Here is a 68594-nt window from a genome sequence, read left to right on the forward strand (position 1 = left end):
TATTTTATCACGATATTTTGTTATTTTTCATTAAGATTAACCTAACTTCACTTTTTGGGTATGTTTCTATTAACTGACAAGTACAAACCATTTTAACGAAATTCTATGCATGGAAACTTCAAATTTTATTCCTTAGTATGACCATCTTTTGGAATTTTTCCACTTTCAGAGTAGGCTAATTGATTTTTCTTTTGTTCCTTAGCATTTGTTCTATTTTTGTTGTTGTTTAGTCTTTTATTGTTTGTTTTCATTTTATTGTCGTTCATACTCCACAGTGTTGTTCTTACTTTTTGTGAATAAAAAGTAAACTACTACTGCTTCTACTACTAGCATACCACCCCCTAAGAATGTATCCATTTCTCGTTTCAATTTATTTAAATAATTATAATTGAGTGATTAACTGAAATCCCAACCTAATAATAGAGAACAGGGAGCATTAACAAAAGAGAATGTAATTGTCTATTATCCCGACCTCACTCAAAATTCTCTGTGTCATACTGTAGAAAAAACTGGCTCCACCTGCCTGTATTAAGAGATAATTAGCTTACGCTCAATGAAAAAAGAGTGGCGGTTTACAGAACACATTAGACTAATATAATTTGAACTATAAATTTGCACGTTATGAGGGTTGAGGGTGAACTATTTGGACAACGTGAAGTTAGAAATCAATTCTTATTTCATAATACGGAGAATAATTTTAGGTAACACATTTTCCATGCAGACCCTCTATATTTTATCCCCCCTCCCCTAATGTGCAAATATATAGCATAAATTTTTTTCTAAGAAATTATATTTTCATCTTGTTTTGGTATATTTCATTCGGGTTGACCTAACTTCACTTCTTGAGTGGGGTCGCTATAAAAGATAAGTACCAAAGAAAAAACCAAAATCGAAGGAAAAAATAAATATAAAATTTCAAAATCATAAGGAATTTGTTTACACTGCTTGATCCTGTTTTATGTTTCTTACTACTGGATAGTATGAATATCAATATTTCTTTCTCTTTAAAAAAAGAACAAAAAACTTTTTTACGTTTACTATAAAGCTTAAAAAACTCATTCAGGAAACTGATCGTTCAGGAGTTTTCCCTTTACTTGATGTCAAACCGCTACACTGAATTATCCAGGGGTGAGGGAGACCCCGCCATTCCCCAAGATTTTCTGGCACCCACTTTCCTTGTTTTTCAGTCATTTTTAGAATAAATTTGTCGATTTGGTCACTTATTGGGTCCTTTGTCACATTGGGCCCCCTCCCAAGATTTTGCTCTTGATCTGCCCCTGAGTCACTATAGGCTACATTCTTTCGTTTATATCTTTTTCTTTTTTTCAGCTTTATGGTGACCTCCCTTTGCCACTAAGTGTTCCCCCGTCTTTTACCTCTTATCAGAATAATTGTCTTTCTGACACAAATAGTCATATTTAAATCTTTTTTACTGCTTTTATAAAGTCAAATTTCTAACTTGTAATGGTGAGTCATAACGGGTGGATTTTGATGCCTGAGTCAGCTCGGAGGTTGAAGGAGCTTGAAATTTTTTTTTGCCTCTTTTCATTATAGGGCTTCCATTGGGTTTATTTAATCTATTTAATTTATCTAATATATTTAATTATAATTCTTTTATTCTTTTTTTCTCTCTAAGTGACCATTTTCGCTGAGTAAGTGACTCGTATGTCTTCCCCACAACTTCGACAGGCTAGGGAGCATCTTCATTATGAATAAATCCTGTAATAGAAATACAATAGATACAATGTAAACCCCAATAAAATCCACCTGATGGTAAATATTAATAAGAACAAATAGCAGTAAAGGCTAATACAGATTCATCAGCATCGGCAATTTTCAGTTAATCAGATTCGATAAAGGCTGTCACTTCAAAAAAAGAGAGAAAAAATTTATAGGGCAAGTGGCAATTCTTCATAAATAGTGGATTCATCCCCAGTATGCGTATAATTTTTGTTATTATTATTTATTCGAAAACCATTAGAACCTGTACATGTTTTGACTTGACACCTATAAAACAAAATCCATTTCTCATTAGCTATATTTCTTTCTTAAATGCCAAAAAACATTTTATAACAATTTTTGGCGACAATAAAGAGAATATTTCTACTATGTCTGGTAAGTTCGCAAAACTGTAAAATAATTTCTGTGGACTTCATTATCTTTCATATCATTAAAATGAACTGAGACACCTGTTTTGAGCTGTACTGCAATCCAGGCATGCCTGTCTTTGTTACTTTTAGCACAGTGTAGAGACTCCTGCTCCGGTATAAAGGGAGACACAGAAAACCAAAGAACTTCAGTGCTAGTAGAGCTTCGACAGTCGCCCGAGTAAGCGAAGTGTCGGTCCCTTTGTGCTGTAGAACTTCATAAAGGTGAGATTAAGGACCGAGGTTATCAGTAGTGAAAAAATTTCATTCAAATAGCCTGGATTTACCATGGAAGCGTGGCAAAGAGCTTACCACAGTTGAGATTTGTTCAGTGCATTTATTTCAGGGATTGTGGTTGAGTGTCTTCGTGTTTCAATAGTGGATTTCATTCAATTTAGAGTAGAAAATACTAGCATAATTGTAGTATTATTTCATTAAGATTTACACCGAGTAGACAGAACCAGACCCATGAATTGAAAAGAAGGGGGAATGTCCAGCGTAGGTTTTCTTACCCCCATCCCCAAATCTTCCAAAACACCTTTTTTGGTATTTTCACTGAGAAATCTTTTGTTGATATTTTCATTAAAAATAAAGAAACCCATCAAAGACCCTCTTGATTTTGAAAAGTAGATTTTAGCTCCCCCCTCCTTCGAGAATAGTGAATTGAAACCCTTGACATATTCTATTCCTTATTATGTTTGTTCCGAAAAACCGGACAACACAAATTTATAACCGATTTTCAGTGTATTAAGATGTTAGGGGCTAAATTTGTGTTTATCTGGAATTTCAGACTAAAGGTAATAACCAGTAATTACTGATTACTAAAACTCTTTGAGTTCTGCAGCACACTCTCTGATAAGAGAAGATAACTAGAATTTTGGGGAACCCAGAATTTTGCTTTAGAAGATAACTATAAATTCTTATAAGGCTGAATTTACAAAAAAACGATAGTTCAACAGTTACACCTTTTTGCAGTATTTCCTATAATAGATAAAATTTTGTCAAGATGCTGTTTATTCCGTTAGAAAAGGGGCGGGGTTGTAATTTATTGGTTAGTATTGGCCTAAAATAAAACTGACTATCCTTAGAATTTACCGTTAGAAGTGTTCATCAATTACTCCATTTATTAAAACTTATAACTAATATTATCATTTAGTAATTACTAATTAAGCGGTAATTATTAGCAGCCATTGATTCATGATTAAAAGAGTGTTAATTGAGGAATTATTTTTTTTTTTGTTTTTATTTTCGGAGTGAGACTGGAGTGGGTTATAGGACTGGAGGAAGGAGCGGGTTGAAGGGTTTAGGGTAGATGGAGTTTTACTGGGATGGTGGTTACCCTGGGGGTGTTTGAGACAAAGTGATTGTGTTTTTTTCTTTTTTTTCTATTTTGTTATTATTTTAATTATTCTAGGATACTTCTAGGAATAATTATTTAGGTTTTTTTTATTATCATTGTTAATTTAGGATACATTTAGGAATTTTTTTTTTTGTAGTTAACCACTACGCGTTAGCAAAATTAATATTTTTCCCTATGGTAGTGATTTATACCTGTAATAGTTTATATTTTTGTTCATTATGCAAATAAGAGTCAAAGTAAAAAAAAGTCAATATTTTAAATAGCTTCATGGTTATTAAATAGTATAAAAAGGGATATGACACTTTTTTGGCTAACCTTGTTTTTGGCTTTTTTCTTCTTTTTTTTTACTTGGACTTAATTGAAACTACCTAAATTAAGGATTTCCTGAGCACTTTTTGGCAGTTAATCCTTTTAATTTCTCGTTCGAAATTCGAAACTCAATAAAATACGAATTTTTATGATATCGTAGGAATTTCAAGAATTTTTTAGAGCAGTCTTACATTTTCGTCAGTGTTGCCGCATAGGACCGCCAAGACAAATATTAAAAGCTAATTACTTTTGCTTGAAAAAACTTTTCATTCAAATAATTTAAACATTAACAGTATCATGACTCCTAAAGTTAGTCGTGGCTTCAAAAGAAAGTTATACCTTCAGAGGTGCTTCGGTGACGCATGTTTTTTGCTTAATTTTGTCTGATTTTTCAGGCGTGGTTTTTGACGAAACGTGTCCACACACAATATTGCTGTCTGCGTCTTTGAGCTCCTAAAATAATTGTTTGATTCAATTTACAGCTACACGGGTTGACACAACTGAGACTCTTTGGAGATAGGATATATATATAATTGGGCTCTATATTTACACATTAGGAGGGGTCGGGGGTTAATTATAGGGGGCCTGCATGCAAAATGAAACCTAACCTAAAAGTTTGAAATGTAAGGGGGCATGGTCAGAGCACCATGTCTTAGAACTTGGACGCCCTAATCCCTAAAAGCTTAAATATTGAATCTGACTATTTTGCAATTTTATTTAATATGCCTCGCGTCTTTGGAATCACGCACATAAAAATCAAAAATGTTTATTTAGGCAACATATATAATGTTTCATCCTCATTAAGTGTGCTTCCTCGATCGTAGGAAATTTATGACTACCTAAGTTGTGGTCAAATGCAGGTCCAGCTAGACCAGGGTTGTCACCTGGTGTAAAATAACTACTATATCTTAGTAATTTTCCGGTTGATTTAGTGTTGTTTTTTTTTTTAAATCTAGTAATTTATATACAAATCTAGTGTTTTTTGTTTTGGCAATATAAAAAAAATCACTAGAAATAGTTATAAATCACTAGTGGTGGCAACTCTGTGCTAGACTTTCCTGAATAAGACTTTCCTGAATAATGTGCTGGACTTTCCTGAATTCATGAGATATTAGCCTGGCACGTAGTCTAGCATGCAAGCGCAGCTAAACATATGCATGAAGGAATCATGTAAGAATACCAGTCGTGATGATATAGTCACGGTGGAAACTAGTAATAAATTCAATTGGGTGTGGATTATCTTATACATAAATGCCAAATAAACCCTATTTTTGAACCCAAAATATACCAAACTTTTGCCTATAAATGCCAAATCTACCTTAGTTTAACTTTACTTTTGAAAAGTATTTCATATTAAGCGAAAATTAATGCAGTTTTTACTTGAGATAGATCCACCACCTACCACCACCATTGAGATAGATCCATCACCATTTTTCCACCACCTAAGACAGGGATACGCTTTTCCGACTACAAAAATGTCTACTCAAAACATATCTTCCCATTTTTAAAATCATTTTGTTTGAATATCATGAATTTCAGTCGCGATAGTACAGTCACAGTGCAAACTAGGAATTACTTGAATGGGTATGAATTATCTGATACATAAATGCCAAATAAACTATATTTTTGCCAAATATTTTGCCTAAAATTGCGAAATAAATCTTACTTTAAATCTATTTTTGAAAAGTATTTCATATTATGCGTAAATTAATGCATTTTTTTTCCTTGGGATAGATCGTTTTTTCTACCATCAATGAGGCAGGTAATCTTTTCCAGATAGAAAAAAAAGCACTATACAAATATCTTCCCTTTTTAAAACTCATTTCCAAAAAAGTTTGTTATGTGTCGTTTATTTTCGTTACGACGACCTAAGCGAAAAATTATTCTTCCTTAGATTCTTAATTTTGGGGGTATCTTCAAATTAACTGAACTTTTGCATATTTGGAATCAGTGTATTATGGATATTTTTTCCAATATGATTCTGCTTTTAGAGTTTCGGCAACATTTTAACATGGTTACTCTTTATTTACATTTTGTTCCATAAAGTATTTTACGACAAATTGAAACATCTTGAGCTTTAAAGGGAATTTTTGCAAAATTTTAAGGTGAAAAGAGGGTGCAATGAATTTTTTAATTATGGTGTTGCATTCGTGGCTAAAAAATCATCTTTTTTAAATGTATTGGCTAAATTCTCTTTAAAATTGACTCCATTCAAAATAAATCGAAGTTTCAGAATCTATTATATCGAATTTTGAACACCCCTGGGGATGTTAGAAAATAATTTAATAGTTTAAAATAATTAACGATTCTTATTAAAAATGATTTAATAAGAATTTTTTCTTGTATTTTATTATTATTTTTGTTTATAAATTAAAAAATATATTTCATTTATATTATTTATTTAGTTTTATTCTGTTAATAAATTTATGTTCATGATTTTGTTTCATTTTTTATTTATTTGAATACCCCAATTTCTCCCCCCCTATTATATTAACACCCCTGATATTTAACCGAAATTTTCTTTATTTCATTTTTTTCCAGAATATAAAATGGCAAACAACTGGGATAACCGTGTCCGCTTCATTGTCAGATACATCTATGGTAAGTAAACAGTTTATGCTAGAAAAAAAGTTCTGACAATATTGTTTTGGGAGGGGAATATGAAAAAAAGACATGATTATTGATAGTTTTACACATAAATACAATAATTATAAAAATATTTGGTGTAAATATCTGTTTCTGGTACAAATAACTAAGTATCCATGTTCAACCTTGAGTTATAAATTCTATATTTTACATAAATATAAAACATAGTTGTAATATCAAATATGTAGTTTATATAAATTTTACATTATTAAATTCAAGTAAACAGTTTATGTTAAAAAAAAACTCTGATAATTTTTTTTTGTGGAGCACGTGTAGAAAAGACCTGATTATTGACAATTTTACACGCAAACAGTTATATAAATTTTAGGTAAAAATACCTGTGTCTGGTACAAACGCTGTTTCTGGACCTGAATTCTTATTTTTCTTAGGTGTTGTGAAGCCCCAAATTATTTTGTACAGCCTTAAATCCTTTACATTACCTCTGGGAAAAATAAAAGAAAAAAAGAGACACCATGGTTATGATAACAATGCTCAGATACAATTTACATCTTTACATAGTTTGGATAATCTCAAATTAAGGTTTTAGACCATAACCAATTGATTGGCTATCGAGGAATGTGTGTTTCCTGACATTTTTGACTTCTTTGGGCAATAACTCATGCATTGCGTAAAATAAACGCAGAAAATGACACGTTTCTGGACGTGCAGTATGTTTCGTTTCCTAAAAGAAGGGATTTGTGGAATTTCTGTTCAAACATATCCTCTCCCAAGATTCAGCAATGGCTGGTTTGATGCAATCAACCCTGGGGAAAACGGAACAAAAAGAGGCACAGACTACAGAAAGCATAGATTACGAAAAAAAGAGCACATCGAAACATATATTTAGTCATGCTCTATGCTTCGCGTAAAGCCTTATCTTTACTATGCCTTTATCAGGCGAAGCAGAACAGTAAAAACAACTTTTTTCATCGAAAGTGACTTAAAAAAAAATGCTTCAAATAAGCTTTATTTGCCTTTTGAGTCTATAAGATTGAAGCTGTCGGAAAAAAGCAAAACGATACGGTTACATCAAACAGTTCGTGGTAACGAACTGTAAGTAGAGAGTGACCCGGCTCAATAACAAGCGAAACTCTAAAAAACGCAATTTTGTCACAAATATATACGACAAAAGAATCAAATTCTGATGCTCATTTCAGATATATATATTTCATCAAGTTTAGTCTTACCCATCAAATGTTACAAGGCTGAGAATATTTGCCTTATTTTCGAAAATCGGGGGAAAAACCCCCTAAAATTCAAAGGATCCTAATGAAAATTACACCATCAGATTTAGCGCATCAGAGTACCCTACTGTACAAATTTGAAGCTCCCATCGGCAAAAAGGTGGAATTTTGTAGGTTTTTTTGCCAGAAGAAAATTCACGGATACGTGTTTCTATGTTATTGTTTTTTTCCAAGGGTGATGTATCAATCCAGTGATCCTAGAATATCGTGAGAGGGCTCATTTGAATGGACATTAAAAGTTCTAGTGCACTCTTTAAGTGACCAAAATTGGAGGATAGCTGGGCCCCCTCCCCCACTCATTTTCCCCCAAAATCACCGGGTTCAAATTTTGAGATAGCCATTTTGTTCAGCATAGTCAAAAATCTAATAATGTCTTTGAGGAGGACTTAATCCCCCACAGTCCCCGGGGAAGGGCTGCAAGTTATGAACTTTGCCCATTGTTTACACATAGTATTGGTTATTGGGAAGTACCAAGACGTTTTCAGGAGGAATTTTTTCTGGCTGGGGTAAGGAGGGGGTTACATGGGAGGATCTTTCCATGGAAGATGTTTTTAGGGGGGAAGGGAATTTCATTGAAGGGGGCGTCGTTTTTCCCAGAATTATTTAAAAAATGATCAGAAATTAAACAAGAAAACTAGTTTTTTCAACTGAAAGTAAAGAGCAATATTAAAACTTAAAACGAACAGAAATTATTACGTATATGATTTGGCTCACCCCCTGGTCAATACCTCGCTCTTTACGCTAATAATTTTTTAGTACTTTCAAAAGAGCTATCTATTCTCATTAAACGGCCTTTGTGATTCCGGGGTTATTTTCAGAGAATTAGAACAAAATTCGAACTTTAACGTAAAGAGCAAGGTATTGACTAGGGTGCGAGCCGCCTCATATACGTAATAATTTCTGTTCGTTTTAAGTTTTACTGCTCCTTACTTTCAGTTGAAAGAACATGTTTTTTATTCATTTAATCACCTGAAAAAGCAATGATGAAGACGTCGCTTAATGAATCTTGCGACTTCGTCACCAATCGGAGAACTATCGACATCAAACCTTAGCGGCCCTTTTTTTCAGCCAGTGTCTAGCGGTATTTAAAAAGTCGGAGAAGAAAATATTTTGATAGAAGCACAAATTAATACAATTTTTTTGGTAGGGTAAACGGATAAAGATAATTTCCTCTTCTCAAACCAGAAACAAATTCCTCAGTTGACTGCAGCATATCATTTTCAACCGACTTGACAGATTTTTCAGTCCTTTGTCTAAAGTTAAATCGGCTATATATTTGAATTCAAAGCAAGAAAATGGTTTTATTCTATTTATATATCACGTTTCAGTGACCACATAAATGGTCCTGCGATATAAATATCGTTTCCGCAAAATTGTGAGACCACACTTTTTTTTTTAGAATGTTAATGCCGCGAATAACAGTTGAGAGACAACAGAATTATTAGAACGGAAATAATTTGGAGTTAAATTCCGTAAAATTAAATTTATATTTGACCGCAAAGTTGTAAACAATCACACTAGGAACTTTAGCCGATGCATTGCCCTGTGAAATAAATTGGAGGCTTTCCCAAAAAAGAGGGGCTCAATATGCTTAGCAATTCAAAATTTTAGATTGTTTACGATAGGTATAAAAATGGTATTGCTAGACTGGAGAAAAAAATTGGTACTTGTCAGTACACACTCGAGAAGTGAACTTAGGTTAATCCTAATGAAATAGACCAAAATATGATGAAAACATAATATTTCATTAACAGAATTATGGGAACTACAAGAGTAGTAGTAAGAGTATAGTGAAAACTACTGGTAGAAAAAACCCAAATCTTAATTTGAACAAACCATGGTCTGACACTATCTTCTGTCACTATAGGTTGCAAGCTAAATGAGTATTATGGCTGTGTAACCAGTTCGTCTCCTAAGAAATCACAACAAACTTATAAGTGAACTTCTAGAGTGTGTACTGGCTAATGCGGAAGTACCCTGAATTTATACGAAGAGAAAAGATCCTCCCTCCCCTTTAATCAAGTTTTCTGTATGTCACTTTTCTGTATGTCCATGAAAATTTGGAATATCATTTTATAAATCCAAATATGAAAATTCTAATAAAAAAGGTTACTTTTACTCTAATAATTGATTAATTTTGATTATTTATGGTGACTACGCTGAAAGGAACGTAGTATTATCCAAAACCATATATTCTAACCTTGTAACAACCAAAACTGGCATTATTTAAAAATACAAGATAAGCTGCCCCAAGGAAAGTGCGATATTAAGAGGGGAACTATGTAATGATATTCAACATACATAAAAGCCCTCAAGGATCCATCTATAAAATGGGAAGTTTCTCATATTTCTTGCCATGTACATGAAATGATCCTGGATATATATATATATATATATATATATATATATATATATATATATATATATATATATATATATAAATATATATATATTCCCAAATCTATAATGTAAAAAGAAAAATTTCAAGGTTAGCTACCAAAAAAACAAAAGTTACATTAAAACCTAGCTTCTGATTTGCTTTTATGTGGATAAACTTTCTTTTTTTTTTTTTTTTTTTTTTTTTTTTTTTTTTTTTTTTGATAGCTCCTTGTGGAACTTCTTTCAAGTAGTATGTTACTACTGTTTTATAGCTATGGTTTAGTTTTAATTGTCAATTATAGCATTGTAAGTCTAGTTTTATTTTTATCTATTTGCTTTTCTAACGACGGCTCTTAGATATAGAGCCGAAATATTCGTCTAATAAAACGTCACTGTTTTAGTATAATTCCTGTTGTTTTTACCTTTTATCATTTGTAAAATCTAGAAAATCGCAGTTTTTTTTTGTAATAATCCTAAGGCAAGTCCTGTGAACAAGAAACATCCAGGTAATTAAATATCATAGAACATGAACCTTAAACTACAAATCTGTTGTTAATTATATCATTCAATTATGCCATTAATTTAAAAAAAATATTTGTTTTACGGACTGTGGATTATCTACGATTAATCGTCATATCTCAGTGTTCAGTTCTTCCCACGAGTTTTACTCTTGTTGCGACCCATCCACATGTTGTTATGTTCTCGAAAGTCTTATGGTATACATTATATATATACACTATATATACTGTTGTGCCTCTCATATTAAATTAAAACTTATTTTGCAGATGTTGACAACAATGGCTTTTTGGACAAGAATGATTTTGAATCCATGGCTTTCCGTTCTACAGTATTAGAAGGAAAGGGAACACTCGAAGCGACAAGACAAAAAACCAACACGAAGCTCTACATGGATCTTTGGGACAAAATTGCAGAGCTCTGTGACTTTGATAGGGTATGCCCTAAGCTTTATTGACAATATTTTTACTAGAATATTTACTAACATTGATATTTCGCTTATGACCGGGTGACACCACAGCCACACTTTGTGGATAACATCAAATTAGTTACGACAACAGCGCCAATAATGCATCTCTTGTGTAATATTGGGAGTTGAGCAAGGTCCAGCTTTCAGCCGTAATAAATATAATAGACCAATCAGGGTGAAGGTTTAAGGCGTGACTTTTAAACATGAAAAAATGGATCCCTGATTTTGAATCATTGTGTGATGAAATCCCCTGTATAATTTTGGGAGTTGAGCAAGGTTCAGCTTTCAGCCGCAATAAGTATAATAGACCAATCAGGGTGAGGGTTTAAGGCGTGGTTTCTTAAACTAGAAAAAATGGATCCCTGATTTTGAATAATTGTGTGATGAAATCCCCAGTATAATTTTGGGAGTTGAGCAAGGTTCAGCTTTCAGCCGTAATAAATATAATAGATAATAAATATAATAGACCAATCAGGGTGAAGGTTTAAGGCGTGGTTTTTTAAACAAGAAAAAATGGATCCCTGATTTTGAATCATTGTATGGTGAAATCCCATGTATAATTTTTGAGTTGAGCAAGGTTCAGCTTTCAGCCGCAATAAATATAATAGACCAATCAGGGTGAAGGTTTAAGGCGTGGCTTTTTAAATTAGAAAAAAAAATGGATCCTTTATAATTTTGAATCACTGTGTGATGAAATCCCCAGTATAATTTTGGGAATTGAGCAAGGTTCAACATCCAAGCGTAAGGACGAATATTTAAGGTGGGAAACTTTAAATTAGAAAAAAAATGAAAGCCTGGAATGAAATGATTCTATTTGTATAAGGCTAAAATACAAAAATATTGAATTAAGCAAAAATAATTGGGAAGAAGTTTTGGTTCTTAAAGGCTTTTCATGCTAATTTCTTGTCATTCAAGCCTCTTCCTTCTCGTCAGAAAGCGCTTGATTGAAAAATCACAACCAACTTTGTAAAAAGTGGTTTTACAAATAGTAAGAATTATGCTAAAGAATAAAAAAAACATCTTAAACCGTTTCTCTAAACATTTTCTATCACAAAAACCGATAATAATAAAAAAATAATAATTTTATTCGGTACAAAGGTGAAAATCAAATTTCTTAGCGACTTCCACTTAAAATCAGAGAATTTAACACTTTATGAAATCTGTTTGAAAACACAATCTAAAGAAAGTTAGGACTAGCAACAATACAATCATATACACAAGGAAAGATCCTCTGTCCTTTTTAGTCACAATAAATGTATGATTCTTTCATTTTTCCAAAAATTGTGGACATTTTGTTTTTCTTGTTACTTTATTTGCAGCCCCTCCCTGAAATAAATTCCTGAATTACTGAATGCTCCCCCTGTGATTTAATAATATAGACAATGGTCTCCCTTCCAACTAGGTATGGAGAAATACAATCCATATTCCGTCTTCTGGGCCAAGAACGGTTTTTAATAAATTGAGGCATTTGCTACGGCGCTAGGTCGGCGCTTTTCGTATCTGAATTCTCAGTGGTGCTGGCTCATTCTGTGCCGTTTTGAAAACTGGCAAATAAAATAGATGAAAAACTAGCATCTCTCACATATAAGATCGAACAATCATTGATACCTTGTACAAGAAAATGGTTTAAAATAGTGTACTTTTGTCCTGGGGGGGATGAGAGCGGCAGTAAAGCAGGGAATCTGTGCACCCCTTTTCATCTTACTTTAAATACATATTTAGTTTCTGTTTTCCTATGGCAACAGTTTTAACAAGCAATGATGTTAGTGGCACACTGAGTGCAGAGAGTCACTATTATCTAATCTTCATTGCTTTACTGATTTTCCTGTGTTTCAAAATAAGCATCTACATTTGTTGTTCATTTGAAGCTAAAAGTATAATTTACACAGGGGATACATAACAATATATATATATATATATATATATATATATATATATATATATATATATATAACCGCGTTCATTGGGTATTTTTTCAAGCCACCAGCCAATGGTATCTGGTATCAATACCCAGGTACTGAAGAACCGAATTTTAGTTTTACCGCATCAAAAGCCAGGTTTTTTCAAGTTATAGAGAGAAAGATTGGTTTATTAATAAGAATAAAAAAAAAGCAATTGGCCCGAAGCAAAGCTTGTTTGGGCTTACAACCCCAGTTCACATACAAATAAAAACAATACGAAAAAGGAGAGGAAAATTAAAAAAGAAAAGAAACGAAAAGGGAAAAGAAAAGAAAAAGAGAAAAATAAACGTTCTATTACCATACATTTCGATGGATAAGGGATTAGACTTCAAAAAAGACAAAAGAAAAAGAAACTAGAACCACTTGACCAGTATCGCTTATGTTATAAGGGAAAGCGGTTATAAGTTATAAGGAAAAAGTAAAAAGTAAGTAAAAAGTAAAAGTAAAAAGTACGTAAAAAGTAAAAAGTTATAAGGGAAAGTAGTAAAAATCGAAAAAAGCGAGGCAGAAGCTTATGCTTCTGCTTCACTTTTCTCAGTTGGATGCTTCTCTCCTCTTATTCTCCATTTCAATTTGGTTCCCCACAAAACAACTTGAGAGGAAGTATTAATGCATTAAATAAATCTTTTAGAAACATATCGATTTAGGTGGAACTTGAACTCTATTTTCATTTAATCTTTTCACTTAGCATCTTGGAGATGGAAACAATTTAGAAATCCAATTATATAAACTGCGTGAATCGAATAATGATAACATTATGCAAATGAGGAAAATAATCACAAACGTTTGTTCTTTAGCAATATGCAGTACGTTGACAAGCATTTCCTTTCAGGGGAGTCTGAAGCTAAGCTTAGAGGGAGGAGGTGCTAACTAAAAAATTTTCAAATGGCTATCATAAACACGGATTCGCACATTTACATGGGATTGTCATAATATATTTTTGATATTTCATTTCAACATTGTGACAACCGCCATTTTTCAAGGGTATGATGCAAAGCTTGGAGAGCAGGTTGGGACTACCTGGGCTAGAGAGCAGGGCTATCTGGCTGTCACCGGTGACAGGAAACCCTAAATGAATACTCTTAGACACTTTTGGAAACAGGACACTTTTAACTCTTTGAAAAAATATCGAAGTACCAAGAACATTTTGGTACAAAATATGATAAAATATTAAAGTATCAATAGCATATGGTACTATTAAAGGACCATAAAGAGCCGTCAAAAAAAAATTCATTGTTTTTCGAGAAAATTAACTGGATTTAGCCTACAAATTTTATCTTTGTTCACCTCAATATTATGAAGTTTTTAGGGCAGCACCACAATTCTCTCTTTGTTGCCACGTTGAAACATTGAAAATAAACTAGTAAAACTGGTTAATTAATTTTGAAAACGTATTTTGTCCATGAAAAGCTAATAAATTAATCTGTTGATCGCTAAAAACTTAACATGTATTAATAATTAATAGTTTAATCAATAATTAATATTGATAATTAAAAAATAACTAATCTGTTGATCGCCAAATGCTTAAACTATTTATTTTCATGTGCTTTAATTTATTTTGTAGAAATTTTTACCCAAGTTTATTTTTTTGTTAATTTAGCTCCCGCCATTATCAAAAACTGCATAATTGTATATTAAGCACTTTTTTTTTATTAAAAATTGAATTTTCCGATCTTTCCTATTTTTTAAAATACGTATTTTTCTGTGAGTTTCCACTTAATCAATTCAAAAAATTAGATTTTATTTTTAATGTCCATTGTAATTTAAAAAGAGATGATCTTTTAAAAGAAAACTTTAGGAGCACGTCGAATTTACACAGAATTTCTTTGATTCCCAATCTAGGGAATAAAACGATTATAGAAATGCCATTATAGAACGGAAATAAAATGCGAGAATCGACTTATGACAAAATTTTGGAAAGAAGAAAGAAAATGAATGAAATCATACATCTTAACTATTTGGTAGTAATCAACGGTAGTAACGGTAGTAATCATATTTTTTAGAAATGCTACAGAATCAACAGAAAGAATTAAATCATATAGAGCTTATTAACAGTGACCTGTCCAAAATTCGGCTGTGGAGCAGGGTTGCCACCACGGTCAGTTCCTAAAGTGCTATAATTGCCCAAATTTGCGTGTTACACGGCAATTTTCGGTGCCACAATAAAAACCAATTATTATTATAGCACTAAATAGCACTAAATCTTTCTACGGGTGGCAACACTGTGCACGTGGTACACATAATAAAATTGTACTATAGTAATACTTTCATACTACTGGTGGCAATCCTCCTGTGGAGGGAATCTACAAGTGTGGTAAAACTGCATAAACAGAAAGTATTCCGTTCGTGATTTGGACTGCCCCCTTTTCAACCCTTTACTCGTTGCTGGTACTTCTGGTGCTCCTTAGTTGCAAGTTTTCTGGTGCTTTGAGAACGGTTTTTATCTCAATTCAACGGCCTCTTGTGTTTCAGCAGTTGTTCTTTAAGAATTAGGACATTCAGTCCAATTTTAGCGTAAAAACCAAGAGGCTGGGGAGTAAAAGACTGAGGGCCGAGGCAATCGTTCCACTACACTCTTCAGGTGATTTGAAAAGAAAATTCATTTCAATTCAACGGCCTCTATGTTTCAGCAGTTGTTCTTAAAAAATTCGGACATAGTAGTAGTAGTAGTAGCGTAAAGAGGAAGAAGCTGAGGAGTGGGCAGTCCCTCACACACGGAATAGTTTCTTTTCGTTTAAATTTTAAATACTACTACTACTACTAATACTACTACTACTACTAATAATAATAATAATAACTCACTGCAGCACCAAGCCACCTGAGGCCAACACAGCTACGCACGCTCCTCCTCCAACCTAATCTATTCAAGGCCTCCCTCTTTACACCCTCCCAGGAAGTTCCCATTTCCTTTAAATCTTTATTTATGACATCCTCCCAACCCAGACAAGGAGGACCTGCTTTCCGTGTAGCCCCAGACAGTTGGCCAAAAAGGACAATCTTCGGCAATCTGTCATCCTTCATCCGCAGAACGTGGCCTAGCCATCTCAACCTTTCTCTCATTATAGCCCTAGAAAGCGGGATTGAACCACATTTTTCAATTTTTAAATTTCAAATACTGCCCCTTAATTAAACATATTAGCCCTTTATCTTGTGTACTCTACGCGACTTTTTAGGAACAAATGCGCCGCCGTGCTGAACTACTTTCTCTATAACTGGGAAGCTACGCATTCAACCTTTGGTACTTTTAAATCCAATAGATGTCTCGGTATTTCCAGGGTTTCTTTGGGGAAAATCGTAGTTTGTTGCAATAAATTGTTGAAATCCCCACTTTCCCAAGATACGGTCTTTTTGGTCCCTTAAGAAGGGCACTAGAACTTCTACTTTACTTTCAAATAAGCCCTATCTCGATCTTGTAAGATCAGTGGTTGGATACCATAACCCTTGGAAAAAAAGTATCCGTATCTTTCTTCTAGGAAAAAGAAAACTCTATACAAGGGTTCTCTGATATCTGATCAAATCTGATCATGTGATTTGCATCAAGATCTCTTGACAATTTGGGGGTTATTTCCTCCGTTTTATTTTAATTCTGACAAATTTCTCAGGCTCTTAACTTTTGATATGTAACATGAAACTCAATAACTTTGATATATTCAAAATATCCATAAAAAGTCAACTATTTTAATTTATAATGTTATCTAACTCGTTGTTATCAAAGAATTTACCGTGATCAAAATTCTTTCGAACGCTATCAAATTCTCCTTTTTTAGTGTTTCCGTTACTGTTGGCCCGAGTAGCTTTTTACTTATAGTTCATTACCACGAAGTGTTAAATTTCGTGATATAATATCTTTGGTATATAAATGAATAAATTATATATTTTCTAGATGGAGGCTTGAGACCTCTGCTGCAGGTGTTTAAGATAAGCTCAACTTGATGGTTTAATTTTCATCAAAATTATTTGCTTTTTCCGTGGCATTTTCTACCTTTTTTGAAATTCAAGTAAATTTTTTCAAGACCGTGGTCTTTAATGAAAAACTTAAAACGTGACGAGTTTTAGATTTTTAGAATCACCTTAAACAATTGGTTCTTTTTATGTATTTTTTGCTATCATTTTGTTTTTGTTAATTGGGCTACTATTAGCACGAGTCGCTCTTCGATGGTCGTTTTAAGCTCGTTTAAGATCTTAAAACTCTCGTTTAAGCTCTTGAAACGCTTGTTATACCTCTTAAAACACTCGGTTTAAGGTCGTTTAAGCTCTTAAAACGCTCGATTTAAGCTCTTAAAACGCTCGTTTAAGCTCTTAGAACGCTCAGTTTAAGCTCATAAAATGCTCGTTTAAGCTCTTAGGACTTTCGTTTTAAGCTCGTCAAACCTCTTAAAATGCTCGTTTTAAGAGCTTTTTAAGCTTTTAAGACACTGCCAGAAAATACCCTGTCTTTTAAGCCCTGAAGTTGAAATTAAAAAAAAAATAATATTCTGCTTCGTTCAAATTTTAAATTACAATTTTCACGCTGCATTGCCTTTAAAGTTATATTAAAATTACTCGAAATATTACAACTAAATGAGCCAATGTATTTCTTCCACCAGTTCAAGATTAGAACTAATAGGAATCATATTATAAAACCCTAAAAATAAGGAAAGGTAACGATAGTAATTTGAGATCGTCTTTCGAGAATATATTTTAGGCCCTCGATTCATTCCTGAATGTTTCATTTGCCTAAATAAACTTTTTTTTTTACTTTGACTTAACGCTCTTGCTCAGCAGGGTCGCCAGCGTAAAGGGAACTGGGTGACAACGCTGTCAGTCTTCTCCAAGTAGCCCTAAATAAACTGCTTTCAAAAATAGTAAAATAAAATTTTCATATTTTCAAATTTTCATACAGAACTTTACCCACTAATACAAGGACCGAATGTGCCAAGGCATTTTTTCCAATATTTCAGGATCCCTCAAAGGAAATGATACATTCTTTAAGATGGGACCAGACTCTTACAACAAGAGCTTGGATCTATTCTTCCATTAGTATCACAAACACTATCAGCAATCACTAGAGGATGACTGTTCAAACACTGTGCCGGTGGTTTAGGAGGGCGTATCAAATGTCAATCAATAAGTGCTTTGACTTATCTTCGTGAAATTGCATCCAAAGGTAAATTCACAAATAAATGATAATCACTCTTATTTGGCCCCTTCAGAGCACTATCATGACTCAAATGGTAAAGAAAGAGATAAAGAAAAATTAAATGAAATAGTTCGATTCAGTTTTGGGGAGTGTCCCCGGGGACCTGTTTAATAGCAGGTGAAAAACAATATATACGTGTAATAAAAATATATTAAAAAACCCAAATAAGGGGAAAGAGGATAGGTTACTTACCGAAAAGAAAAAACAAAATTGAAAAATAGCTCAGTCTTCTTTACTCTTTGGTGAGGAAGAGCCTTTTCCCCTTGTTTTTGAATCTAATAAGTTATTAGATTCACGAATAACAACCGATATATATTACAAACAGTCGGTGCAAGCTTTCTAGAGATAAAACATACCTATGTTGCTTGACACATTTTTTTGCACAACATCCCCAAGACCCTCAATTCCATAATTATGAGTGTCTCTGTTAACATAAGATACCGCAACAAAGCAAACATAATACCAAACATGGGATAGCAAATTAGAAATAAAATACTACAGGTTATTAACAAATGAAGGATATATATATATATATATATATATATATATATATATATATATATATATACTACTATTACTACTACTACTAATAAATCACTGCAGCACCAAGCCACCTGAGGCCAACACAGCTATGCACGCTCCTCCTCCAACCTAATCTATTCAAGGCCTCCCTGTTTACACCCATTCAGTTCAATAGATATCTTTCGTTTAGTTTTGAATTTGTAGACGGATTATTTGAACTGGTAAAGTAGGAGCGTTCAAAATTATATATATATTTCAAACAGTCCGTAGTAACGAACTGTAAGTAGGGAGCAATGCAGCCCAATAGTAACCGAAACTGTAAGAAGCAGAGTCTTGATAACAATAGATACATCAAACAATCGAATTTTGATGATTGTTCAAAATGTATAAAATTCATAAAGTTTAGTTTTACCCATCGAAAATTACGAGGCTGAGAAAATTTGCCTGGTTTTAAGAAAAGGGGGAAATACCCCTAAGAAAATCAAGTGATCTTAAATGAAATTTACATCATGAGATTCAGAATATTAGAAAACCCCACTGTAGAGTTTTCTATTTCCTATATGCTAAAAGGTGGAATTTTGATTTTTTTTTTTTGCCAGAAGCAAGATCACTGATGGGTGTTTATCGTTTTTCCACAGAGGTATCGAATTTGTATCGAAACTGTATTGAATTCGTGATCCTAGAAGATCGGGAAAGGGCTCATTTGATCGAAACTCAAGTTCTAGTGCCCTTTTTAATCGATCAGATATTAGAGGGCAACTAGCCCCCCTCCTACCCCCTTTTTACCTACAATTGTCTGATTAAAATTTGAAAAATAGCCATTTTCTTCAGAATGGTCGAAAGATCTAATTACTATGTCTTTGAGGATGGCATGACCTCCACATCACACGGGGGAAAGACTGCAAGTTATGAACTTTCCCATTCCTAGTAGTGTTGGGCTATTGGGAAGTACGTTTTTTGTATATTTAGTAAGTACGTATTTCTTTATGGGGGGGATTTTCTGGCGAGGGTGCTTACGTGGGAGAATTCTTCCATGGAGAATTTTTCGCAGGGGAAGGGAATTTTCAATGGAAGAAGAGATTTCCTGGTATTTTTTTAAAAACTATCAGAAATTAAATAAGAAAACAAGTTTTTTTCAACTGAAAGTAAGGACTAGTATTAAAACTTAAATCAAACAGAAATAATAACGTAAATAAGGGGGATTGCCCCCTCTTTAGTACCTCGCTCTTTACACTAATTTTTTTTTCTAGAATACATTTTTTTATTATTCTAATTAAACTGCCCTTGTGTTTCAGGAGTCACTCTTAAACAATTGGAGCAAAAAATGAAACTTTAGCGTACAGAGCGAGGTATTACGCAATAATTTCTGTTTGATTTAAGTTCTAATTTCAACCGTTAATTTCAGTTGAAAAGACTTGTTTTTTTTATATAATTAAATTTAGGAATGACCGGGACTTCAGTTGTTAACCAGACGTACTATAAACCATAAACTATTGTTAACCATAAACAATCATGCAAGTAATGGTAGTAGCGGGCACCAGATTAATAAAAAGAAACGTAGGCCAAAAATTAGCAAAAAAAGCTAAAAATACGTAGCACATAACAGGTTAAAAAGAAGAGCCTCTCTTTTAATGACGTTGCTATCTTCGGGGAAAAAAAAAAACAGACTGTTAACCATCGGATCTTAACCGAAGAAAAGGGCAGTCAAATTTAAGTATTTGTTTCTACTTATTTATTTTCACTATCCAAAGTGCCAACACTGATAAGAATTTGGGGCTGCCCTAAAAACCCCAGAATTTTAATATAACCAAAAGAAAAATTTAGATTTAAAAAAATTAGGTTTTCAGGTATGAAAAGACTTAAGATGGGTCCAGATAGGCAAAAATTATTTGAATTTGGTGACCAAGGTACTTGTTCCTAAACAGGCAAATTCTTCCAATTTTAAAAAGGTACTTATATCATTTCAGAACGGAGAAGTTACTGTTGACGAATTCAAAGAAGGAATGAAACAGATATGTGCCAACAAAACCATCATTCAACTTCCAAAGGAGTTCCGAGATTTTATTGCTGCTAGCTTTGCCCAAATTGACATCAACGGTAAGGCTAATGATTCCTAGCCCTTAAATAATTTATAAATATTACCGAACTAAGTCAATAAAGACTAGTGCCCTATATATGAGAAAAGGTCCTGATTCTCTCTAGACCACCGATGGGTTATTTAGGAGCTTTGGACAGAAATTGGAGCTAATTGATAGCCACTTCTGACACGTGCTTAAGGAAAAATGTGATTGACAAGCGGAAGATCCCCCTTTTCCTAAATTATTTTTCCCTTCCCTCCAAGATATTTCGGAAAATACCTTCTATGCTATTTTTACTGAAAAAAAAACCTTTCAGAGCATTGTCGTTAAAAGAATTGATAATTGTCAAAATTTGCCTCCCCCTTAGAATATGAAAAATATATTTCCCCCACCCTACATTTTTATGAGTTAAAACTCGAAAAACTTAAATTAATTTCCAATCAATTTTACAATAAAACATTATTTTAAAATTCATTTAAAATTGAAGCCAAACAAGGGATTTTTGTTTTGAAAATTCACGGTTCGGTGTCCATACTTTGTCGAAGGTACTATCTGAGCAATGATATTATATTTCATGTCAAAAGTTCAACAATGGAAATAAAGCACACTTTTTAGCAAAAAAAATAGGTTAAACATATCTAATATATATATATATATATATATATATATATTATATATATATATATATATATATGTAGTCATAAATGTCTAGCACCCTCCTCCTCCCAGTTAATTTTACGATTCTCTGATATTACGAAATATTCCTATGGTTTTCACATTATACCAGACAGGGAATAAATAAGTAATTACCAAATATGAATAATTTTTTTACATAGGCCACACGAGCTTAGACATTTTCTATTGCCTCTAGCACAAGGAAGGGGAATTCTTAAAGCCTTTATCCGCCCAAAAACTAAATTTTTGTGACTGCCCTATATTTCTTATACATTTTTATGCTCGTATATTTATCAAATAGTTTAGTGGTCATTTTTTTAATCTAGCACCTTCAATATGCAGCCCTTCCCAAAGAGATACCTCCTTTACATGCTATCCAAAGAACTTTCTAATTTAATTTTATGTGCTCTGCGTTAAAATGAAACCACGCAAGGTTTGCTAAGCGATACACTTAAGTTTTACAAATTCGTTTTCAATTGAATTCTTGACCGAAAAGGTACTCCCGTGAGAAGTTTCAAGAATATTTTTTTGAAACATTAAATATTTTTGAAACAAAAATACTTAACTGAAAACACTTTTTAAATTTTCAGGTGACGGCTTAATTGGGATTGAAGAATTCCGTGTAGACTGTGTCAATCGCTTGGCCTTTAAGGATAGTAATGCCATCGACGCTTCGTTTGAAGCCCTCCTTTCGGTATGTATTCAAATTCATTCTTTTCAAACCCAGAGAAACCCCTCAGGAAAGGGGGGTAAATAATTACTGCCCCTTAACAAAAAATGATAAACTGTGCCCTTCAGAAGACAACTAAAAACCGTCCAATGTTACATCCAGTACCTGAAAGCGAGAGAGGAGAGAGAGAGAGAGAGAGAGAGGAGAGAGAGAGAGAGGAGAGAGAGAGAGAGAGAGAGAGAGAGAGAGAGAGAGAGAGAGAGAGAGAGAGAGAGAGAGAAGAGAGAGGAGAAGAGAGAGAGAGAGAGAGAGAGAGAGAGAGAGAGAGAGAGAGAGAGAGAGAGAGAGAGAGAGAGAGAGAGAGAGAGAGAGAATTAATCTATTATTAGAGTACAAGACAGGGAAAAAGTTATAAAAAATGACTTGCGTTTAAACTCCAGGGGGGGGGGGTGAGTGCTAAAATAATAAATCCTTCATAGAACAATCATAAGAAAAAAACAAAACAAATAAAAAAAGAAAAGTTAAAGTGAACAAACAGATTCAAGGCTACTCACTAAAATTCTCCTAAGCTATATTCACAATTGGATACGAAAAAACAATCAGGACATGTAATTTTACTTAAAATCATCTAAACAATTCCAATAATACAATTCAAGATCATATACATAAATTTTACAGTAAAAATGAAAAAAAAACATTTCTTGGTACAATTTTAATTTTTTAATTTTAATTTTTAATTTAATTTAATCCTAACTTAAGCACTATCATGTTAAATTGGGCATGAGTAGAAAACCCTTCCCTTCATTTAATTAATTAAAAAAATAAGTGTTTTTAACAGCAAGTAAGGAGCGACATTAAAACTTAAAACGAACATAAATTATTCCGTATTTAAAAGGGGTTGTCCCCTCCTCGACGCATCGCTCTTTACGCTAAAGTTTGACTCTTTCTCCCAACTCTTCTTTTTTAAAACAGTAAAAAACTTTAGCGTAAAGAGCCAGGCGTTGCGGAGGGGAAAACCCCTTTCATATACGGAATAATTTCTGTTCGTTTTAAGTTTTAATGTCGCTCCTTACTTGCAGTTAAAAAAAACTTCTTTTTTATATTTAATATCTGAATGTTTTTGAAGTAATGCATGTTTTGATATTGCCTCACCGCACATGAATAATTAAAAAAAAATCTGCATATTAATTTTTTTTGCTAAATAGCTTTCTCATAGTTTTGATTAGACGATTTTGATACAAAATGGGGTGGAGGAGGAGGTCTAGTTGGCTTCCAATTTTAGTTACTTAAAAGTGCATCTAGATTTTTTTACGAACGTTTTTGTTAGTAATAAACATACGTACCTTACGAATTAACTTACGTAACGAACTTCTATATTTGTGTATTTTTATTACGTATATGAGTGGTTTCGCCCCCTCGTCAATACCTCGCTCTTTACACTAAAGCTTGAATTTGGTCCCAAATCCTTAAGAATGACCCTTGGATCACAAAGGCCGTGGAATAAATATTTGAAATTACTAAAAATGCTTTAGCGTAAAGAGCAAGGTATTGTGGGGAAGACAAATCCCCTTATTATATTTTATGTTCGTTTTAAGTTTTAATGCTGCTCATTACTTCTAGCTGAAAAAAATAATTTATTTTCTCATTGTTTTTTTTTTCAAATAATGCTAGAAGATCCTGCGCCCCCTTCATGGAAATTTTCTTCCCTAATGATAAATTCCTCCATGGAAAGATCCTCATACGTAATCCCTTCCTCCAACCCAGCCCCAACCCAAAGCGAAAAAATCCCCCTGAAAACGTGTGTACACTTCATAATAACCATTACTATATGTAAACAATGGTCAAAACTTTTAACTTGCAGCCCCTCCCCCGGGACTCTGGGGGATTAAGTCGTCCCCAAAGAAATAGTTATTAATTTTTCGACTACACCGAACAGAATGGCTAACTCAAAATTTTGATCCGGTGACTTTGGGAAAAAATTAGCATGGGAGGGGAACAAGGTGCCCTCCAATTATTTTGGTCACTTAAAAAGGCACTAGAACTTTTAATTTCCATTAGAATGAGTCCTCTCGCGAAATTCTAGGATCACTGGGTCGAGACGATCACCCCTGGAAAAAAAAAAAAAACAAAAAACAAACAAACAAACAAATAAACACGCATCAGTTACCTATCGTCTGGAAAAAAAAATTCCACAATTTTATGGATAGGAGCTTGAAAATTCTACGGTAGGGTTCTCTGATACGCTGAATGTGATTGTGTGATTTTCGTTAAGATTCTATTACTTTTAGTGGGTGTTTCCCCCTATTTTCTAAAATAAGGCAAATTTTCCCAGGCTCATAACTTTTGGTGGGTAAGACTAAATATGATGAAACTTATATATTTAAAATCAACATTAAAATGGGATTCTTTTTATGTAACCATTGGTATCAAAATTCCGATTTTTAGAGTTTCGGTTACTATTGAGGCGGGTCGCTCCTTACTACAGTTCGTTACTACGAACTGTTTGACATATCTGTAGTGGCTATTAATTCTAGTCGTTAGGTCAAGGTAAGACTAATGTACAAAAAATCTGTTTTGGGTTGTAGCTTTTTTAAAATTTGACCCAAAAAAGGCTAAAAAAAAGGATTGTTTTATCAAATCTGATATGATTTGAAAGTGTTTGGGCTAAGAAGACCATAATGCAGAAGGAAAAACAGAAAAAATAGATCTCTCAAAACACGGCCCGGGAAAGGGCGAAAAAAAAAGGATCTTTCTGACCGGCTCAAAACTAAAAACGTATGTTAAGTCACTTAATTGCTCTTTTCCAAAATGGTTCAAAATAGTCGAGGGGCCTGAAATTAAAAAAAAAGAACGAAAGTAATAAAGGGTTTTCCCAAAATGGATAAAAAAGTTTTTTCTCCGAATGATTTGAAGGGTCATGAGCCAAGGTGACTTGCTCGGGGCATTGGCCCCTGTAAACGCGAAGAAGAAAATATTTTTCGGTTCTATTTAAAATTATATCTGACAGTCCTTGGGGGCCAAAATTCACACAATACAATTAAAAAAAAAACATTGGTTTGCCCGAAAATATAACCTATAAATTTTCTCTCTGAACAAGGATTTAGAAAACCAGAGATAAATGTTTCCCGGTCGACTTTCAAGTTACTTGTAAAAAGGGAAGAGGAAACATTAATTGAAACGACATCAGCCGACATACGTGTTATACACCGTGTGGGTCAAACGTGACTTGTTCTTAAATATAATTTAGTTTAGATTTGCTTATATTAAAGATATTTTTTCTGTTGGTACAAATATAGCTCTAAGCAACAAGTCCCTTGGCCAAGGGGGCAGTAATATGAAAAAAGTATGTTAGGCCAATTGGTGCCCAAAAGAGGAAAATAACTATTGTTTTTTTCCCAAAAATAAATTATTGGCTTCAAAATTACACATAGATAGAGTAAAAAGAATCTGGTTAAAAATACAGACGCTTTATTTTATATGTCTCTCCTTAAAGAGAATCTTCCGACAAACTATTTCGCGTTAGATGCCACTCGCTGTTGAAACATCCTTTAGGTTAGCCTTGCTTAAATAAAAGCTGTAAATTTTTCAAACGGTGCAAACGGAACTCTAGTTTATCAATTAGACTAATTTAATAATTGGTTTTGAATTTACTAAATAGTCTAAATTTACTAATTAGCATGAAATAACACAGAGCTGAATCGATTCCCAATTCCACTCCTAAGTCTCACCTCAAACAGAAAAAAAAAACCAAGAAGAACAACAGGGAATTTCTCAAGACAGTGGGAAACAAATTAGAATGAATATTTCGGCCCTATGTCCAAGGGCCATCCTCAGCAATACAAAAATATATAAGAAGAAAAACTTACAACAGGATAAAATCAATATAACTAAAATAAAAAAAAATTCAAACCAGTCCAAGCATCCTTACCTCAGCGAAGCTCAACCAGGAATATTCATTTTCCACCGTCTATATAATTAGAATGTTCAATCTAATTTGTTTCCTACTGTCTTGAGATATTCCCTATTGTTCTTCTTGATTTTGGTATTTGTTATGAAAAGCCAGTGTGGTCTTCGTCGCTATTTAAGTCTCACCTACTCAAAAGGAGCAAGACGGTAAACACTTGAGATACCCTTTTATTCAAGAAAGAAAACATAATTTGTAAGGACGACAATTTGAAACTAATTTTGGTTGATGACTCCTCACTCCCGGAAAGACATCTAGAATAAGGACAGTTTTTAGAAGGCTTGCAACTTAAAGAGCATGCAGACGAATCGGGTAGACCTTAATGACAACGAAGCATTTTGAAGTTTGTTTGTATTAATACGAGATGCTAGATTACACTTTCTGTTAAACAAAACACACCTACGAATTTTGCTGTGTAAGATCTGCCAGAAACCGGTTTGCCTCTCTGGGAACGGTTATAATTTTCTTATTTTAAGTGACAAAAACTACGATGTATGTACAATTTTTATCACATGTTCAATATATAGAGGGGGTTAGGGGCTAGGTGGTTTAATATAATGAGTTCTGCGTGACCCGTTTTCCATAATTCCTTTGTCTTAGTTTCTATGGTTTTGTCTCTACAGTAATATATTATCATCATGTTTTGATATATTTCAAAATAAGCAAATCATAACCGATCCTAGAGAGGCAAACCGGTTTCTGTCAGATCTTACAGAGCGTAGTTCTTGAGTGTGTTTCGTTTAAAAGACAAGTACCTACTAGATATTGGATCCATTAATTTTGATCTCATAGTATATTTGCCTCAATAAAGACGAAAAGTCTTGAAAACAATTTGTTAAATCTAAAGCTTAACACCAAAAATATTTTTAATCTCTGATCGTCTTACAAAATACCGACCACGCATAATAAGCAAGACCAGCTTAAGAAAAGAAAATATTTTGAAAAAAATGGGTAGTATCCTCTCAATACATACCAAAATTAGCTAAAATAGCTTTTCTCCGATTGCTATGAAACTTTCAGGATAAGTAGAATAGGCCAAGAAAATCAAATTAAAATAGAAAAAATCTGGTATGTAACGACTCTGAGCGTGAAAATTCAATATGTTGTTGTTCCCTAAAGGATTTTTGGTCTGGTACACGAGGTCAGAGGAACCTACACAAAAAAAAAGAAGAAAAACCACTTATACTTTTTTGTTCAGTTGGACACTGGAGCATTTTAGAAAGCTGTTAAAGGGCTCATTTGAGAGCTGATACTTATATCTACATAATTTTTACACATTCGTCATGATAGTATTAAATTCTATTTTTCATCAAAAAAATTCATTTTATGGGTTATTACTGACTGACATTGTACTAAATGCTGTCACGACATCATGCTAAATATCTGTGTATATTTAGTGGACTTTCCAAGTTTTATGTAAGTCCTATTTGTCTGTTCTTCAAACTAAGGTATTAAAAGGGTATATGCTAACAAGGCAATAACTGCATTGACTAAGATCTATTTCTACGCCTCATTGAGTTTTTCTCTCCTAGATAACCCAAAAATAATAAATAAAAATTTGAAGAACACACGGCAATCTCCCTATCTCTCACAATGAATGAAAGTGATTACAGTGTTGTCAAATAAATATTTTACTGTATGAATTGACTTGGAGAAAGAAAAAGAAAGAACTGAGTTAACGAATTACTCTTTTCTATTACCCTAAAAACATAATAAAAAAGAGTCATAAAAACAATAAAGAAAAAAATAGTGATAAAAATTCATAGTGAATTATGATGTCATAATCTTATAACAATAATAATGTATTAATTAACATAACTCTAAAGGTTTCACGACCATTTTTTAGATTTACCTATTGGCTGAACTCGCAGGATGAATATTCTTATAGAAAGCTAAAGTCACATGTTACCATAACCTTATAACTATAACAATGCAATAATTAACATAACTCTAAAGCTTTAACGACCATTTTTTAGATTTACCTATTGGCTGTACTCGCAAGAGGAATATTTTATAGAAACCTAAGGTCACATGTTTCAATTAAATGCCTGTGAATTTGCATATACTTTCTTGCTTAATTCCTGCATCAAAATATTAAAGATTATACTTATAATATTAACTAAGCTCTTTCTGTTTTGGGTATGCCGATATATTTTTGTCAATATTTATCTGTTCCTTCGATCAATGTACAGTGGAAATGACAAAAGACTTGGCCTTAACATGACAGGTAATGACTGAAATCCTTACATGTCATGTGAATTTGAGCCGGAGACAGAACTCTAAAAACAAAAGCTAAAAAGGGCCGCGATATTATTTTTTTCAACACGCTGTTTTGAAACAGTCTTAAAAATATGTTGCCTTTTTTCTATTCTTATATAATTAGTTACACCATTTTTATAACAAATTCAAACGACTAAAGAAAATTTTTGTGCCAACGAAGAAATGAAAACAAACAAGGAAATAAAACGAGTATATTTTCAAGAGAGTTAATTGGAAAAATACAGTCTCATGAATCTTTCGATTTTCACTCCCAACAAGTGTCCACAGCAGAGAAAATCATGGCACTGGAAGAATTGAAACACCTTATAAACAAGGCCATATCCAAGGAGGGCTCAGGGGGTATGAGCTCCCCCGGAATGTTTGTCCGACTCGTAAAAGCGCAATAAAAATGCATGTAAATAAGTCTTTCATGTGCTGAATGTTTTGTACCCCCCCCTCTAAATCAAATAACCCAATCCCCCCAAACAATAATATATATATATATATATATATATATATATATATATATATATATATATATATATATATATATATATATATATATATATATATATATATATATATATATATATATATATATATATATATATATATATATATATATATATATATATATATATATAAGAGAAATCACCAATGCAACAGCACAAACACATTAATATATATATATATATATATATATATATATATATATATATATATATATATATATATATATATATATATATATATATATATATATAAGAGAAATCACCAATACAACAGCACAAACACATTAAAAATATATATATATATATATATATATATATATATATATATATATATATATATATATATATATATATATATATATATATATATCTCACCGGGATTTTCTCAAGCTCAAGGGGTTATTATCCCTGAGCTTTGGATCTTCGGAAAGTGTATATATTACATTACTCTTAGAGCATGCGAAAGAAATCGTAAGTGTATACTATTGTTCCCTAATGTCTTTGGATTTTTTTGAAGCTTATGATTTTAACATTTGGGCCCGGTTTATTGTTTAGTTGTGATTGGCAACTCTGTTTTGAGAACAGTGCTCCCTTTTTATTTTCTTCTGTGCAATCGATTTAGGCTAACATTTAGAAAGTGATACTTTAAATGACACTTAAGCCTTAAGGACTGTTTGAGGGTTGGTAACCCTACTCTTTTTTTATAATTACAGTTTGTTCTTTAGAATTTATTGTAAAACTAAAACAATTTCTTCAGAAACTGGCAATCACGTGGGAGGGAAGGGGCTAATTCAAATATATTCAGGTTGCAAAATTAGGTGGCCTTCAGTGATCTTTAAAACGTTTCAAAGGAATTAAACATTTTACTTCGTTTTCAATTTTCACTTAACAAAGCCAAAGTCAGACTTGCGCTAAATTAACCACTACTACTACTTTTACTAAAACACTGCAGACCCAAGCTGCCTGAGGTGAACACAATACGCTTTTCCTATCCCCCTGTCTATTTAAAATTTTAATCTTTATCCATCCCCTCCTCTCAAGTTCTAATTCATAAAACCCATTTTTTCAGTCATTAAATAATTTACCAGTTTTATGATTTCCAGGATAAACCCAGAGTTTGTGTTTTAATTGAGGATTAACTAATTTTATTTTCTTTTATTTAAGGAGGAGGACAGAAAGAAGGGTGGCATTGACTTGAAAACCTATCAGGAATTGTATGCCGCCTTCATTGGATCCCAGGATGCTACAAACCGAGCTGTCCACCTCTTCGGGCCTCTCCCCGAACTCAGTTAAAGAAACCCAATCAGCTTTTAAGACCCAAGCAATCGGTATGCGAGGCCATAAAGAGGCACTCTCAACCAACTTTCCTCTACCTAAATAAATCTTTTTTCTATTGGTGGCCAATGATGTGTATGAATGCGTTGAAGAGTTTACCCGGGAATTCTCTCTTTTTGTAAATAATAATAAAACCATCCTTTAATTTGTTTACTGATTTTCTTGTCTCAAATGTACATAAATATAGCTTAAATAGTTCCTAGTGACAGTAGCTCAAGTAGTTCTTATAAAGTGACAAATAGTGACATTATATTAGAAGGACACAGTATTCCTTAACTAATTTTAGACTATGAAGACTATAATTTTAGACTATAATTGAAGACTATGCCAGTCTTCTAGCACCAAGGACTATGAAAATAAATAAAATTGTTTGGGATCGGTTAGGAGGACATCCTAAATGAAAAAGACCATTATGCGCAATTACATTATATTAGACATTATATTAGAAGGACACAGTATTCCTTAACTAATTTTAAATTTCAAAATTTTCTAGTTTAACCTAAGCTAACCTTAACCTATGCCAGTCTTCTAGCACCAAGGACTATGAAAATAAATAAAATTGTTTGGGATCGGTTAGGAGGACATCCTAAATGAAAAAGACCATTATGCGCAATTATAAAGTTTTTCGTAGTGCTGGGTGCAAAATTCAATAAAAGAAATGTAAAAGAAAAATCCTTCGACAAAAAGCTAAAACTGTATGGCACGAATTAGCTTAAGATGATATTAGTTTTCTTTGAAGGCGTAGTTGTCTGGTAATCAACAGATTGTTAAGGTTAGAACTTTTAAGGACGAAAAGTATCATCAAATTTAATTAATTATTTTAGATTATTCATTTTCAATGTTCAAAATGGCAACATTGATGGAATAATGGTACTGCCCTAAAAATTCAATATATTTGAAACAGCCAAAATAAAAAAAAAACTTAAAAAAATCACTCTTTTTACATAGGAACAAGCCTAATATCGTTTTGAAGGGCAAATAAACACTGACAAAATATAATATTACCCTAAAAACTTCCATAATTTTGAGACACTCTTCCTTCTTTTTTTCTTTTCTTTTTATATATATATATATATATATATATATATATATATATATATATATATATATATATATATATATATATATATATATATATATATATATATATATATATATATATTTATATCCGAGTTGCAGCGGTAGCTAGAAACCTTGTAAGAGACGATCACGTCCCATACTAAGAAATGCAAAACCTCGTAACTCCTAAAAATAGAGTCAGATCAAAACAGGAATTGCCTTGTCCGAAAACCTTATGCAGGACACTTACAACTCCTTAGCTTGAATAACGAGGAAAATCCATTGGCTTGAAAAACACAGTAAGTGGCTGGAACTACGATATTCTGCATCGCCAGTATCTTTTTTTCCGATAGTTCTCCAGAGCTAGTAGGGCACTAAAACATCGTAGAGAACTGTTTAATAGTGAATTTGAAAGGGGATTTTTACAATAAAGAACGAACTGTAGCCAATAGTAAGTGAAATATTAAAGTAGATTATAAAATGCATGATGATGTGACATGCTTATCTTTTGACGAGATAATATAACACACACATCTATTGAACAGTTGCTTCTCTGGAATCAGTGATGCAGCAGTAGCTAATACCCTAATAAGTTGTATTAAAGAACGAACTGTAGCCCATAGTAATTGAAATATTAAAAGGAATCATTATATAGATGATGATTCAACACAGGTGAGAGCCTGTTCATTCGCTGTCACCAAGTACTGAGTCAGCAATTGATATTTTCCGTATTTTTGTGCGGTATGTATTTGTCGGAAAAGTATTTTCCGACTTTTTGTGCAGTTGTGTTGTTGGTATTTTTATGAGAATTGTAAAAAAAAATATTTTTCAATCTCTAAAGATCGTCAAAGTCGATATGAAGAAGAATATAGGTGGACGCATAGTTAAGTCTTTAAGCATCTTTAATCTATGAAGTATAAGCATAGTTAAGTCTTTGGGACAGAGGATATCACAAGACAGACTAGTCGTTGCGTCTGATGCTTCAGGAGATACACTTGAGCTATATGCGCCCTGTAATTAGCTGGGGCATTATTAATTCCTCTTACGAAGCTTTAAAAAAATGGTTGTATCCTTTAAAAAAAATCTGACTAAATCAATGGAATTACCCGATGACAGAAAAAAAAACAATTAAAGTTTTTGTGAGGACCTAATAATTGGGCATTTTTCAAATGACATAAAAAGACAATGATACTTGTTGGGACTGAATAAAAAACGATGACAGTTTATCTAACGACAGAAAAAGGATAACCCTTGGTCAAGACGGTATAAAAAATTGAAAATTTTCCGAGGAAAGAAATACCAATGACTGTTAGCCACTAATTTAGGAAAACAGTCTTCCTTTTCTCCTTCTGTCTCTTTTTTTTTTTTTTTTGTGTGTGTGTTTGTGCTGTAGCATTGGTGATTTCTCTTTTCATGATATATATACATATATATATATATATATATATATATATATATATATATATATATATATATATATATATATATATATATATATATATATTCAACAACCCAGTTTTTTTCTACTACCAAATCTATGTTTAATCAATGAGCATTTTGAAATACTTATGGCCCTTCTCCGAGGGGCTGTAGTGGTCACATTTTCTTCGAAAGTAAAAGCATAAGAACTTTTAAATATTTTGAACAAAAATGCCGTCTCAAAGTGATGTCTATAAAAATCTTAATATAGAAAGAAAATACTAGGAATAAAAGGTGACGTCATTTGCCTAATTAGAAAGTTTCATTAAAAATCTAGATAGTTTACTGAATTTTTTAAACGGAGATAAACAGAAATTATGACAGCACTTAATAGCGAATTACCAGCTAAATATCACCGGGGTTTTAATTAACTAGAAGCTTCGTTACCAAGCTGGATTTTTTTCCATAGTACTTATTGTGGAGCAAAATTATGAATTTAGGGATTACAAATTTGGAAGAATTTGCTCTACAACAATTTGCAAATAGAGATCAGGTAATTAGAAACTGTTGTCAAAGAAGTAAGAAACAATGCTAATTAAATTTACCTTAGTTGTCTTTTCAAAGCAAACATTTTAACATAAAATCCATATGTAAACAAATATTTAGAAGAATTTAGTTACTAAATTAGATATTTACCGAGACGGAATAAAAAAAAAAAAAGTATGAAAATTTTCATTGTCTTTTCTTTACTAAAAACTGTTTCTCATATTGAGATGAAATTCTTAATCCAAAACCACATTAAACAGTTCGTGGTAATTAATTCTCAACAGTAATTAGGACTAACCGAAACACTAAAAAAAAGGGATTTTGGTAATAGTTAATATATCAAAGAATTTGATTCTTTATGCTGATCCTAGCTCATTAGGGCTAGTAGTAACCAAAACACTAAAAAAAAGAATTTTGCTAATAATTAAAATATCAAAGGAATCGGCTCTTTATGCTGATTCCAAATGTATTAAATCCGTTAGGTCTAAAATTATCCATCGAAAGCTAAGAACCTGAAAAAATTTCCCTTATTTTTTAAAACGGGGGAAGCACCCCAAGACGTCAAGTCCTCTTGATGAAAATAACACCATCAAATACAACCTATCAAAAAGCCCAATTCCAGAGGTTTCAAGCTTCTATCTACAAAAATATGAAGTTTTGTTGTGTTTTTTCCAGAAGAAAGATCGTGTTATTTTCTTTGTTCTTTTCCCCCAAGTGCAATCGTATCTAGCCAATGGTCCTAGAAAATCAGAAGAGGGCTCATTTCAGCGGAGGTTAAAAGCTCTAGTACCATTTTTAAGTAGCGAAAAAGATAGTACCACAGTAAAGTACGGTTTTCTACATCAACCTATAATTCACCCCTAAGAGAACCTGGAAACTGATATCTAATATCTCTTGATTTCTGGGAATGTTTTTGGTCTTACACCTTTATTACGTGTTTGTGGGGTGTTAGCGCCCTTTCCTTTATGACCATATTTTTCTCTGCAGAATAAGGGATTACACTCACATACTTAAGGATACAGGGGTGGAATAAAGGGAACAGGGTATCTTCGACCTCGCCATGAATTTTTTTTTTTTGGGGGGGGGGGCTGACAAGTGCAACTAAGAGCCTTGTCTTCAGCAACTTTATAGGGTAAAATTTTTCATTTCCAATTTATTCACAAAATTTAATGTCTTCTTGATTTACAAGGAACATCGTCCCCTTATGGTTTTCATGGCAAACACCCCCATAAAATAGGTTTGTTCGAAGAATTCACTCTTACCATGGACATGATGAACCAATAAATAACATTTGATATTCTAACCCCCACCCTCATAATATATATTTAAGGGGCACTCAGGGATATCATTCCCGTAGCATTGCTTTACAAACATTAAACTCGAATGTTGGAAATGAGAGTCGAAGGAGGGAGTAGGAGCGTTCAAATTTAGTAGAGGCTTGGGTCAAACAGCTCGTAGTAACGAACTGTATTTATACTCCTGAACACTGCTTACACTGCTAAGGCATACACTCACCATTTTAACTGTTTACCCATCCACTACGGCTACTGCTGAACAATTTTTCAGCGCCCTTTGAAGAGTAAAGACCTGGCTGAGAAGTACAAGGGGAGAGGACAGATAGATCTCAGACCAGAAAAGTTAAAGATACGGCTACAGCATTCCCGGCAAGCGACGTGACCCCCTTGCTGCGGGTGTTGAGAAGTAATCAAGCCAATCTTGCTGAGGCGGTCCCAACAGGCTATGCGGCTTCGAATATAACAGCGAAGTAAAAAAATCAACAAGTCATATCTTTAAGAAAATCAACAATAGTCATTAGACAAGCAAATTCAGGAAGCAACGTATTTCTTTGTTTATGAGATGGAGAAGCGTAGGATTGATACATTATGCGTTTCTGAGTATAGCACCTCAAACACTAATGATAGCGCCCCAAACACAGCAACAGTTCCACTTTTTCTATTCTGGAGTAGACGATAACTCGCGACTCCACGGCGTTGGTTTTACTATGAAGCGAAGAAACAGAAACACACTTCTTGAGTGGGAATGTGTTTCTCCCTGACTGAACAAGATTAGGGTTAAAGAAAGCCCTGCAAATTCGTCAATTCTCTCTGCATACACCCCTTCTTGTGATGCCACTGTTGCCGCTAAAGATGGATCCTATGCGGAATTTCAAGTGTCTTCTTCAGTTGCTCCACCAGATGACCTGATTGCCGATGGAAACTTCCCAGCCCAAGTCCTTAGAAAGTTCGGACTGGGGCATAGATGTGAAATTTGGCAAAGACTGGTAAAATATGCCTCGATGGATCAAGTTTGTGTTACCAAAACCCTATTTAAGTACAAGCCCAGCCATCTATTGACGTGGCACTCCAATGGTGGTGTTACTAAGGCCCAAATTGACTTCATTCTCGTCCATCAACGCTGAAGAAGTTCAGTATTGGAATTGAGCTCGTATAACAGCATGGACACAGGCTCACAGTCGGGGTCCAGTCACGAGCCATCTGTGTCTCCAGCAATCTGCGGCTAAACAGCATCTGCAATCCAGCTGCGTCTTACATCTCAGAGAAAGAATAAGCAAAAAGCCCAAATCTATAATGGTAAGCTGTAAGATAAAGAAGTTAGGCAAACTCTAAACACAAAGCAAACGAACCGCTTGAATGACCTAAGCCTGAATGAAGAGGGGAACCGCGACCCTGAGCAAAGATAAGAGACGTTCGAAACACTAATGAGAGAGACCACCGGTAAGATAGACCACCGGTACCTTTTCTGCAATAAAATGTTACAACCAAAATGACCACGACTTGCCTTTCCCTGGATTTGATCCTGAACACACCTATGAATACTCATGAATGCTCGTCCAACAAGCAAGACATGAGATAAATGAAATCTAAAAAATATATTTTTATTATTTTTAATTGCTACTACTACTATTAACAGTTCAATGCAGCACCAAGCCACCTGATCCTCAGTATCTCCCTTCCATAGCCAAATCCATACCCCTTCCTTCTTTTTTCCAAAATAAGCCCACCCTTCCTCCAAACCATCCTGTCACCTGCTTTCCAGAATTTTTCTACCCTTCCATCCATCCTTCCCCGCCCCCTTGTAAACCCACTCACCAATTATCGGGGCTTCTTCGTACCATATCCCTGCAAAAACAACCTCTTCTCTCTTTACTTCTTCTTTTCACTCGAAACTCAACCTCTACCTGGTTACTGCTGTCTAGATTTTCTGCTAGTGCCTGCTCAATTAAATCTCCTTGCATATGAAAAAAATGGGCATGATCCCCCAGCCCCTTGTTCTGACTAGACGAGCTTAGCCCCAGACACAAATCCCAATAAAACCCCGACATAATCTGCTATATAGAAAAAGTAAAGTGTAAAAACGGCATCTTCACAAGTCGTTTTCAATTCCCCACACTTTTGTTGAGCAACGCTGAGAGCCTCAACTTTGAAAAACTTAATGAATTGGATATCCTTTCTAAAATATATAGAACAGATGTAACCGCTACTGCTGAAGTACAAGTTCAAAATTTGAAAATTTAAAAAATAAAAAATAAAATTCAGTTTATTAAACTCTGACCAGAAAACCCCCCTCTGGTAAGAAAGGTGGTGGAATTCTGTCCTTTGTCCGTAATGAATTATACCAAAGTAATATTTCAATTCCGTATCTTGTTCTCTTTGATAAGATTATGTGAGTGTGCGTTCGACCTAAAGTCTTCCCGCGTGCTTTAAATTTAATTGTCATTTGTATATTTTTATTGCTCTCCTAATCAGAGATCCGCTGACAAAATAATTTTTATGGGAAAACTATATGCAAGTGCTGACTTTGTACTATCGAAATAACCAAATGTAGGAATTTCCCGGATGGGTGACGCGAATGATTTAAAACTTGAACCTACCTGTAATTCTTTTAATTTAAAACAAATTGTAAGGGCAGCAACTACCAAAGGCAATACGACCCTTGATTGAATTTGCACCAATCTTTCGACTTTTACAAAGCCGTCTCCACTCTGCCCCTTCTATGGGGTAGTTATCATTTCAGCCTTCTCATATCTCCGCTGGCTAAAGTTAAACAGTCATTTTCTACTACTGAAACTGTTTGTAGACCCCTTATTGACTCGGGACTCCACAATTTTGGCTCTCTGATTACTACTGAAAATTGGTCCACTGTGTCAGACAATTGACGTTGACAGCAAGGCTTTGTCCTTCCGAAATTTATTGAAGATTAATTATGAATCCCATTTTCCTGAGAAAAATCTTAAAGTGTTCTATTGATAAGCCTTGAGTTATCGAGAATTTTAGAAAACTAATGAGAAAAAAAAATCAATTTATTCAAGGAATGTCGTATTACTGAGGCTAATAGTCTAAGGAAGTTCCCAAAGAAAAAATTGAGAAAAGCAGCTTCTGATTATTATACTAGTAAAGTCAAAGAAGTTCGTTCTAACATGTAAATAATTTCTGAGACCACGTTGGCTAATCGTGACGAAACAAAAATCGCGAAGAAGAAAAACGAGGACAATAACAGCCAGTGAAATTTTTTCACTTATTGTCCTCGTTTTCTCTTCTTCGTGATTTTTTGTTATATCATTCTAACAAGCCGAAGCAATGGTATAGAAAATTAAAAGGATACGTGGAAAAATTCTTTCTGAAATTAATTTTCATCTCCCCGAACCTCCTAATAAGACTGCCAACGATTTGAACTTGTACTTTGCTTCCATCGTTCAAAGTTTCCCCTTTTCACTGACTTAAATCTAACTATTCTTCTCAATATCTCCTTCCCCCTAATTTTTCCCTCTGACATTTTATATACAATTCTAAAGCTTAGAAAACCAAGCATTTGCCCCTTGGACATCCCAATTGACTTAATTAAAGCCTTTTCAGACGAAACTGCAGAACCTTTATAAAATATTTTCAACCACATCACAAAATTCGGTAAACTACCAAGCTGCTGAAAACCAGATTTTATAACACTTTTCCCACAAAAATATACCCATCTGACTTTCCCCAACGCACGCCCCGTTACCACCCCGTCAGCCACCTCAGTTTTTTTTCAAACTTTACTAAGGTTTCCTCTGTGACTGGCTTAAAGTTCAAATTTGTCCACGTACTAACGTCCAACAGTTTAGTAATTTAAGGAAAACGTCCACTTGTGCACTTAGTAGATACCATTGTAAGTAACCTTGAGAAACCAAATGTTTGACTAAGCCTTGTCTTAGTTGATTTCTAAAAAGCTATTGACCTGGTTGACCACACCACCCTAGTTCGTTCGTAACTGGTTAACTTTGAGCTTGCTCCTCTCTTAGTAAACATTGTTATGTCGTTTCTTTCAAATAGATCTAAAGGTATAAAATGCAAAAATATTTTATCTAGCCCCCTCCTTATTTACTGTGGAATTCCTCAAGGAACCTTATTGTGACCACTCTTATTTCTAGTTATGATTAACGATATTGGTAAGGAATTCCCCATAAGGTGTAAGTACATGGATGATACTTGAAGTATGTAACAGGAATATTAAAAGTGACCCCTCGAAATCCTAACCCATATTTTGGATAAAGCAAAGAATCTAAATATGAAAGTAAATTCCGCTAAATCAAAAATAATGACGATAAATTCTTGAAATTCACTCCCGTTTTCCTAGGCCATATCCCACCCGATATGCAAGTGAAACATGCTAAACTCCTTAGTGTCACAATTTCAAATTTTCTTAAGTGGGACAAGCATATTTCAAACATTGTTAAACAAACAAATGTTTCACTATCCATTTTGAAACTTTTAAGAAAATTTAGTTGCCCTAAGCAACTAAATCCAGTCAGGCATTTGCAACTTTCAAGTGAACTTAGCGACAAAATTGAGCCGGTCCAAAAGTGTTTGGTCAGGATTATCTACAAAGAGAGCAACATTCCATACTCCTTCCTCCTTAAATCCGCATGCACTACTACTATAAAAGAACTTAGCGTTTGGCTAAATCCGCAATTTCTAATCCCCGTACAGAGGAGATCTTCCCCAATTTTCACGACCCAACAAGACTCCGACTCCCCCGCTTAGTTTTCTTGGCAACCCCAACGTATTCTCCGATCCAAGCTGTTACTGAGAGGCTCCGGAAAGTTTATCCCTTTATTCTGGAGGACCTTAATAGTTTCTGATCTAAATAGCGATTCCACTGTCCTGAAAAAAATTCACTTTTCAGTGACAGTAAACAAGTAACAAGTAACAAGTAAACAGTTTCAAGTAACAAGTAAACAAGTTTACTTGTTAGTTTCTGATCTGTGTCCTGAACCAAAATTAACTCCTCCACCTCTAAATTTAGTTGACGGTGTATGTTGCAATAATCATGCCCACTTTTTTTTTATCTTTTGCCGCTTTTACCTTGCACATTTGTAATATATATTTATGGTCTATTTCCTTTTTAACCTGGTTTTCGGCGCAATCCTTTCTTTAATTGTAAATACTTAATTTTGACAAGATTTGAAGTGTTTTTGGATTTTACAGTATTGCGCTTAGAATACGAATTTGGTAATTCTCTTTCTTTTAGCATGTAATATCCTTGTATCCCCCACCCCTTCTGTTTCCGTTTTTGCCACTAATTGCTTAAAGTTCATTTTCTTGGACTTGGATTTTTTCTTTTTTTTGCATTAAGTTTTTATTGACCATTTTTATGCTTGTTTGGTGTTTATTTTACTTTTGTCTTACTTTATTTCTTTGTTTTGGATTCTCTTTTTGGACATTTGAAGCGAATTCGGCTGTATTAGAGCTGGTGATATTCTTTAGAAAACAAACGTTATCTTTTCGTACCTTATGTCTTATCTTATATCTCATCTTACATTGGTGTTTATTTTACTTGTGTCTTACTTTGTTTCTTTGTTTTACATTCTCTTTTTTGACATATGGAGCAAATTCGGCTCTATTAGAGCTTGTGATAGCCTTTTAAAAACAAATGTTATCTTTTCTTTTCTTATGTCTTATTTTATATCTTATCTGATATTGGTGTTTAATTTACTTTTGTCTTGCTTTGTTTCTTTGTTTTGCTTTCTCTTTTTGGACAAAGGAAGCAAATTCGACTCTATTCGAGCTTTTGATAGCCTTTTCAAAAAACAAATATTATCTTTTCTTATCTTATGTCTTATAATATATTGGTGTTTATTTTAATTTTGTCTTGCTTTGTTTCTTTGTTTTACTTTCTCTTTTTGGACATATGAAGCGAATTCGGCTCTAGAATAGAATTTTATTTAAAAAAAATTCTCTCACAGCATGGTTGCCGAATTTAAATTTTACGTCAAACAAGCACTAGTAAATACAGATATGTATATGACGTGATATATATATATATATATATATGACGTGATATATATATATGATATACATATATGACGTGATATATATGACGAGATATATATATGACGTGATATATATGACGTGAACTTGACGTTCACGTCAAACATAAAAGAGTCAACACTTAGTTAAAAAGTCAACAAGAAAAAATAAATAGATAACAATAAAATTAATGACTAATTTTTCTGGCTATTATATAACTCAACAAAACTCGGAACAAAACTCTTCCAATATCTTTCATGTTTAGCGAGGACGGGAGCCACTTTGGTGATATTTTGGGATTTTATGCGGGAGTCTATTCCGGGCGGGAAGGTAGGGTTCGGGGATGATGGAACTTAATCGAGGAACAGACAGGGTCTTGGTACCGAAACGAAGGCACAGGAGGTTCTTTCTCTCGGCCAAGATAGTGAGCTTGAACTTACCAAGTAGATAACGATATGGAACCTTCCCTTCCCCGTTTATGATTCATTATAAGTGCTCGTTTTTGGACATTTTCAATCTTATAAATATGCTCTGAAGAAAGGCTGAAATGAAGAAAGACCGAGAAACTGGACAAGCGAACTCCAGTATTGGCCGAATAAAAGAACAATAAAGTTGTTGAAGACCCTTAGAGGGGCAAGACAATTTTAACCAAAGTTTTAGAAAGGAAACTGAAGGGGAAGCTTGTTTTAGGCTACTTTGAACATGGGCATCCCACTTCAAGTCAGCAGTGATTGTCACCCCAAGTAGTTTAAGGCATGAGACAGATTTTGGGAGGAATGGACCTTGTGAAAGAAGGGTTGATTTAAAAAACTTAACTGTCATAACCGACGATTTATTAGCGTTAACTTTCATCTTCGATAAAGAAGCCTACTGTGTGACATCGTCAAGTAATCAAACAGTTCAGACAGGTCGTTGTGGTCAGTCATGAGGGTATTCACCATTATAAAGAATAAAATGGAACCCATCAGGGTTCCCAGGGGGACCATAGGAAGGGGATCGGAACAAACATTTTTATATTTAAGCACTTGAGAATGATTTGTTAAAACGAAGCAACAATTTTAACTATAAAAAGACTCACTTGAAACTCAAACAACAATTTATTTACAAGTATATTGTGGTCAATTAGGTAAACGTTTCCTGGAGATCAATTGATGGAAGATTCAACCAAGTATCAGGGTTTTCAAAGCGTTTAAGAATGGCGTTAAGAAGACTGACATGGTAGTGTAAAGTAGGTGTCTGCTTCAGGTTACCAAACTGTTGTCAATCAATAATTTCTATTAGAGCCTTTCGAAAACAAATATTATCTTTTCTTATCTTTTTTAGTTGTGTCTTCCTTTTTTTCTTTGTTTTGCTTCCTCTCTTTGGGACATTTGAAGTGAATTGGGCTCTATTAGAGCTTGTGATAGCCTTTTGAAAATAAACCTTATCTTATCTCAAAGAATCAAACTGATCCTCTATCGCTAAATAAAATTAATTACAGTTTGATCACGTCGACCGTTTCATATACCTTGGCTCTCAGCTTCGTACTAATGGATCTTCAGAGCTGATGTTCAACAGCGATTGCAAGGAACACAGACAGCCTTTGCATTTTGGTTAAATCAGATCCCGAATTTATTGGGGGGTTCAGAAAGTTTGTTCACAGATGGACAACCAAATGACCCCCACTTGCAAAGCAGCTGCCAGCAGAAACAAATTTCGGATATCCCAATTGCCGGGCAAGGTAGAAACACATTATTTCCTCCACAAACGAGCGAAAAACTAAGTAGATATTGACTGGATTGTTTTGGATGAGGATTCATCAAAAATTCTTTAAGGAAAATCACGGCTAGGTCAAAACGAAAGTCTTGAACAAGTTTCCTACAAATCAAAGAAAATGATAATAGCGTAAATATGAGACATATAACTAGAATTAATCTTCTCCGAGCAGACGATTACAACAGACATCAATCTCTTTCAAGCAGACAAGTAGTATTAACTTGATTGATAAAACAAAGCTATAAATTATGTATAATGTTCTTGAAATTTTGGTTTTATTTACCTTTTCTCTTATAAAATGTTACAACCTTAACGACCATGGCTTGTCCCTTGCTAGATTTGATCCTGAGAACACCCCCTAATTTTACTTTTCATTTCCATTAAGTTCTCCTTTTGAGCTCAAATCTCTAATCTAAACTCTAAACTTCTCTAATCTCTAAACTTAAACTCTAATTTGATCCCCGAATTGGAATTTCACAAACGGAGAATAAGAAATCAGTAACAAAAGGATTTACAACCATAAAGCATAATCAGTGACGAGAAGCAACACACAAAACTCATGGATCCTTCCAAGGTCGCCAAAAAAGAATTTTACAATTACAAAATAGAAAAATCTGCATTAAATGTAATCAATGACTAGAAGTAAAAACAATGCTTCCTGGTTTTCTTTTTTACTACGAGCAATTTATAATTTTGAGCTGATATCCCCAATTCAAACGAAATATTTAGAATGATTTGGCCGCCAAATTGGAATTTCACTAGCAAAGAATAAGAAAATCAACATAAAATATTATTAATGACTAGAAGCTAAAATATAACTCACGAATTTCTCTCAATTTTACTTTTCAGTTCCAAAATTTCTCATTTTGAGCTGAAATCCGAAATTCAAACCAAATATTTGGAATGATTTGGTCGCCAAATCGGAATTTCACTAGCAAAGAATAAGAAAATCAACACAAATTATTATTAATGACTCGAAGCTAAAATATAACTCACGAATTTCTCTGAATTTTACTTTTCAGTTCCAAAATTTCTCATTTTGAGCTGAAATCCATAATTCAAACGAAATATTAAAAATGATTTGGTCGCCAAATTCGAATTTCACTAGCAAAGAATAAGAAAATCAACATAAGATATTATTAATGACTCGAAGCTAAAATATAACTCACGAATTTCTCTCAATTTTACTTTTCAGTTCCAAAATTTCTCATTTTGAGCTGAAATCCCTAATCCAAACTATATAAGAACAAAATTTCGAAGAACAATTATTTTGATTTACTCCATAAATTTTATCACAAAAATATAAGGTATTATAAACTGCTTACAAGCAATTAACAATAAAACTGGCTCAAAAAATTGAACATATATATATATACAATATAACTGGCAAGCATAGAGACAATAAGTGAGCCACATTAAGGGCTTTTGTGCAGATAAAATAGAGCTTTTGTAAAGTAAAAAAATTAATAATATGCTATAATGAGAGGGTATACAAGTGATAATCATAGCTATCATACCAATTATCCAGATACATTGGTCCAGATTCTACATGACTCTTAAGTGATCTGCTTTTTGAATCTTCCTCCCCCTCCGTGAGGTGACGCGCAACTATGTCGAAACATCTTGAATTTGGGCAAAGTAAAGAGAAAAATAAAACTTTTCAGGAAAAGAAAGCAATTTAAGATTAGCACAGCGGGCAGTAGTAATATATAAACACTGTCCTATTTTGACCAGGCCCAAAACCTCAAATAAGATTCATTTGGTATATTTCACTTAGTTCATATATACATATTAAACTCATAAACATAACAAGAAGTTTCTTAGTTTAGGAAGGTCCAAGAGGCTTTCTTTGTGTTCAAAACAAAGTTTACAAAAAAAAAAACGAAAATCTATACATTTCCAGCATTAATTACATTTTAACAAAAAGGCACCTAATTTAAGCAATTGAAGAAAACATAGAAACGTTGAGTATTGAAGAGTGACGGAGACTGGATTTGAATTATTATTTTTCTTTTATATTTTTATTTATCTATTATTATTTTTAATTCAGTTTTTTTCTAATATATAGCTTATAGTTTATTTATGATAGAATTATTTAAATAGTTGAGATTTTTTTAAATAGTTAAGTTCATAGGTAAGTAGTTACGTGGACTTTCCTACAACTGCAAACCCTAATAGGTTCTCTCCAGCATGAAAATGCCTTTTAGTTTATTTGTTCATGGATTTGAAAATAAAAAGCTTAGACTTCAAATTTAGGGTTTCTCATTAGAAAAATTCTAACATATAGCTTATAGTTTATTTGTGGTTTATTTATGATAGAATTATTTAAATAGTTGAGGTTTTTTTTTAAATAGTTAAGTTCATAGGTAAGTAGTTACGTCGACTTTCGTACAACTGCAAACCCTAATAGGTTCTCTCCAGCATGAAAGTGCCTTTTAGTTTATTCATGAATTTGAAAATAAAAAGCTTAGACTTAGACTTCAAATTTAGGGTTTCTCATTAGGAAAATTGTAATGATTTTACAGTACAAATTTTTAACTTTGATAAGTTTAAGGAAAATACACCTTATGGTCGGTAGATTGAATTTTTTGGCGGAACATATTTGGCAAAGCCATAACTTTTTGGGCCACATGAGATTCATTAAATATATCTTTCACACGAGAGAAGATAAAAAAAGAAGAAAATGTATGTTCAATGACTTTACAAGTTTACATTTCCCAGTGCTCAAGACAAATTAAATATGCAAAATCAAGCTATTTCGGCTAAAAATGAACGCTTATAAAACACCAGACCCCCCTGCTCAAGCTTTATAAAGCATACGAAAACATCCTCCCTCTCGAGAAAACTAAATGTGATTCGTCATTCTAAGTCTACTACCATCCAGCCAGACTACCAATATGTATAAGTCATGCAGTAGGCTCCTTGTCGAATATGGATGCCCGCTTCTTGCATTGGCTCTCTGACACTGCTCCACAGGGTCCAAAAAAGGGCCTCAAGGATAAAATTTAGTCTCAATCGGGTAACCGTAAAAACACTCAGTGGTGGATTTAAAGTGGCGTCAATGGCTTTTTTCTACAAGTACATCCACTACCCTCCCTCCAGCGAATTATATCAACCTGTCAAACCGTTTGGCAACCCAATCAAGGCATGGTGAGATTACCTACAAAAGAAGACACCCCTACAGTATAAACAGTAGCAAAAAGTTTCTTCAGAAATGGGACAGATCAAAGCGCACGGAAAAGGAAAATCCGTCTGCGTCACAGCAATAGCTTCAGTTGCTACTTGGGATTCAAAGCGCTAAAAAAATTTCATTGCGCGTGCGCGAAGGCGGAGCCATGAAGAGACGTCTAGACTGATATGTGCAAAATCTTTGTGGAAGAGTATAGGACTTTTCGCTACTGTTTACATATATTTCCACTGTGAGACACCACACACCAATTACTTGAAGAACGGCTTTACAAAACGCTGCACGTCTATTAATGTCCTCTCAAGGGATTTAATCCTTGATTCTATTTAAGAAGAATTTCAGTAGATAAAACTCTAAGCAAAAAATCCAGGCGGACTCTTGATTAGTGGAAAATCAAGTCCCAAGTTTTTAGTGACCTGATACCACTAATTTGCCATAAAAAATGCCAAGGGTTTCAAACAATTTAAAACATTTATAAATGATGATGGTCAGGCACGGGCACGAAACTTTTTCTAGGAGGTGAGGGGTTGAGTTCCACGAGGGAGGCAGGGGCATCACGAACCAACTATCCTCCCTCCGACGTATTATTTCTACTTGTGCTGCCGTTTGGCAAACCAAAAAGACATCACGCAGGAACTTGGCACGGTCTAATCACCTACAAGAGGAGATGCCCAGTAATAAGTACTTGGATAATAACGTTTTAGGACCCAGCAAATCCATTTAGAATGGTTTCCCAAGAAATGTTACTCCTAAAAACCCATCTGTTGATTCCTTGAAAAAAAATTAACATACACAGATCTAGTAAGACTTAAGAGACGTCTAGACTGATATGTGTCAGAAATCTTTGTGGAAGAGTATAGGATTTTCTCTACTGTTTGTATATATTTCTACTGTGAGACACCCACTTTAGACATTACTGTGAGACATTTACTTAAATGGTTGACAAGTGGCACAACAGGCCTCAAGTTTTTAACAGCCTGGTGGCAGAAATTTTGTCATAAAAAACCCTCCCTGGTTTTTCTTAGCTAACTTCATTTGTTTTAATTCAAGTGTAACGTTTTATTTTTCGTCAAAGGGGAGAATTTGTGACTTCAAATTTGGTTAACGAGTGGAGGGGGGTAAAACAATTTCTCTACAATACTCACAAAAGAGTAAACACATCATTTTTTGTTTTATAGCATTTGAAATTTCACATATTATATAAAATTATGTTGATATCTTTTTTTAGCCTCCTTGTCTTTAATAGAACAATATTTTTATATTTTTGCATTATTAATAATATTTTTATTATTTTATGCCTACTCATTTTTAATAAAACATCGTTTTAATGAAAAAAAAAATTTGTGGTTTTGGATTATAATACACTCCCTAAACAAGTTATGACAATGTATAGTATGAAGTTAATAAGGTTGAGTTTGAACTAAGTTTGGGATTTGAAATTTAAAAAGATATTACATAATGGAAAATTACGAAAATTAGTGATTCATGATAACTCGCTGAAAAAAAAATCGCTACAAGCATAGGAGTTAATCAAAACGAAAAGCATTGTGCTTAACGTATCAATAGTTAGTTAAAAATAGCCTACACTTAATTACAAACCTAAGATGTTTGAACCATATTCAACAATAAAGTCTAAGATAAAATGCTACGGCAAGATAGTCAGGTGTCTGTTGGTCTAGGTTTGGAAATTCTGACTGATCGAAGTAAACAGGGAATCTTGATTTCAAATCACACACAAGCAGCAATTATTTTAAGAGATTATCTTACTGATTTTTTTCAAGGTAAACAGTCTAGATACAAAAAGAAGGAAAGGAAGTCTAAAATATAAACCATCTAGGATAAGTACCAGTTTAGATTTCAAGACTTTCGAGAGATATATCTCAGACTAAAAAAAAAAAAAACAAAAAAAAACATTTAGGTCGCAAATGTCGAGGGAAGGATATGAAATCCCAAATTTTTGCAAAATTCTGGGCACCATAAAAAATTATCAAATATATCTTTCGTTCAATCCTCCCTCTGCCAACAAAAATAGTCCAATGTACATCGCTGACCAAAAACATCTCTTAAGCTTTTAATGTTATTAATTTTTTTTTAAATATAATTTCACTATAAAAACATTCTGAAAAAAAATCACATATTGATTAAATCATGGTGGTTGACTTTAGCCTACAGTTTACTATCCTAATGATAACACTAACAAAAATAGTAGCTTCAATCTACCCAAACTGAAACTAGAAGTCACTTTAAAAGTTACAATTTCGTAAAAAATATTTAGATGGCAACACTGGTTTGTTCTGACGACGTTGTATATGGGTGATTGTATTCCACATGACTCGGGACAGACCAGAAGTCTCTACTTGCTCTGCTGCGACACAACAGGATCAACAAGAATATACTAAAGCCACTTCTACCACTATAAACTCATTCCAGTACCAATCCTCACGAGGCCAACACAGCTTGGGCACGCTCCTCCCCCATCCCAATTTATTCAAATCTTCACTGTTCACTCCCTACCATTGTGCTCCAATAACAATATCTACTGCTACTAATACTACTAACAACTCTTTGCAGCGCGAAGCCGCATGAAGTCAACGCAACTACCCATATTCCTCCTCCACATCAATCCATTTAATCTTCGCTCTTAATCCCTTCCCATGGATTTCCAATTTCCTTTAAATCCGCCCTTATGACCTCTTCTCGCCTCAATCATGGATAATCTGCTTTACGTCTGCCTAAAGATGGATGAGAAAGAAGCACAATCGTCAGCAATCTATTATTTTTCATCCATATAATATGGCCCAGCCATCTTAGCCTTTCTTTTATTGCAGCCATACATAGCGGCTTTTATCACAACCATAAATAGTGGAGTCGAATCAGTTATGGGTAAATTTTACTCAAATATTAAGGAAAATACTTTAACTTTGCTTAAGTCTAGCCAGCAACATCTAGGCGAGCTTATGGGTACTAAAAGTACAAAACAAATGTTTTTGATTTTTGCAATTATGCAAGTACTAAAACAAGAAAAAGGCCGTATCCAGGGTATGGGGGAGATTTTACCAGGTTTGCACCCCCCAAAAAAAAAACTTTTTATCTGACTCGTGGAACAGTAACAGAAATGCAAACTAACGAATTTTTGATGCGTTTTGTAACCAAGTTTTTGTACCCCTCCCCCCCCAAAAAAAATACTGGATATGCCCTTGCGGAGAACCATATTTCAAAATATTTTTAAAATACAGAATTATTTGAGATTTTAAAGCCCAAATTCTTTTGAGAAGAAACTAGAAAAATTTTGCCAACTATAAAATATATATTCGACTTCATTCTCAATATTCGTTAGCTTTTTTCTTGACTGAAGATAATTTTTCCCCGAATTAGTTTATTTTAAGAAACTAACAATGATAATTATTATAATTATAGTAATAATCTACCGATTATGAAGGGCAATTAAAAACAGTCATGCTGTTTTTTTTCTTCTGAAAAACCGAAACTTATACATCAGAGACTTGCACAGGGGAGGGGGGTTTAAGTTTACCCCATCCTAGATTTACCACAATTTCTCGGTATTCCTCATTCAAGTTACCCAAAAAGATGTTTAATGTTATTATTGTCCCCCCAACCAGCAAAAATTGCCTGATACACATATTTCAAATTTTTATCTTCAGTAGAAAGCTAACGTGAAACGTACCCCTTTTCCAACTTATTTATTTTATCTGCTTACCTAAAATGCGTTTGAAAAAAAATCAACACAGTGATAACAAAAAAGAGAGATTACTTTCTTATATCTCCGTGGTAAAAAAATATATATAACTATATATATAGATATATATATATAAAATATATATAATCTTTATAAAATAAAATATAAAATATTTTATAAAATATATTTTATAAAATATATATATAAATATATATAAAAATCTTTATATACTTTACTTAATTACGTAAGCCAACCCTTGATTCCTTAAGGATATGTTAGAGAGGGAGGCCAAACGACCCAACCTTTTAAAAAACTTGATCGGTTCTCATGTGTGAAATTTAAATTCAAAAAAAGAAAGAAACGTTCCGAGACATAACATTTTTCAGATTAGTCTCCCTCTTTACTCTGTGGCGTAAATCAAAGGACTTACGTATTTTGTCACAGCTGTGATGTTCCCAAAAGCGTAAATTATTGCTTTTACAATCTAATTATGCCTAATCAGCGATAATCAACTTTTAATTATACCTGTTTAGCTGAAAACTGCGCAAATAACACAAGCAACTCACAAAATCTCAATAAACCACTAGTGCACACAACCTCAATTCTTGAGAATTTTTTTTCTTTTTTAAGTCTTAAATTTTCCAAGAGAGGAGGATTTAAGATTGCAAAATTATTCTAGAAGGCAGTTTATAAATCTTCTTTCACATCTTACGTCTTGCATCCATTCACATCTTAAATGGGGGCTTCTACAAACTTTGAACTGGCTTGTTTAGAGTCAAAGTGATAAAATCTATAAGACAAACAACAGAGATAATTGAAAACAGGTATACTCTGTTGGTTTGGTATTACTGCACTAATCATCGATGGAAAAAGTAGTTTTTTTTTACTTTTTCAGGGATTTAAGTAAGAAAAGAGGCTAAAGCATATTTTTTTAAATCCCAAAATTGAATTTAGATCACTAGTTACACAAATGCGTTTCCCAAAGTGGCCCCTCCCTTTGCCAATTTACTGAATAAAAAAAAAAACATAAAGATTTTATTACGAAGTGCATTTTACCCCGAATTTAGTCAATTTTAATTAAAAAAATATTATTATAAAATATTATGAGATTATCGTAGCCATTTTTTTTGTCATTTTAATCTTTGTTTGAAGTAAATGCCCTTATGAACGTAAATTTGAAATGATTAAATTACTAAAGTTAAAATACAATCAAATGCTTTGAGGCAAATATCTTTTTTTGATTTGGCTTCCAAACATGTCAAATTTTAATGATATCACTATCGAAATGACAATGTAATTTTTTTTTTTAATGAGCGACTCCTTATTTCAGATAATGAGCAGATTGCGCTATTATGTGCCTCTATTTTCTGTCTTTCACTTGGGAAAATTTATAGGTTTGGCAAAAATTATAGGAAGCTCCGACAAAGCTTAGGCTATTTATGTATCACATTTTTGCTATCTAATTATTCTTATAATGTGTTTTTTTTATTTAATTTTGCGATTCATGAACTATTGCTAGTCAAAAAATTGAAACAAATTAATAATATTCTGTGGCTCCATATAATTTCTAGACAACATCTTTTCTATGATTAACAACTAATAAAATCGTCCATGATAGTGAAAATGACAGAAATTTGAAACAGACTATTATTCGAATTAGAAAAAAATGGGGCACACAACGATGAATGTTTTGACAATTTAAATACAGACAATTTCTGTAAATACTTCGTGAGACACAGACAAAATTGACGGAATGAGACAGAGAAAACAGGGTAAATTGGACCCCGTGTAAAAGAGAAAATGCTAATATTTGGGCATAGACCAGCCGTCTTCAGTGCAGAAAGAATAAGAAACATAGATAAAAGTCTACAGAGCAATACAAAAGACAAAAATGAAGTTTTATAAAATTTGCCATAAGAGGAAAAACGACAAATGCTTCCATTCATATTCCCATCAGCTCAAATAGATCTAAACTAATACTTGGAAGAGGGGCGTAAATAATTGCTTCTTAAGCAATACTTATTTTTATAATAAGTATTTATAACAATAATTATAAACAATACGTTATTTCTGACAAATAAAATTGGCACGTGCAAGATTCTGGTTATCAACATCAACAAAAGATAGGTAGATTCTTTGTGCCGTAATATTAAGAAAAAATTATTCTTATTTTCGGAATTCGAAGTGTTACTTCTACAGAAGAAAAGAATTACAAAGCAACGCTTGAACTTGTTTGATCTGTCTGTTGGTCCCGGTTTTGCTAGTTCGAGCACTTCTAGATAAGCTAGGACGATGAAAGCTGGCAGGCGTTGACAGACCGACGATGAATATCTCGTTCGATCGACCCCCTCCGCCCAGATGGTAAAATCGGGGAAGCGACTCTTTCTAACTTAACCTGGTCTGATCACTGATATGCCTGCCAACTTTCATCGTCCTAGCTTATCTGGAAGTGCCCGAACTAGCAAAACCAAGACCAACAGACAGACAGAAAGACCGACGAACAGAAATTGCAACCGCTATGTCACTTGGTAAATACCAAGCGCCATAAAAATGATTTTTATTTCGGAATTTGAAATGTTACTTCTCTAGAAGAAAAGAATTACAAAACAAAGCTTTAACTTGCTTTTAGCGATTTGATTATTTTAAATTTGCTGAATATACTTGAATATTTAAAGGTCACTATTCATTTCTGGCTTGATCTTTCTTCTAAAACTCATTATACTATTGTCCAAAATACGGTCTCGTCAATCACAAGTGCTAAACGGATTTGGCCTATTTAGATTTAACTCATTCAGCCTAGTATAAGGTTGTCGGATTCTAGCTCAGAATGTTGTTGCGTCGGAGAAGCGATTATTCAAGCGTGGTATTTTGAAACGCCAATGATAGTTAAGCTTAGTGTTACTCAGGAGTTATAACCATAAACACAGTAAGGCAGAGGGAAGGCATTAAGGCCTAATGCAAGGGTATCTTCTCTGCCCTTTTCCTTTGGATTAGACTTCAAAGTGGAGGACGCAACAATAGGTAAAATATTAATCATAGCATTTTCCGATCAAAAACTTTTCTGCTGTATTTTAGGTCAAAGGTACTTTTCCTATGAGGTCATATTTGCTAGCGGGATGGAAGGCTTAAACTCATCACGAAAAAAAGGGGAGGGGGGGGGGGAAACGCAGGGTTTGTTAGGCTACAACCTTCCCCATTTTAGACTAAATCTAGGTTACATTTTAGATCAAACTCTATTGAGCTGGATCGGGTGGAGAATTCAAACGACATAAAAGTGGGGAAGAATACGAAGTGCTGTATTTCATGAAAGAAAAAAATCTGCTTTGCTTCAATTTAAATTTACAAAGCTAATGATACCGACATTCCATTTTTTTCCTTTGCATTAGACTAGGAAGTGGAGGCATAAATCTACTTAATAAGGGGGAAAGACTAACTACCGAGGGGAAAACTTCAACTGAAATAAATTTTAGGTCAATTTTATTTGTCCTATGAGGTTACGCCTGCTAAACGGGGGGAGTGCATACACTAAACATGAAAAAGGGTGAAATACTTAGGGCTTTCAGGTGAGAAACTATTCTCATTCAGATCGAATTCGTTTTTTTTTTTCATTTAACTACCTTATTGTGGCAGGGGGTGGAGGATTCAAATGAAGTAAAATCAGGGGAATTTATGTATTTTCTTCCATGTAAATTTCATTGGAAGTAGAAGACATAAATCTAGATAAAAAGAGGCAATATATTGACTACCGTATTTATTGTATTACAACTGTAACCGAAGGAAAAAACTGAACTGAAATAAATTTCAGGTCAAATTTATTTGTCCTATGAGGTTACGCCTGCTAAACAGGGGGAGGGCATGCACTAAACATAAAAAGGGTGAAATACGTCGGGCTTTCAGGTGGGAAGCTATTCTGATTAAAAAAGAATTCACTTTTTTTCCATTTAACCACCTTATTGTCGTAGGGGGTGAAGGACTCAAATGACATAAAAACGGGGTAAAATATGTGTTTTCTTTCATGTAAATTTTTATTGGAAGTAGAGGACACAAATCTAAATAAAAAGAGGAAATATATTGACTACTGTGTTTATTGTATTACAACTGTATTACTGTAGGTAGTGTAATGGCTGCTGTATTGTGTTTAAGGTCAAATTTTCTTTCCATATGAGGTTATATTAGCTAAAAGGGTGAAGGGGCAATCACTCAACATGAAAAAGGGGGAAATATATAGCGCCTTCCCTAGAGAAAAACTCAAACACCGTAAGGACGGGGGAAAATATGCAGTGGTGTCTTTCATGTCAGAAACTATCCTTCTTTCTTTCAGATCGAATTAACAAAGCAACTTATACTGACATTTCGCGCCTTTTTATACTTGCAATAGACTTGGAAGTCGAGATGGAAAATATTCAAAATATTATCATTATTCAATTTTTATTATTATGGATTATTCAATTATTATTATTCAATTATTTAAATTATTATTAAGAAAATATTCAAAGCCATCCCAGATCATCTACTTATTTCTTAAGAAAAAAAAGAATTCTGTTGTTCTAGGGCCGAAAATATTCAAAATATTATCATTATTCAATTTTTACTATTATTATGAATTATTCAATTATTATTATTCAATTATTTAAATTATTATTAAGAAAATATTCAAAGCCATCCCCGATCATCTACTTATTTCTTAAGGAAAAAAAAAAGGATTCTGTGGTTCTAGGGCAGTATAGAGCACTCAACAACCAAACTCTAGGATTTGCAAAACACAAATAGTTTCTACTGCAACTGGTTTTTTTTTCCTTGTCTTTTCTTAATTCATAATCTAATATCTATGCAAAAGATGGAAAATATTAGGTATTGTGTTGCCGTTGTTTTTTCTTTGTGTTTCTATTCAACGTTTTCACGTTTCAACCTTTTCTTTGTGTTTCTATTTATTTATTAAGACAATACCATAGAGTATACCAACCTTATTGAAATGAGTATTTATTTCTTTTACTTGTTATAATTTTTTTTGTTTATTGTTTATTCGTTTTATGAATTGTTTATTTATTTTATATAATTATATTTATATAAGTATATGTATGTTACCGTGAATATCGGTAAATTGGTTAACGTCGACATTAGCCGGTGAATGTCCGAAATACTTTTTTTCTTCTTGGATATAGTCAGCGTTGCCAGTCACCTTTTTCAATTTAATGGAAGGTTTGATGATGACAGGTTAAATTAGATTAGGTTTTGTTAGCTTAGGTTTTTTAACCCGTTTCTCATATTTATAACCAAATTTAACCTAACCCAATCTAACCTAACTTGATGATGGCATTTTAGATTAGGTTAGGGTTTGTTAGCTTAGGTTAGGTTTTTAACCCGTTTCTCATATTTATAACCAAATTTAACCTAACCCAATCCAACCAAACTATAGCTGTTACCATCATAGCTTGCATCAAACTGAAAAAAACAAAGCTAATTGAATCCAAGCAGAGAAAAAGGAACTTCGGCCATTCACCGGTGAATGTCGACATTAACCAGATCTCAGACATTCCTAGTAACAATTGTATTCAAGATCAAATGTCGTCCGGCTGTCAGTCCGGTTCAATTTACATTTCCTATGAGGTCATACTTGCTAAAGCGGAAAAACCAGACACTCATCATGAAAAAACAGCCTATACTCGGCTTCCACACAGAATTATTCTTGTAATAGACTTAGAAAAGAGGCTAACATCTACCATAAGATCAGAGTATTACAAAATATAATCTAGTTTTAGATTGAAAAAGGACCAAAAAACTTAATATTTAAAATTAACTACCAGAGGGCTAAATTCTAAGTTTTCGCTGATTTTCAGGAAAAGTGAATAAAATATCAATCTCACACTGTTTTCAAGGAAAGACAAAAGAAGAACAAACATAACAATACAAATTTGCGAAATATCAAACAACATTCTATACATAAAACTAGTACTTTTGATATATATAGATCTGGTAGATTCAGGCGTCTATAGTCTAGAACATAGCTCTACAAATAAGGGTTGAGGGGGAGGGTTTAACCCGACAAAGCCACTAATATTTTCGTCAAGGAATTTTTTAGTATCAGAAGATCAGTGGACAATTTTTCTAAGAAAATTTCTCGAAAATCGTGGGACACGCTCTCGAAAAGACACCATCGTACATTCCTACAAAAAAACAATAAAAAAGTAGGAGATCTGAAAGATTTGTTTTGAAAATTTTTCAATGTGACAATATCTGTGAGCAGGGAATTTTGAAAAGCCAAACCAAGAAAAACCAATAAGGAGTCTTTCAAACTACTATATCTAGGGAAATAATTTTATTGCTGTTTTTTTTTTTCAATGAAAGTATTAAGAGATATTTTTCATCGAAAATAACTATGAAAGGTATTTTTTTGAATCTAGGTAGGGCGAATTCTATTTTTTTTTGGGGGGGGAGGGGGGTGAGTGGCCTCCCCCCCCCCCCAACAAAAAGAACTTACTGAAGAGAGCATAAAACTAACAAATACAAAATTCCCTTTCTTGCGCATTTTAAGCAAAATTAAAGGGTAAATTTCTAAATATGTCAAATAATTTGCTAGCTAAAAACTCAAAATACAAATAAAAGGGCCTTTTAACGTTCTTTCTAAATATACTTATCTTAATCTATTTTACTTCCATTTGGATCTTGTAAAGGGACCTATTAATATGACACTTTGTTCCTTATTTCATATTTAATAAAATTAAGGCAAGCTCACACCATTTCAGTCGGAATTAAATACTAAATTTCTGTATTTCTTAAAAATAGTTTTCTATTTAGCAGCTAACTTTAAAAATTTGTTCTTTTTTTTATTCTCTACTTTTTTATTCAATTATTCTCTACTTTTTTATTCTTTATTTATTATTTATTTATATTTTATTATTTATTATTTTATTTGTTATTATATTTTATTATTATATTTATTTATTATTTTATATTCTATTTTTTATTTTTTTTATACTTTACTATTCTCTACTTTTTTATTCAGATTTTCTCAGTTTTCTATTTAGCAGCTAACTTTTCAAATTTGATCCTTTTCTTTATTCTCTACTTTTTTTTATTCAATTTTCGGCATTTGAAAAATTTTGAAAAAGATTTGTTATTTGCCTAATACAGGCAACATAAAAAAAACAGCCATGAACAATTGACATTGCAAAAAATGGATTGGCAAAAACAATTGGCATTGCAAAAATTAAAAGATTTACACATTATAGTACAAGTTGTCACTTTAAGGATCCCTTTAAGGAGAGAGGATACCGTTTAAATTATTTGGAAAGAGCGTTAAAAGGCGCATCAAGTTTAATATTGAACTTTTAGTTAGCAAATTAATCGATATATCGAAAAATTTACCATTTAAACCTAATATTTGGCCTGAACTTAGCGCAAAACTATATCAAAAATCCACAAACTTAGAAACAATCTTCTTCTTCCACTAAAAAATTCCTGATATATGTCCCTTTATGTAACATTGACGTCAATAGGCGGGGTAAATTTCCAGCAGTGCGTTACGGCAGATTTTGATTCAAATCCTACTGAAACGCCATCTTTTTCGTCGGTGGAGCACTGAACTTCAATCTTGAATTTGCCCGGCGTAAGAAAACAAATTCCGCAGGAGTGTGAATATATTTCGCCAGGAGAAAGCTAAAAAGAGAAAATAAATCTTAAACAATGAAAGTAAATGAACATTAATGATAAATAACAAAGCAATAATTATTTACAGTAGTCTTTCAGATGCTAATTTGACTAAGTTCACTTTTTAAATTCTTTGGAACGTCAGTATCTACGCACTTGATTGAGTCCTAACTTTCCACATGCTAGTATTAATACGACCAAAACCTCAGGAACCACCTGCAGTGAAATCCTGGGGTCATATCCAAATAAGAATGGGATCTTTGTTAATGAAAAACCCTTAAAATGAGCATGCCAGAGAGCCAAGGAACAAAGACAGTCTTTTACCTACAAGAGTAAAAAAAAAAAAAAAAAAAAAAAAAAAAAAAAAAAAAAAAAAAAAAAAAAAAAAAAAAAAAAAAAAAAAAAAAAAAAAAAAAAAAAAAAAAAAAAAAAAGGCCATGAAATACATTTATGAAGCTTCAAGCATCCCCCAAAAAACACTGCCTCCCCCTTCCTTTTTACACTTGAACTTAATTTATACAATGATGTACATAAGTATTTCAACATAGAAGTGAGATTTTTAAAATATCATCTACTGGTTTATATAGATTTCTGTATATATTTAGTTTATATTATATATATTTATATATATATATATATATATGTATATATATATGTACATATTTATATATGTACATATATATATTTATATATGTGGCAGTGTGTGGTAGCGCGTCAAAGGACGCTGGGATACTTTGCATTTTTTGTTTAGGTTTCAGATTATGCTAGAGTGCTATCTGGATCAATGTTTTGTTTGTATTAGCTTTGTTTGTGTTTTAGTTTAGTTCTAGTGTATTAGTTTTGTTTGTTTGATGCTTTGTTTGTGTTTTAGTTTAGTTCTAGTGTATTCGTTTTGTTTGTATTTTATTCGTATTAAAGACCGGTTTTAGTTTCTATACTGTGAGTTTCTATCGTTTTTTTTTTTAGATTTTTATGTATGTTTTTATGTCATCAAAAGTTTGTGTTTTCATCTTTAATATATTGGTATTATGGCCGTTTCTTATATGTATGTAATAATGGTATTATATATATATACATATATATATATATATATATAAAAATAAGTTGTATATATGCATGTTTGTTTGTTTGTGGGTTTGCATTTGACGTCATTATAAGTATATAAGGCTTTGTATATGACGTCATTATAAGATGACACTACAGACCGGGACACCGGGACATAAATGACTTCGAAGTGAATTCAAAAACACTACGCAACAGATTGTAAACAATAAACTTTTCAGCCACATTCACCACTAATGCTGCAGTACACATCACCCTCCCCCCCTAGTCCCAGGAGAGGATGCTCAATCTCATAACTGAACCAAGCTCTATTCTAATAGCCTCAGTTTTATCAGGCTATTCATTTACCCGTTATTTTGAATGGATTTTGATGAGATATAATTTGTTGTACTAAACTTATAATAAAAGTGATTTAATGAAATGGTACTTATTATTGTTTTTTTACAAAATTAATTTGTTTGTGGGTAAACCGATTTATATTAATAAATAGCATTGATATCAGCGGACCACATAAAGCAGAAACAAAAATCACAGGCGGTGATATAGCGCTGTGCAATTAAAGGCGAGAGGAGTCAAACTATTACCACAGATTGTGCAACATTATATTGTGTGACATATTCCCCATATTTAAATAGTGAGAGTATTTCAAATTTGAAAGTATTCAAAAAATAAAGTTAAAATTATTAATTTGTCTGTTGAGTATTGTTTGACAAAGAATATCAAGGAAATCTGAGCAAATCTTGGTGTCATTGCGGCAGAAACCTTAAATTAATTAAAAAGTGCCAGGCATTTCAACTGGAAGGGAAAATTGACTCTTAGAGTTTGAAAACTACCTTCCCCTTTGTATCTTTGTTAAAAAAAAACCAACAATTTTTATAATAATTACACAAATTTTTTTTCTTTCCCCGAGTATGGGGGGGGGGGTATATATTTTCAAAGGGGGTTACAATGAACATCGTTTTTATTTCTTTATCTCCCTTCACAAGCAAAGCTCAGTCTTCTAGTGCTGCACGGTAAAACTGATAACAATAGAAAAAGAGAATGGGTTAGCACCGCTTATACATGCAAAATTTCGAAATTGTAAGAAAAATGTTATTTTTTTTTAAATTCATTTTATTCTATATGAATTTAAGCAGACATTCCGTACAGCATGCTTATGCAGAGATGAATCTCTCACAAGTAGCGCTGGTGTTGTGCGGAATGCGACTAGTTTCAATCATAATTTTTAGCAAATTTATATCTTTTTGAAGCCGGTTAAAAGAAAGGTTTAAAAAAGCGAAAATAGCAAGAAGTCGGCATAGTATCATAGATAGAGGTAGTCCTACATTTATGGGTTAGTATGTGAATCCAAAACGCAAGAAATAAGACGTTATTGGTGCCTATTAGGCATTTCAGTTAGAAACAAGAGAACTTGGAGCTATATTGGATTCTCAAATAAAAACTGGAAAATAATAATTAAAACAATTAAATAATTCCTAGAGCGGATCCCCCTCTTCTAAGTTCCATGACCAAACTACAACCGATTTGACCTATCAAACAGTTCGTGGTAACGAACTATAGTAAGGAGCGACCCGGCTCAATGGTAAACGAAATTCTAAAAAACGGAATTTTGATGCTAAAACATACATCAAAAGGATTGGATTTTCATGCTGATTCTAAATATATAAGTTTCATCAAATTTAGTCTTTGTCATCAAAAGTTACGAGCCTGAGAAAATTTGGCTTATTTTGGAAAATAGGGGGAAACACCCCCTAAAAGTCATAGAATCTTAACGAAAATCACACCATCGCATTCGGCGTATCAGAGAACCATATAGCAAAAATTTCAAGCTCCTATCTACAAAAATGTGGAATTTGGTATTTTTTGCCAGAAGACAAATCACGGGTGCGTGTTTATTTGTTTTGTTTTTTTTTTTTCCCAAGGGTCATCGTATCGACCAAATGGTCCTAGACTTCGCAAGAGGGCTCATTCTAACAGAAATGAAAAGTTCTAGTGCCTTTTTTAAGTGACCAAAAAAATTGGAGGGCACCTTGGCCCCCTCCCACGCTCATTTTTTTCCCAAAGTCAAACGGATCAAAAATTTGAGATAGCCATTTTGTTCCGCATAGTCGAAAACCATACTAACTATGTCTTTGGGAATAACTTACTCCCCCACAATCCCTGGGGGAGGGGCTGTAAGTTACAAACTTTGACCAGTGTTTACATACAGTAATGGTTATTGGGAAGTGTGCAGACGTTTTCAGGGGGATGTTTTTGGTTTGGGTGGTGGGGTTGAGGGGAGGGGGCTATGGTGGAGGATCTTTCCTTGGAGGAATATGTCATGGGGGAAAAAAATTCAGTGAAAAGGGCGCAGGATTTTCTAGCATTACTATTAAAAAAAACAATGAAAAAATAAACATGAAAACTTTTTTCAATTGAAAGTAAGGGGTAGCATTGAAACTTAAGACGAACAGAGATTATTACGCATATGAGGGGTTCTAAAAATACTTTAGCATAAAGAGCGAGGTATTTCGGAGGAGATAAATACCTCGCTCTTTATGCTAAGTATTTTTAGTAATTTCAACTATTTATTCTACGGCCTTTCTGATTCAGGGGTCATTCTTAAAGAATTGGGACAAAACTTAAGATTTAGTGTAAAGAGTGAGGTATTAACGAGGGGACAAACCCCCTCGTATACATAGTAAAAATATAAGAATATAAAAGTTTGTTACGTAAGTTAATTCTTAAGTTACGTATATTTTTACTAATAAAAAAATTCGTTAAAAATTAAAAGTTCTAGTTGCCTTTTTAAGTAACCGAAAAATTGGAGGGCAACTAGGCCTCCTTCCCCATCCCTTATTTCTCAAAATTGTCTGCTCAAAACTAAGAGAAAGCCGTTTTGCCAAAAAAAGAATTAATATACAAATTTCATTTTAATAATTTATGTGCGGAGAGCCTAAATCAAACATGCATTAATTCAAAAACGTTCAGAAATTAAATAAAAAAAACTAGTTTTTTTTAACTGAAAGTAAGGAGCGACATTAAAACTTAAAACGAACAGAAATTACTCCGTATATGAAATGGGTTGTCCCCTCCACAATCTCTCGCTCTTTACGCTAAAGTTTGACTCTTTGCCACAATTCTACTTTTTAAAATAATTAAAGCTTTAGAGTAAAGAGCGAGGGATTGTGGAGGGGACAACCCATTTCATATACGGAGTAATTCCTGTTCGTTTAAGTTTTAATGTCGCTCCTTACTTTCAGTTAAAAAAACTAGTTTTTTTTTATTTAATCTAGTTATAGTACGAATATCATTATAAAAAGCACCAAGTCTTATTTTTGTTTTGAAAGATATCTTTTTCATTCAGGAAATTATATTCACTGTATATTTACCTTCTTATTTTTCAATGATTCCATTTCTGTCCTATTTGTAGATTTAGAGGGTGTATTTTTAAAAGTTTTAAAATAAGAGAATTTAATCTTGAACTGATAGATTTAGGAAGTAAAAGCACCTTAAGTATCAGGGGAAAATTATCAGGGTTAAAATAAAATCAGGCAAATGAGGCAAAACAGGAAGCATAGAACATTCTTCAATTTTGCAATTAACTAGTATCACCTTTTTAGCTGATGATAAGGTTTCAAAGGCAGTATATCCGAAACAATATTAATGTGGAACATATTATGAAGTTTAACAGACCCATATTTTACTTGTTTTATTTATGTTAAAACGAACAAGGATTAATTCAAAAAAAAAAAATATCTGTTCAAAGTAAACAGCAAAATTTACACTTAAAATGAGCAACAGTTTTAAAGCTACTTATATATATATATATATATATATATATATATAATACCATTAAACCATACATACTAGAAAATACCACATTACCATTACATAAGAGATGAAAACAATCTTTGTTTTGAATGATGTTTGAAGAAGGAGGGGGGGGGGGCTTGAAGCTTCTAAGTTATATTTCAAGGCCCTGAGAGATTGCTTTTTGATTTTACCGGAAAATAATTTAGATGAATATTAATAAAAGACAAGAACAAAAGACGGAAAAATGACTTCGTACAGCTATTTAATGAGTTATCCAATAATTATACAATTGTTTACAAATTCATCACCCACTTTTATATAATTTCCTGACTAATACAAATTTAAAATGAACCAAAATTAATAAAAGACAAGTACAAAAGACGGAAAAATGACTTCAGACAAAATTATTTAATGAATTATCCAATAATTATACATCTGTTTAAATATTCATCACCCATTTTTTATAATTTCCTGACTAATAGAAATTTAAAATGAACCAAAATTAATTAAAGAAAACCTTAGATCGCCCAATATTTGAAGGAGATCTGCTACGCCCCGCAACCCCGGATGCTTAGGATAAGTTCAACTTGCGGTAAATAAAATTATCATGTGAAAAGTAAATACGGTCACTCGGTTATTTCTAATAAGTTATTTTATTTACCTACTGCTTATCAAGATATTCACCCCCTTGCCGATAATGGCTCATATCTTTATCTGTAATTAAAATAAACACCCCCCCCCAAAAAAAAAGTTGCTAAGTTTCCAAAGGCGATGGTTATGATTTATAAATACCCGTCATGTAGAGGGTGGTCAGAAACAGAGACCAAAGTAAATTACTAGCACATTATTGTTTTTTGAAGTATTTGTTTTCTTTTAGGGGGCTTAAAGGAAAGCATCCTGGCCGAGTAGGTTGGTGCGCTGGATTCGGGATCCCTTGTCTGAGAGGACGCGGGTTCGAATCCCAGTGTACCCAATTCTTCAGTTTGGGACGGGGGTCAGTGGCGTGACTCTGTAAGCTTAGCCAGAGTCGACCCAGCTCTAAATGGGTACCCGGAGAAATCTGGGGAAGGTAAACAGGAAGGGTGTGCGAAAGCACAGGATGGCTGGCCCCCAACCCCCCATTGCACTTCCTGGCTGAAGGGCCAAGAAACAGAGATCAGTACCACCGGTACGGACTGTAAAGTCTAATGCCGTATCCTTTACCTATACCCTTTACCTTTACCTAAAGGGAAGCATTTAGAACAGTATTGCTTTATGTCATTCATACCATATTAAACAGCGAAATTAAATGATCGAAATTAAGTAAAAACAATTTACATTAAACATAACTTAACATAAATTAATAATATAATTTAACGTACTTTAACATAACATTATTGTTAAATTAATCTAACAATCAAAATAAATTCAACAATGCTATGCGTTACTGAAAGTCCAAACATTGAAATTGTGTTGATTCCCAGAAGGCAGAGGAAAGCTATACCTTCTGCTTAGTGCCACATGTTTTATCTTATTTTGCTGAATTTCGGCCAAGCTTCATTTTTTCTAATTTGGGACCACCTACTATCGAAGACATTCAGTATGATGGAAATTAGTATGTTCGGTCGGAGTCTGTAGTCAAAGTTTCCCTAAAATGCTCATTTTAGTCTGTTATCCCTCAGTTCCTTATGTTTAAAAGAAACCTAACATTTAATGGATAGATAAGTCTTGATTCATAGAAAATGAGGAAAGGTAGGGATAGTAGTTAGCGTAGAGTTAGGAAATAAGAAAAGGGTAGAGATCTTAGCTAGGGTAGAGTTTGAAAATAAGAGAAGGGCAGGGATAGTAGCTAGGGTAGTGTTTGAAAATAATAAAAGGGTAGGGATGGTAGCTAGGGTTAGAGTTTGAAAATAATAAATGGGTAGTGATGGTAGCTAGGGTAGAGTTTGAAAATAATAAAAGGGTAGAGGTCGTAGCTAGGGTTAGAGTTTGAAAATAATAAAAAGGGTAGAGGTCGTAGCTAGGGTTAGAGTTTGAAAATAATAAAAGAGGGATGGTAGCTATGGTAGAGTTTGAACATAAGAAAAGGGTAGAGATCGTAGCTAGGACAGAGTTTGAAAATAAGAAAAGGGCATGGATGGTAGCTAGGCAATTCCTTCCAGGGTTATGTTTAAGGCCATGAATTGCTTTCTGGAAGTTTCATTCAGCTAACTTAAGGGAGTTTCACTAATTAAGAATCAACAAACAAACACAAAGTAGAAACAATATTGTAGAAACAATATCACTGAGTAGAAACTCAGTGAATATTTCGGCCCTATGTCCAAGGGCCAAAATGTTCAGCACAACACGAAATGTTTCTCTTGTTCAGCACAACACCGGAAATATATATATATATATATATATATATATATATATATATATATATATATATATGTATATATATATATATATATATATATATATATATATATATATATATATATATATATATATATAAACTTAAATTAACAATGTGAAGATTAAAACTAATAGTGTTTTTTTTACTTTGAAAAAACAGCCCTAGCATCCTTACTTCAACGAAGTTCACCCAGGACTGATAAATAGAATAATGCGAGATAATAAATTCATTCAAACAAAAACAGAACTGGTTTAATACTATTATAAATTGGCTTAGTAAGCTATTTTGTTAGATCATTTTTAATTAAGTTTGAGTATAAAGAATTTAGTGAGTACTCTCCCAAGTCTCTATTCAAAGAAATATTATTATCTATTTTGAGGCTAATTTCGATTGATTCCCGAACCACCTGTTTTTATCCTCATTAATGATTAACCTTACATATGGACATATGGGTTTATTCAAAGCTTAATAATACACAAAAAACTATACCCAGTCAAAATTAGAATATCCATGAAAAGCAATGCTATCATTCTATTTGAAACCTGACTGTAACTAAAAACTTTAAAGTAATTACTATAAATTATATCTATACCCAGTCTAAAATATAATATCTATTAAAAGCCAAACTATCATTTTATTTGTAACCTGACAGCAATAAAAAACAACAGTTAAGAGCTCATATGGCACTTGTGACGTGGTCGAAAGAGCCAAGAGCTCATATGGTATGAGCTCAGGCAAAATTCTAAGAATCAATAGATTGCTTTAAAAGGGAAATCAGAGGCTTAATGCCGGCCGGGATTTAAAATAAGAGCTCTGAGCCACGAGGTCCTTCTAAATATAAAAATTAATTAAGATCCGATTACCCACTCGTAAGTTAAAAATACCTCAATTTTTCTAATTTTTCATCTCCCTTCAGCCCCCCAGATGGTCGAATCGGGGAAAATGACTTTATCAAGTCAATTTGTGCAGCTCCCTGACATGCCTACCAATTTTCATCGTCCTAGCACGTCCAGAAGCACCAAACTCGCCAAGCCCCACCCCCTAACATGCCCAAAGAGAGCGGATCCATCCGGTTACATCAGTCACGTATCTACGACATTTATAAGCGTTTCCAAGATTTCCGGTTTCCTCCTAAAACTCTCTCCAATTTCAACAGATCTGGTCGGGATTTGAAATAGGAGCCATGAGACATGAGTTCCTTCTAAATATCAAATTTCATTAAGATCCGGTCACCCGTTCTTAAGTTAAAATACCTCAATTTTTCTAATTTTTCCAAATTAACAACCCCCAGGTCCCCTAAAGGGAATGGATCCGTTCCAATTATGTCAATCACGTATCTATAACTCACGTTTATTTTTCCCATCAAGTTTCCTCTCCACTCTAAGCGTTTTCCAAGGTTTCAGGTTTCCCCCTCCAGCTCTCCCCAATGTTCTAAATCACAAAATCCTTCTAAAGATAAAATTTCATTAAGATCTGATAACCCGTTCGTAAGTTACAAATATCTCATTTTTTTCTAATTTTTCCAAATTACTCCCCCCCCCACAACTCCACCAAAGAGAGCGGATCCGGTCTGGTTATTTCCGTCACATATCTTGGACTTGTGCTTATTCTTCCTACCAAGTTTCATCCTGATTTCTCCGCTTTAAGCGTTTTCCAAGATTCCGCCCCCCCCCCAATGACACTAGATCCGGTCGGGATTTAAAATAAGAGATTGGAGTTACGAGATCCTTCTAAACATGAAATTTCAGTAAGATCGGATCACTCCTTCGTAAGTTAAAAATAGTAAAAGAGCTCTGAGACACAAAATCCTTCCAAACATCAAATTTCATTGATATCCGATCACCTGTTTGTAAGTTAAAAATACCTCATTTTTTCTATTTTTCCGATTTAACCGTCCCCCACTCCCCCCACCATTATGGTCGAATCGGGGAAACGACAATTTCTAATATAATCTGGTCTGGTTCCTGATACGCCTGCCAAATTTCATTGTCCTACCTTACGTGTAAGTACCGAAAGTACCAAAACCGTGACAGACAGACCGACAGAATTTGCCATCGCTATGTCACTTGGTAGATACCAAGTGCCATTACTATAAAGTAATTACTGAAATAAGTGAGAAAAAGTATGTTTACTCGAGTTTCATGAAAATATACCTGTTTATTCTTAGCTATTGATATAAGAAAAATGACTAAACTTATAGTCACAATTAGCATATTCATAAAAAGCTAAGATTTCATCCTATCTAAAATCCTGAAATCCCATTGAAAATAGTAAGGAGCTTGAAGGAAAAAGTCAAAAAAAGTTTGTTATTTACAACAAGATTAAAATTTGAGGAGACTATTACTTCCAACCATGGGACGTTTGGTACAGTTTCTAAAATCGTCTGAGTGCGTAAGCGCAATGCTGAAAAATAGCAGAATTTGAATTAAGAAAAAATGCCACTTAAGGCAATAGTATATTTTTTTTTAAATAATTCCCCCTTTCAAAAATTTAACTTTAGTTATTTTTTACTTTTGTTCTCTCAACAATTTTCTTTTTTTTTCCACAATAAACGCCGTCACAAAGGATCCACCAAAGTTTATCTATGAAAATTTTTAGCGTCAGGGACAGATACAAAAAAAAAATCAATAATAAATCGAATTCTTTTCGATTGATAAATCAATTGTAGAAATCAATGTTGGTCCTTTTGGTATTTTTGAAAACCAATTTTTTTTTGATAAAAATACCAGATGTCCTCCTTTCCTTTGAACAATGTCCTCCTCTAGAACATCTTCAGGTAGCAACCCTGGTTCAATGACAGGTTTATTTTCAATTGAATGAATTCATCATTAAATAAGATGACAACTCTAGTAATCCCTTAGAATTTCTTAGAAATCCCTTATAATTATTAAAAGTTTCTCTGTCAGCAGTCTTTTTTAAATATATGGCGTTAATTGCCAACGCAGAAAAAAAAATGGGATTATTGGCAACAAGCCATTGCAGCGGCAAAGAGTGCCAGTTGCAAAAAAGTGAAGCCTAAACAACGACTAGCAAGCTATTTGAAAATCGACCACGCTTCAATTGTTGTGGTGGCGCAGTGGGTTTGACCTTAGCTTGGTAATACGGGACCCAGAGATCGAATCATGATGCAGGAATGCACTGCAGGGCCGACGCAGGGAACTTAGTAGTCAAGAAGCGTCGTTAATCCGATACAATACAATCAGAATCAGTTGTTCTCAATAAACTAGTATGAATAATTGGTCTCAGCCAGGTTTGCGTTAATACATACAATTTTTTGAAGGAACTATTAAAAAAATAAAGAAAAACAGTCTAACTAAGTTCACGAGGGTATAAATTTAAATTTAACGCAAAAAACTACTAGCCAAAAACGCTTCCCGGTAGTGGGCTAGAGTCACTTTCAATGTCGAGGGTAATGTGAATAACAATTCGCAGCTTTACACTAATCACAAATCAAAGCCGCATTTGCTTTCCAGCCCTCAATGCTGAAACTGAGAATAGTATATAAAGACTATCTGCACACTCGTCTAAAGTATTGACAGAATATGCGTAAGACTCTATATTATGCTAGGGTATCTTAAAGACTGCCATCTACGTTTTATGCAAGCTAGATGAGAGCTAAAGAGACATCTGTTTTGTATCAAACGGAAGACTTACCACTTTGAAAAAAACTGACTGCCCATCTAAAATTATAAGTCTTCCATCCAGTCTCAGAGAACTTTGACCAATATCAAAATCTAAGCAGCACTGAACTTTCAATTTACAGGAAATAATTGGAATATTCAACTTGTTTGAAATTGAAATAGCTAAACGAATTGGAACACCACAGGTGGCTAGTACATCACCCTTCTCTGGAGACCAGGACTCTCCATTAACACTAATATCTAAAATAAACTCAAATCAGAATATATATATATATATATATATATATATATATATATATATATATATATATATATACTAAATATATATATATATATATATATATATATATATATATATATATATATACTAAATATATATATATATATATATATATATATATATATATATATATATATATATATATACTAAATATATATATATATATATATATATATATATATATATATATATATATATATATATATATATACTAAATATATATATATATATATATATATATATATATATATATATATATATATATATATATATATATATAACTAAATCATATATAATTATAATAATAAAATAATAATGCAATTATATATAATTTGATTTTTATAGGATTAATAGTTCGATTGCGGTAAAATACACAAATCTTAAAATATAGGATGAAATAAAAATTTATTTTCAGGGATTTTTACACCAACTTTTTTCCAAAAGTAAAGAATTTTTCCAGATGAAACAACGTGATATTTCACACAATTTATTACAATATACAAATTATGTGCTAATTTATCCGATTATAATCAGACATCAGTTATTAAAGTTCTTACAACTCGGACAAATTGATATAACAGAAAATATTGTTTTTTCATC

General features: G+C 33.2%; 2 protein-coding genes across 4 annotated transcripts in view; one reads left to right on the forward strand and one right to left on the reverse strand.

Moving 5' to 3' along the window:
- Window positions 1-2233: 2233 nt before the first annotated feature.
- On the forward strand, window positions 2234-30374 carry LOC136042210 (sarcoplasmic calcium-binding protein 1-like). Of its 2 annotated transcripts, none has more exons than XM_065727145.1 (6): window positions 2234-2372; window positions 6358-6417; window positions 10871-11037; window positions 20700-20829; window positions 22076-22179; window positions 30055-30374. In XM_065727145.1, the coding sequence occupies exons 2-6, from the start codon at window positions 6366-6368 to the stop codon at window positions 30181-30183; spliced, it is 582 nt and encodes a 193-aa protein (XP_065583217.1). In that variant the 5' UTR covers window positions 2234-2372; window positions 6358-6365; the 3' UTR covers window positions 30184-30374. The 2 variants fall into 2 exon arrangements, with proteins under 2 accessions (XP_065583217.1, XP_065583216.1); XM_065727144.1 differs by lacking the exon at window positions 2234-2372 and adding an exon at window positions 2421-2463.
- Window positions 30375-43560: 13186 nt separating this feature from the next.
- The window catches only part of LOC136042201 (protein brunelleschi-like), a 46946-nt gene continuing 21912 nt past the window's right edge, over window positions 43561-68594 (reverse strand). For both annotated transcript variants that reach the window (XM_065727133.1, XM_065727134.1), the window contains 2 exons: window positions 67728-67954; window positions 43561-56848 (listed from right to left, as the gene is read on the reverse strand). In XM_065727133.1, coding sequence (XP_065583205.1) covers window positions 56666-56848; window positions 67728-67954 — 410 coding nt within the window. In that variant the 3' untranslated portion in view covers window positions 43561-56665. The remainder of the gene's footprint in view (window positions 56849-67727; window positions 67955-68594) is intronic.

The sequence above is a fragment of the Artemia franciscana genome, unplaced genomic scaffold (assembly GCF_032884065.1).
Source record: "Artemia franciscana unplaced genomic scaffold, ASM3288406v1 PGA_scaffold_75, whole genome shotgun sequence".
NCBI lineage: Eukaryota > Metazoa > Arthropoda > Branchiopoda > Anostraca > Artemiidae > Artemia > Artemia franciscana.

Coding starts and splice junctions, on each gene's coding strand:
- LOC136042210 (XM_065727144.1), top strand. CDS start 2,436: ATGGAAGCGTGGCAAAGAGCTTACCACA. Junction 2,464..6,357: donor GTGGCAAAGAGCTTACCACA/GTTGAGATTTGT, acceptor ATTTTTTTCCAG/AATATAAAATGGCAAACAAC. Junction 22,180..30,054: donor CGTTTGAAGCCCTCCTTTCG/GTATGTATTCAA, acceptor CTTTTATTTAAG/GAGGAGGACAGAAAGAAGGG.